We start from the raw sequence: 70,354 nt of genomic DNA, 5'->3' as shown, positions 1-70,354 counted from the left end.
CTGGCGTTCACTAGATACTTAACCTCCGAAAGTCACATCAACTTCTCTAGACCTCCCGGTATTTTTCTGCAAATTCAAAGGACATTTCTTGTGAATGTCAAATATTCTATTTGAAAACCATTAACTATTTGAAACGGTAAATAATACCATAATAGATCCATGCTATCAGTCTAAAATAAACAAAATGCTACATAAAATCAACATATGCAGAATTAATTTAACAACAAATTAGTAATTTTTTACCTTGGTAATTTTTTATACAGGAATCGCTTCAGGTCCTGAAAGAGAATATAGAAAATTATATTGCAATAATGCACCTTGTACTGGTTCTCAAGAGACTATCCTATCCACATTTCACGTACTTTAAATCATCATTCATAATCCTTCTCCCTTGTATTTTTTTCTTTCTGATTCTGATACTAGTTCTGTGACTTGGAACAAGTTATCTAACTTTTTTCTCTAAGCCCCAGTTTCATGATTTGTTGAGAAGGAGTAATCATGGAATCTATGTCGTAAGACTGTTAAAATGTATTGAGAAGATGCATGTAAACTTATAAGCATATCTAGAAAAAAAATACACACACAGTTAGTACACATTAGCTGTAAAATCTGATCATACTTTCACACTATTTTACATCCTGTTGCTATTGTCAAGTTCACTTGAAAATATATTATGGACATCTTTCCATGTCCATAAACTTTCTAACATGACTTTTAACAATCCTGGGTAAATTAAACTGATAAGAACAGATACTACACTTGATCTTGGCCAAAAGGCCATGAAAAGATAACAATCCTGGTTAAACTAACTTCTCTGAAACTCCGTTCCTTTTCATGAGTAAATATAAACGACAACGTGTGTCAAGTGTTAAGCAGGGAACATAACTAGGACTAAAGAAATAAAAGACTAGTTAAATTCCTCTCATTACACTCTCTCACCTGGGGAATTTCACTGACAATGCAGGTATCAGTTACGAGGTTCCCATAGGTTAAATCAGGTATCTGTTGTTTTGAACTTCTAATCCCTATTATTCTCCAAACCTGAATGTTCATTTTATTTCATGTTATCACCATCATCTTACCTCTGCTCTCCTCTTAAACACACACACTAAATCTCAATTCGTGTTTCATGTGAAATCCAGATTTCCTCAATCTCTTCTTGTTTCTACTAATAGCACTACCGATCCCTTGAAACACAGAGTAATATTTAACCCTAACCTCACCTTGTCACTTCTAAAATGATTTGTGAAGTCAAATGTTTTAAAATGATCTCGGAGCACTGGGGTGGCTCATTTGGTTAAGCGTCTGACTCTTGATTTCGGTTCAGGTCAGGATCTCATGGTTCGTGGGTTCGAGCCCTGCGTCGGCCTGTGCTGACAGCTAAAAAAGCCTGGAGCCTGTGTCAGATTCTGTCTCCCTCTCTCTCTGCCCCTCCCCCGCTTGCACTGTCTCTGTCTCTCAAAAGGAAATGTTTAAAAAAAATTTTCAAAATATATGTATCTACAGTCTACACATAATTTTACATTCCTGCTTCCTACCACTCCCTTGTACATATCCTCAGTCCCCGTGGACCTGGACCACTCACAGCGCCTCCACAAACATCTTTCTCTCTCCTCTCTCTCAAACTGTGCTTACACTATTCATTCTCATCCTGTTCTCTATCAATCTTACTTTAAAAAAAACTGCTTCTCATTATTTAGAGCTAATCTCAACCAAATACTTCAAATAAACTTTCCTGATAATCACCATGTAATCCCTCTCTCCTTTGAATTTTCACACAATAATGTATATACGTTTATGATCACTTGCCTTTTTTTTAAATTTTAAAAACCCTTAAGGATTTATACCTTAATCATCTTTATTTCACCCACAGCAACAACCTCTGCAAGGCAACGCTCAATAGATACAGAGTGATTTGAGTATGTATGAAGAATAAGGTCTCAAAAACCTACTGGGAGACACCCAAAAGTGGAGTGATAAAGGCAGACTAAGTCCCTGAATATTGAAACACATAATCTTGCAACCTAAAAAGAAAACTCACATTCATAATAATGTTGAATGATCATTTGGTGTCCTGCTTAAGAGCATAAACTCTGGAGTCAGACTGCCTGGGTTGGTATCTTGGCTCTAAAACTTACCAGCTCTGTAACCTGGGGCAAGTTACTTTTATCTGTCTACGTCTTAGCATCCTAATCTATTACTCAAGGATAATAAGAGTGCCTACTATTGGGAGTTGTAAGAATTAAATGAGTATACGTTCAATGTTTAGAAGAATGCCCAGCATGAATAGTAATAAAATAACAACAGGATGTTAAGTTATAGACATAAACATTAGTAATAGTATTAACTCCTTGCTGTTTCTAATAACTAGTACAATAAGTTTCCCAAACTTAGAATCTGGGTTCTATGGCTGTGCTAGACAGGTATCAGGAATCATCTCAAATTGCTCCAATGAATCTAGAGAGACCTCATGGCCACTTACTGCGGGGCCGGAGGGGGGGTGGTGATTCAAAGGAGCAAAATATCATTTACAAATTGAAATGGTATTCTGAGCCTTTCCTATGCCCGCAGGATTGGGGAGTGGGAAGAATACAGTTTTCCTGAATCTCAGACAACTGGGTGTCTTCCACTCCCCATTGTGGGCTGAAACTACCCCCCCCCAATCTATTCATATTCGTTACTCCAGAGTCTAGAGAAAATATCTGGGCGGGGTGGGGTGCTAAAAGGAAACAGTTCTACTTGGGAAGCTTTACTTCTCCCCACCCATAAGGCCTCCACCAAATTCCCCACCCTCCCCTTCCTCTTGTGTGGGAACTCACATCCGCCATGACGAACCCCTTTCTCCCGCAGGATCAATCTCCGCTCCTGGAAGAGAAACTCCTGGTGATTCTCTCCTCAAGACTTCTTCCCACCTCTAACCTGACAAGCGGGGTCAGCTCTCACCAAAGCCAGGCAAGAAGCCCCGGCTCCAGGACCCGCACCAGGCAGGCGGAGCTAAGTCGGGAGTTCCCAAACACCCAGGCGGCAGCCGGGATGCCCTACCTCAGCCCACTCCACCCTCCACCCGCCAAGATCTAGGCCCAAGGCAAAGGGGGAAAGGAGTCCTCTCCTTCCCTGGTGTCACACCGCCCGCGCCACCTGCGGGCCCAGGCTGAGTAACGAGCAGAGCGGCTCGAGTTACCTGGTTTTCTGGGTTGCCGTGTTCTATCGGCTGTAAGTCCAGGGACAGCTTCAAAAACAGTCTCCTCCAAAAGCCGTCGTCACATGATTTGTGACCTCTTCGGTGCTCCGGGAAGCACTTCCTACGCCTCCGAGGCCAGATGACACGAGATTTCCGGGGAGGCGCAGTGGCCTCGGAGCGCGCAGCGCGGCGTTTTGCGTTCGACCCACTCGGCCCCTCTCCGCCCCCCTCCCCCCTCCCGCGGGCTGCTCCCTGCGCCTGCGCAGAGCTGGGGGCCGTCGGGACCCTGGCGGCGGCAAGAAACGTCTGTACCGGACCGCTGGGCACAAAAAGCCCCCCGGAAAAGTGCGTGCAAGGCGACATTGTTGTGTGGAGAGGGTGCATAAATTTCGTTAGTTTCTCAAGGTCTGTTATCTTAAAAACTTTTTCTTGTAGGTGAAAAAATTTGAAGGGGTGCTGGTTACGAACTGAACCGGAGGTTCGATTCCCTGTGATTAGAAGTCCCAAGGTTAATAGGTTTCTGACGCCAGTGCCCTGCCCTAGCTTTTCCTTGGCTGCCACCCACGTGCTCTTACTCAAGGTCTTGTCTAGATTGAATACAGATTTCAATCTGTATCTAGATTGTGGACTTTCTGGAGTTCTCAGAGTTGTGCAACTAAAAACAATGCAGACATTGGACAACCTTTCTTTCGTCGGCTTAGAAGGCGCAGCCTTATTTTTTGTTTGGTGTCTTGCTTGTTTGCACATACAACAAAAACCTACAGTAGGTGGTAAGAAAACGAAGACTACCAGAACTGGTTGACAACTCCTCTTCAACCTGCAATCCCTAAAAGTAGGAGTGCGAAAGGAATTAACTCTAGCCGAAGACGTCGTGAAGAGTCGGTTGCTTATTTCCTAGATATCCTTGAGGACGAAATGGCAAACTCCAGGGCTCCCAAATGTTACAGATGACCTCCCCTAATCATTACAGGTGAACTTGACAGTTTCACAGCAACTCACATCATTGAAGATCACTTCCTTTTTCTTATTTAAACCCTTGGATCTGTTAGCTTCTGGGATTCTGCACCACTTATTTTAGATCCTCACCCACTCTAGTGTCCTAACTCTAGATGATGACATTTAAAGCTTGTCTTTGGTTTTTGTTTTTTTCTTTCCACAGTTTCCCCAGAATGTGAGTCCTAAGTCTGCACCTTTCATCAGAGTTCTAGGTTCACATTTTCAGCTGCTTGTCAGTTGTTGGATATTTTTACATGCATGTTGTATTGTCAGTTCTGACTCAGAAGCTCCAAAAACTTCTCCAATAAACCTTTTTTTCCCCTAATGTGTGTCTGTATTGTTTCCATTTTGTTCCTCATGTCAGCTTTTCTTCCCTAACAATGATTTTTGCATATGTATTTTTTCTAGTTCTTCATTCAAACCTTTATTTTCTTCAGCAAGACTATATTCAGAACCATCTAATAATAGCCAGATAAACCTTCCCAAAACAATGCAAATTACTGCTGCTCAAAAAAATCTGCATTGATATACCACTGCAGACAATGGTAAAGTTGTCAATTTTTCTCTGACACAAACCTATTCCATTTTACTTCTGAATGCATTCTAATGTGAGTCCTTTACTACAGCAAAATTGATTACCTCATCCTTCCATTACTGGTTATTATTTCTCCACTCTGATTCTGATGGTCCTTTAATCTGAAATGCTTCTTTCTCTTGTAGGCGAGGAAAAACTTACTTTCTACCTCTTAGGTGCTGTGGCTGGGTATAAAAATTAAACTGACAGATTAATAGATGAAAAATATAACACATTTGTTTAATATTTTTATGTTTACATGGGAGTATTGAAAAGGAAAGGAAGATCCAAAGAAGCCATTAGGCCCAAATTTTAAATACCTTTTTATATAAAGAGCAATAAACTGTGGGGATGTGACCAAAAAAGGGTCTTGGGCAAGGGACAGTGACGACAACATATATGAGTGAAATTAATGGAAGATAAGGATTAGTTTAGTTGGCTTGTTTGTACAGGTCCATTTTGGCATCAGTCTCACCTCTGGTGATAAGAATTCTCTTTGTGGTAGAGGAAGGTCACCTTTCTCACAGGCAATTTTATGATCTGCTTTTTGGTAAAAAGGGAGAGGTCAAAGAACCCGTGGTACATCTGTTTTCTTGGGGATTTCAGCTCAAAATAATCAATATACCTAAAGCATATTTTAGGGTAAAATGTTCTGACCCCCTTCACTTTCTACTTTAGCTATTTAAATTTTGTTTTCTGATAATATCTTCTCACACATCATATATTCTCTTGAATGCTATTTTATATTACCAAGAATAATTGATACTTGTGCATAATTATGTGTCAAAGTTTTGGTTTGTTTCCCCAATTGAGGCTGTAATGTCTAAAAAGCTAGGTCATTAGTTTTTTTTTTTTCCCCCCAGTTTCTAACAATGCCTAAATGTCTTGCACTCTGTAGGCACTCATTCAGCATTTGTGGAGTAACAGTGATTAAAAGAAACTATTGGAGTGCCTGGGTGGCTCAGTCAGTTGAGCATCTGACTCTTGATTTCAGCTCAGGTCATGATCTCATGGTTCCTGAGATCAAGCCCCATGTTTGGGCTTCTCTTTCCCTCTTTTTCTACCCCTCTCCTGTGTGCACACGTGCTCTCTCTCTCTCTCTTTCAAATAAATAAACTTAAAAAAAAAAAAAGAACTACTAATCCTGACCCTGACTAAAACTTCTAATCCACTCGTGACCCTCACCATTTCCCAAGGTTTGTTTTTTTTTTTAATGTTTATTTTTGAGAGAGAGACAGAGTGCAAGTGAGGTAGGGTCAGAGAGAGAGGGAGACAAAGAATCTGAAGCAGGCTCCAGGCTCTGAGCTGTCAGCACAGAGCCTGATGCAGGGCTTGAACCCACAAATTTCGAGATCCTGACCTGACCAGAAATCAAAAGTCAGATGCATAACTGACTAAGCCACTCAGGTGTCCCTTCCCCCAATTGTAGAGGCTAATAAAAATATGAACTCTCAGGGAGCCTGGGTGGCTCAGTCGGTCACACACCTGGCTCTCGATTTCAGCTAAGGTCTTAATCTCACGCTACATGAGTTCGAGCCTTGGGTCCAGCTCATGCTGACAATGCAGAGCCTGCTTGAAGTTCTCTCTCTCTGCCCCTCCTCCACTGGCTCTTACTTCTCTCAAAATAAGTGAATAAACATTTTTAAAAAATGAACTGTAGCAAGTTCTTTTAAATTCTGCAAGTGCTACTTTTTATATTGACAACATTTTCCATCCTAATGACCTCAATAAATGATAGTTGACCTAGAAAACAGTGCTGATGTTTTTCTTCTTTTTGGGTGGCAAAAAGGGACAACATAGCTTTCTAAGCTCTCCAAATACCACCATGTCCTCAAATTGAAAGAACTAACAAGATTTCTAATTTCCAAGTGTGGTGATTTCCAAATTACGGCAGTCAAAGGGAGAGTTCCTTACATACTCAGACTGATTTGTTAGAATGTACTCATGCTGCTAATATAGGACTAAGGGAAATATTTACTGGCCTAAAAGATTATCAGCACTATGTACTGGTTCTCCAAAGTGGGGCATACCAGATGATCCCTGAGGTTCAGGAAGAAACAAGTAGAAACTGTATATATGCATGCCCAAAATTTTTACATCACCAAATTTTCTAGCACACAGCATACTAGAGTGTACTAGCACAGATATTGAATTATATGTTAAATCAAATGTTGTTGAAGTTCTAACTTTATTGGTTATATCAAAAGCCTTTGTGTCTGCTTATTTTTAGCTTAAGTTTCTCTGAGCTTTTGTATATGGCGGAGATATCTTGATATTTTTACATTTTTTATTATTTATTTTTGAGACAGTGCGAGCAAGGGAGGGGCAGAGAGAGAGGGAGACTCTCAAGCAGGTCCCATGCTGGCAGTGCAGAGCCCAGTGTAGGGCTCGAGCTCACAAAACTGAGATCATGACCTAAGCCTAAATCAAGAGTTGGATACTTAACTGATTGAGCTATCCAGGCACCCCTCAATTTTTTAATGCTTCTTTCCTATGAAAAAATTATTAAAAGAAATTTTTTTTAAATTTATTTTTGAGAGAGAGACAGAGCACGAGCTGGGGAGGGAGAGACACAGAATCCAAAACAGGCTCCAGGCTCTGAGCTGTCAGCACAGAGCCTGATGGGGGCTCGAACCCACAGACCACAAGATCATGACCTGAGCCGAAGTCGGCCACTCAACTGACTGAGCCACCCAGGAGCTCCGTCCTATGAAAAAATTATTAATCATTTTGGTTTAGGTTGGCTCCAGTATCTGTGTGAAAATTCTAGGTATTCAAACTCATGAGGAGAGTCTTGCTGATCTTCCAATACACAAAAATGAAAATTTTATCACTTAGATTGCCCAAGTTGGAAAATGTCTTGCTAATATTGATTCTGGCTATGGTTTAGGATTTGGCTCATTGAGAACAGAATTATAAGATCATGTGCAATAGCTTTCTCTTTTATACCTCTACTCATTCTCATCACACCCTGGATTTAGACAGTCACCTAAATGATCACTCATTCCGCTAATCTCTGGCTTGCATACAATAGGCAATCACTAAGCCACTCACTTGTCACTCCCCTACCTTCTTTCCTGCCTGCCAGAACCCCAAATTTGGAGGAGTTCAGCGATTTGTATTCCCCAGGCCTATGCCTAGGCTGCTGGGGGAGGCTGGAGAAAATACAACTTAACAGACTGTAAATTCTGTCACCAACCTGGGATTTGTAAAAGTCCTACTTTTTCACTAGTCAGCTGACTCAGTGAAAAAAAAAAAACTGTTCCTTCACACTGTCTTCTTTCTAAGCCTCTGTTTATTTTTCTTCCCCCACCCCCAGACTCTATCCAGATAAACTGCCTATTCATCAAGCCAATGCAAGCAAGCCATGACCTCTTACTACCAACACCACAAATCTACCTGCCCTTGCACCCATCCCTGGTGCATTCCTTTCTAAAAGAATGCTGGTGGTCTCTTAGCTAAGGTAATTCTTCCATCTGGCCAATGGACACAGTATCTTCTGGACGTACTAGGCACCTACTGCTACTATCCCTTTTTCTCTATCTTTACTATTTCACTTTCTACCTGCCCCTTTTCATCAGAATGAAAAACAACAGAATAAAACAGATGTCTCATGTAATAAGGATTTCATATATAAAATATATTATATATAATATATAATGTAATATATATTAATATACAAAATAAGATTTCATATAATGAATAATTGAAAACTTAGAAGTCTTCTTTAGGAACCACATCCTCGGGGAGCCTGGGTGGCTCAGTCGGTTAAGTGTCTGACTTTGCCGCAGGTCATGATCTCACAGCTCATGAGTTTGAGCCCCTCGTCAGGCTCTGTGCTGACAGCTCAGAGCCTGGAGCCTGCTTCAGATTCTGTGTCTCCCTCTCTCTCTGTCCCTCCCCTGCTCACACTCTGTCTCTCAAAAATGAATGTTAAAAAAAAAAAGAAACCACATCCTCTTCCAGCTAACATCCTACTCTACTCCCTTTCACAGCCAAATCTTTGAGAAGTTTTTAATTGCTGCCTTTATTAATCAAACACATAGTTCTCTTGATTCTGTCTCCTGAATCTCTCTCAAAATCATTCATTTATCTGTATTCCTACTCTGGTCCAACCCATGATTATCTCTCCTTTGCCAATCCTACATTCACTTTTGCCCTCCGGTCTTCTTGGCACAAAACTAAAATGATACTTTATTTTAGTAAAAAAAAAATTTTTTATGTTTATTTAGTTTTGAGAGACAGAGAGAGAGCATGAGCAGGGAAAGGACAGAGAGAGAAGGAGACACAGAATCTAAAGCAGGCTCTAGGCTCTGAGCTGTCAGCATAGAGCCCGACAAGAAGCTCAAACTCACAAACCATGAGATCATGACCTGAGCTGAAGTCAGACACTTAGCTTGACTGACTGAGCCACCCAGGTGCCCCTAAAATGATACTTTAAAAACTCAAATCTCATTATGTAACTCCCTCCTTAAAAATCTCAGAGATTTTCTGATGGCTTAGGATAAAGTCCAATTATCATCATCATAATCTATATATGGTAGTCTTATGGAACCTGGCCCCTATCTTATTTTAATTCCCTAACTCATCCTGCCTTTCCTATGCCATAATCACACAAGTTTGTTCTCATGCAAGTTTGTTTTCACTCTGGTAAAGTTTCTATGATTTATCAATTTAGCACACTCCGCTTGAACTGTATCTCTAGCATTCACCTCACTCCTACTTATCACCTCTTTTGGGCTTCAGCTTAAGCTCGCTTTCTCAGAGAAACTTCCCCTGATCCTCTCTCCCAGAGGAGGTTACATCTTCTAGACATATGCTCTCATTGTACCTTGGACTTTTCTTTCTACTATTCATCATAATTATAGTTAGCTATTTACTTGACATTTATTTGCCTGGCTAGATGGAAACTCCATAAGGATGTTTGTCTTGTTCAACAATGAATTCCCAGCACTCAGCTCACTGCCTGGGATAGAGCAGGTGTTCAGACATTTGTCGAATGGTTGAATGAATGAAAGACAGTGCGTATTAAGAATATAAAACATGATAAAAACAAATCCTTTACAGTGAGAACAGACCTTCTTTTTATTCATATATTGAGATAAACTGCAGAGACCGAAGGGCAAAAATTCATCACAAATCATTCCGCAGAACATTCATTAAAATTCAAATGCATTTTCTTTAACAGAGTTCTCACGCAGAAAATTTTATTTTGTAAGTCTGATATAACATTAAGCATTTTACAAATCAGACATTTCATTTGTGAATCTAATTGTATAATCTTGAATGCACTATAGACAAATAAAGTTAGATCTCCTTTACCAGTTTCACTTCATTTAACTTATACAAGGCTTCCATTAAAATTCCATCACACCTTGAAAATTACCTGCAGCTTTAAAAAACACATGATTTAAACTTTAAATGGAAAAGTCTTATTACGTAGCCATCCAAAAAACAAAAACAAAACCAAAGTAGGTAAGAAGCATTTCTTAATATAAATAAATTATAAAATACCATTTATGTTTCTTTCTTTGCATTGATATAGTCAGTCAACTCAAAAAGAATTCATCTTGAAATTGATGCTTAAAATACTCCAGTGTCACTAGAAAACCTCTGTTATTTTAGTGGTACCCTTAAATGTCAAAGTAGAATCAGACTGGCATGTCCTGACTCCTGTGTCAAAGCAAATAAGACGTGCTCAAATTCATGCCAGGTGTCATCACTGTGTAGTTACTAGACAGCTCGGCGACCAGTAGTCCCAGTTGTTAATAAAAACTTACCAAACTAGACACTTCAAGAAACACTTCTTACCCCAACATATTTTCACTGCTAGATACAGAAACACACAATCATATTTGAAGTATGGGCCTTGTAACAGGAACCTCTGTTTTAAAATCTGAGACGGATCAACGGAAAGAAGTCACACCAATGAAATTCTGTGGAATGATTTTCAAAGTTAGAAATAAAAATATCCATGGCTAATGGAAGCCCTGCTCTGTGCAAACATAGTGTGGTATATATTAAACAATCACACATTTGAGGTATTAGCTGGAAAAATATATATATATATACACCTATACATGGACACGTCCACAGAATATTCACAAGTCCATTGGCCCCAAAACCAGCAGATAATAAAATTATATGAGAACAAATCACATACCAACAGGAAAAAGTTACACCAAGGGAACTTACAAAAAATGTGTTTATATAATCCTTAATATAAGGAGTATGTTTTGAATTAATGTTTTGAGGGAAGATGTTTCCATTTATATGAAAGCTATTTAATAGTAATGGAAACCAAAAAGGAAGCCTGAATTCTAGGACTGTGTTGCCTGTCAGCTTATTAAAGGGATGTGTAAGAAAGAATTCCTTGAAGATCCTTCTACTCACTTTTTCTTTGTACTTAAAAATTAAAATCAAAAATGTTTTGTAGGTTATTGTTATACTACTCTTTCCTCTTTCATTGGTTTATAGAGAATGTTATAGATTTTAACTAGGCAATAGTCCAATGTGGCCAATAGCCATGGGTTTTCGGCTATTTAGTAAAGATTAAAATCCAGATTTATTGTTCATTTTCAGGAGTTTTTCTGTTCAGATAAGAAAAAAGATTATGATGCTTTCAGTTTTGCTACACTCAGCATGAAGACAGAGAGTAATATGGGTACTTCTGAACCTAAGCTTCATTTGGGGAAACTAAATGAATGCACAAATTCTTCTGAACCAGATGGTCCTCTGACATACTGGAAAAGATGGCTCATTTGGTTCTCAGGTCAACATCAAAAAATGTTTCATTGTCTTAACACAAGTAGGAGATTTATTTATTTTTAACAAAATATGTGGAGTTATGTTATTAATAATATATCATAGTTATTAAATAACAGCTGCATTTAAAACTATTACAGATCACCAAAGAGAAATGAAGAGGGTGATCGTTTCTCTCACCACACACCATTTTACATACTAGTGTAGCTGAAGATTTAACAGGAAGAAAACTTAAGCGTAAAAGTGCAATTACAGTGAAGGGCAGAAACTCCACATTCCTACTCCTGTGTACACCTGAGCTGACACGAAAGCAGAGTGGCTTAATGCAATGGCATATCTACTCTGTAAGGATTTACTCTACCAAGGCTCTATTATAAATAAAAATGCAATGATTATGAAACAAATACTTAGTTAAGCATTCAAATGCAATCTGTTCCCAAAATATATTATTTTTACATATTAGATGGATTAAAACTTGAATTTTTTCATTGAGAATGACATTCTCAGATTTGATCAAAATAAATTCTGAAGCTTATAAATGACTAGCACCAGTCTATTTAGGAACTAAGGAATCAAATGAGGAGGAGAAAAGGTAGTATTTACTTTCCCCCAAATCCTTGGGGATGGCAATGATGTTTGTAGGTATGTGTGTAAAAAGGGATAAAAATGTAAAGCATTAATAAATATAGTTGTGGCCAAACTTCTCAAATACCAGTTAGAACAGCTAGTAAAGCAATACTCAGAGATTGAGAGCTTTGAGGCAATGATTAAAATGAACAGTACAAGTTTTCAAATGAAACTGCAAAGCTCACGTAGCTAAAAATAAGATGGCAAAATGCTGAGCTTTTTATCAGAGGAGTAGAAAACATGAACATCTTCTATCTCAAGATAGTTAAAATCCTCTTACTTTGTAGAATTAACCCAAAATTCTAAGACACTTGGTTGGGCCTTTACACCAAATATATGACATTAAGGGCTTAATCTTTCCTTGCATACTTTATATGTGGCTTCAATTATCAGGCACTCGATCAGGTATTTCACACAGTTGTCCGAAAATTTTATTTTATCAAACACATTTCCCCGAACATTTTATGAAATGTGATGGGATGCAGCGATGCAACTGAAAATATAATACTGTCCAAAAGCCACATATGACTTCATAACATAGAACTTCACTTCACTTGATAACTTCATCTATCCCCTTAAAGACGAGATTAAGGGAAAAAGAATCACTCACTCAACAAGAGTTCAATTCACATTAGCATCAATCACAATAGTGTAAACTTCCCATTAAAGCTGGAAAAATAAAAGGCTGAAAATTTTTGTAAGATTTCTGATGTACATGAACTTTCAAAGTTAATTAGAATGCTATGACCTTATTTTATAAAATTCACTCTACAGGCTCAAGAACACATTTAAATTTGTATTTTCCTTTAGCACTTCTATTATTTTATTTCTTTAAATAAATATTTCTAAAAGAAAATTGGTTAAGCTGTCCAGTTTTCCTGGGACAGTATGTTGTTTAGTTTAACCCCTAATTCATTCAGGTATTTCTATAGATTCATCTGGACAAGGGGATATAAGAGAACGTTTTAAAAAGAATGATCATTTTAGCAGTTTTATTCAACAGGTGCTATAAAATTAACTACATTCAGAAAAAAAAATCTTTAAACAGAAGAACACTGCCACTCTAATTGGCATCCTCGCACAAAAAAACTACCAAAGACGCATTTGTGTTCCATTAACTGAGTATGAAGCAAAATCATTAAAATATGACAGCTTTTAAACGTAGACTAGAAATCAAATAGGTTCGTACTCAATATACAGGCACCAAAAACTTCAATTTCCATCTTATTTTTTTAATTTGTATTATGGATTGAATTACAGAGAGCTTATTCCTATAAGATTAATTGAATTACTCAATGGTGAATAGATTTTAGCTCAGAATTTTGTAAGGATAACTTGCTATAAATCACTGTTCTACCTGCTGCTATATTTCTGCTCACTGTTGCGTATGGCCAAACAGATCATGCTCTGATCAAATAAGTGTGCTGTAATCTACTTATATGTTTAAGAGTTGGCAATCAGGTTAAAAGGCACAAAGCTTCATTTTAGTAGTATTTTTTTTTTTATAACTCATTTGTAGAAGAACCCATTTACTTGAGATCCTGCTTAAATGATAACTAAGAAAGAACTAAAATTTCCATAAGGGGCAAAACAGGTGGGTCTTCATAATCTTAGCAGCCTTCAATGACAGGTATATAAACATTTGGGGGCCTTATAATTACTGGAATTGCAAATGACATAAATGCAATTTACTGTTACAGACCCTTTCCGTTTAATATCTACATAGCCATTTCCTCATAGTCTCTTTAAAATCTATCAGTATAGCAGTTCATTTCTATGCATGGCTTAGCAATTCATAAAACTAAATAGCAAACTGATACTCTACACCAGTTCATTTATCTCAATATATATTCTGGAATATATCGGCAATATTAAAAATATCAATCCCCTCTAAGCTGATAATGCTACAAGATTTACACAAAGTTAAACAGCTTTTGTTTTTTCTTTTCTTTTTGAAAAAATTTCATTGCTTAAACTCCACAAACATTCGACATCTGACAAGAAAAACGTAATTTTGTCATAGGACGTTTATTCTATCAGTTTAACTAAAGTGTCTCATGGAGCTAAATGCTGAAGGAATGTAAATAAAAACGTAGTAACCCATATGTACACAAAATGATCATTCCGGAAATATTTACATGACAAAAGGAAACATGGAGAATCACTAAAACTGGAAACTGCCACAGGTGTGATAATCCTTTCTCAAGACATTTTCAGTTAGGAGTAATGTAAGCTCTGAAAGTGAAAATAACTGCAGAAGCATAACTAAAATATTAATTTTAGTTTTCAGTTCCTTACTATTTAAAGGAGCCAGCAGGTCATAAACAGTCCAAGATTTCAGGGACCAACTATTCAGTTTAGTTTTTAACATCCAATCTTTTTCTTTAGCTCTCATGATGAAACTGAACTTACTTACGGAAGAAATAAAGAGTACACTAGAAGATATAAATACAATCCCAGTTCATCCTCCTTTATAAATACTGGTCAGCCGCTCCAATTCTTTACAGTTGTCCATGCTCAAGGCATCTGCCTTCCTTCGAAGCCGATCATCACGGTATACTTTTGCTGCATACTGCATATCTGTTTCTGTTAACAAACAAAAATATTTTGCTAAGTAGATCATAATTTAGGTCACCTAGTTATTTAACCCAAAATGATGTTTAATAGAAGCCTTTCAATATATTTCTATTAGCTGACTTTTTTTTTTTTTTTTTTTTTAAGAAAGAAACCCAAATATTACCCTTAAAAGCCTGTGGAAGCCTAGCGTGTAAAACCAAAACAGAGCTGTTCTGGGAAGGAAATGAAAATAAAATCCTATCAACTCTCTCACTCACTCCTGTCCCCAGATGGTTTAAAAACTACTGCTCTAGAGCATCATCTTGACCTTTCATCCTAAAGATATCTTATGCTATTCAAGCTTGCCTAGTGGTTGTTTTTGCTGTGACCTCTTGTTAAGGTTTCAGATTAATTCATTATGCCAGGATTTGAGTAGAAAAATTTGAAATCTTGTCCTGAGTTGGCTTAAATTAAAAAAAAAAAATCTTGAGGCACCTGGATGGCTCAGGAGGTTAAGCATCTGACTCTTGATTTAGGCTCAGGTCATGATCTCACAGTTCGTAAGTTTGAGTCCCCCATCAGGCTCTGGGCTGACAGTGCAGGGCCTGCTTGGAATTCTGTCTCCCTTTCTGTGCCCCTCCCATGCTAGCTCTCTGTGTCTCAAAATAAATAAAAATAAACTTTAAAAATATACATAAAAAATAAAAATTAAATTTAAAAAATCTTACTGAAGGAACACACAACAGAAAATGGCTTGCTACAGAATCATAGTAGTGGTATTAGGCAATTAAGTACTGAGACTTCCTTCAGTATGTGGATAGCATTACTAAAGAAAAGGAAATGGACTAGAAATCTTCCGGGAACTATTTCTTGCTATCTTCCTGATACTCTCCGTCATTTCACTCTTTATTAACACTTCCAACGGTGGGGGCACTTAGAAAAAAAAAAAATGTAGCAAGACTCAGAAAAAAGTCACTTACTGTCTGGAAAACAATGGCCAAAGTGAAGGATATCAGTCAGGACCACATTCAGAATAATACTCACAGTAAGAGTGTATCCTACTGGCAAAGATCTTTAGAACAGATCTATATTCAGTCAATCCAGCTAGGATTTAACAACTCAGTCAAAATCGCTTCATCCCTTTTATTTACAAATGAAGCATTTGTAAAATCCTTTTCATCCCAGATGAGGTTGATAAAACAAAGTTCACAGGGCTAGTCAAAGGCAGGGTCTAGATTCCAAGCCAAACCTCCAAACTGCTACCCTTTTATTCTTTCCATTACTTCAAATTACTGCTTATATTTTATAAAACACCTGTTTTATCAACCTAGAAATTAGGTAGTGTTAGAAGTGACTGCAGAACAAAAAAACCCTGGTAAAAAGAAATCTATTGGCCAACAAACTTTTTGATGATATCAATTTACAAAACACGATGAACTCATCCCAAGCAACAAGTAAAACATTTAATCAATGGATTAATTGATGTTATACCGAGCTCCTCCCACTTCCATCTTCACTTAGAACTCCTTACCCCTAGCTGTGCTGAATTTGTTCATTTCATTTTGAAATTTTCAAACCTCTGCTTAAGAGTACTACAATGAACACTCTAAAACTCTTAACACCTTGATTGACCAATTCTTTACCTTCTGTCAAATCTACTTTAGCTCTCTCAATAATAAAGGCTGTTACTGTTGTGGCAATGATTATTACATTATAAAATCTTTTGAGAGTAAGGTGCAGACATCATGACTTTTCATTCCTAAATGTTTCCGCATATTTCTCCTAAGAACAAGAGCATTCTCTTACATAACCACAATACAATTTTCAAATTCAGAAATTCAACAATAATATAATCCTCTTATCTAATGTACAGTCCATGCTCAAATTTCACCAGCTGTCCCAAGGATGTCCATTATAGCCATTTCCTCCGCTCTCCATCCAGGATCCAATCCAGGATCATGCATTGTATTTAGCTGTCATTTCTTTTTAGTCTTTAAGTCTTTAGTCTTTTTGTCTTGTTCCATTGATATTCTTGAAAGTAACCAAGTTGTTTTGTAAATAATGACTTATTAAAATCAGATTTTAGTTAAAACTTCTTTTAAAGTTGGTAACTTTAAAAGATACACATATAACTGTGTACAATATAGCCACAGACAACTTGGTAAACAGAACAGATTCAAGCCCATGAACATTAATACCAATCTTGCCAGATTATTAAAAGATGAAACTAAAGTATGCCAAGCAAAAACACTTGGTTTATAGTATGGATAGAATAAAAAAATAATTATAACTACCGTAAGTAATAATATTGAACACTTACAGATGCAAGATATTATGCTAAGTGTTAATATATATTATCTGTTATGGTCCACATTTTAATGATGAGCTAACTGAGATTTAGAGAGGTTAAGTAACTTGGCCTAGGTCACATAATGGTGGAGCCAGGATCTTATCTTGCAAGGCAGTCTCAGAGCATGCACTTTTACCATAACTATACACTATCTTCCACAAATATGAGTATCTTTTCCTTCCTTCTTTCTATTTATTCAGCCAATTTCCCTAAGGTAAGAGAATTTAAATATGCATAATCCAAAAATCACCCATCTGTGGCTGAAGATTAGAATTTGTATTTGAAAGGTAATATATCTAATGTGCTAGTCATTCTTTAAACACAAAATAAGCAGGTCTTTCTCATACATTCATTCTTATGAATTTATTAATTTTCATCCAATTATTTGTATATCCATCAAAAGTTTATGATATGCTGAGATATGCCAAGGATTGTACAAGGCACTAGCGATCAAAAAGTGAAATGACATGAAATAAATAAAATTTGGTATACGCTGCCCTTAAGACCTCCCACTAATGCAGTTTCTCAGTCTCAGCAATATCGGCATTTGGGGCCAGAGAACTCTTTGCTGGCGGGCACTGCAGGAGGTTTAGTGGCACCTCGGCTTCAGTCTGTTGGATACCAGCAGCAATCTCTTCCACACACACCCCCAACCCCATACTGACACAGTTTCCAGACATTACCAAACATATTGTGAAGCAGGGGCTAATCATTTCCAGTTGAAAACCAATAGTCTAATATAACCTTCTCCACACTGAGACCAGATGGATTTCACAGGCTCAGAGACTTGGAAACCAAGAAGGTTTCTAACTGCCACTATATAGATGAGGAAACCAAAGTCAGAGATAAGAACTTTCTTGGAAATATAGAAAGGTTATGTTTTATCAACTTTTCCCTAGTGGATGGGAGATGATAACTGCTACCATCTTTCTGGGCATTTACTACATGTCAAACACTTCATTGTCTGATTTAATTTTATGACAAACCCATAAAGTTGGTTATTATTGAGAAGATTATAGAGCACAGCGCCTGGATTGATTGGTTTGAATCAGAAACTACCTCTATGACCCTAGGCAAGCTATTAATCTCTCTGTGTCTCAGTTTCCTCGTATATAAAATGGGTATAACAACTTCACCATGTTGTTGTGGAAACTAAATGAGTTTATATAAAGTACTTGGGACAGTGACTGAAACATTAAGTATTATATAAATGACACTTAGTTCCTCCTCCCACTAGTCAGTATCATCCATTTCATACCTGAGGCAGGAAACTCATAAAGGTTAGAATATTTGGTCCTAATGACTCAACTACAAATTACAGAGCTAGGATTCAACTTTAGTCTGCTTAATCTCAAAGTCTACTTTATACGGTCTATATTATTATGTGTCACAGTCAGAAAACCAATAACCATAACAACACTAGGTTCACACACACCGTCTCTGCAGATTTTTATGGTTAAGCTTTTTACGGGTGGAACTGCTTCTTAAATTAAGAAAGCTGAGGCTGGAAAAGGCTAAACAAATTGATTAAGCGTTCCCAGGGACTTCATGTACAGAATAAAAGAAAACGAAATGTCAACAAAACTCATTATACATTAAGTGTTAAGTGCTTAGGCTAAATTAATGAAGAGTTTCAAACTTCACTCTGAACCAGAATGCATATTAAAATTGATGACATAGCGAATGTGCCAGAATTTTTTTCTTTCGTAGTGATACATAAAATAATGATGCATGTTACAATTGATAACATCTTAAATACAATGAAATTTGGTATTATTCACTTATTCAATCAAATATTTATTGATAACAATACAAATACCATTTATTAAGTGCTTTCTATATAAACTATGTGCTTATACTCTTATCAGGCCACGGGTACATCGGGTACATTAAAATGTATTGTCTTATTTAAGTATTGAGCTCCAATTATGTGCCAGGCAATTCTAGAACAATCCTTGAGTGAAGAAATCTACAATAATCAATTCCAAAGACTCTGAATAAGTTTTTAAATGTTAAACATTTCATAAACTTACTTTGTTGTCTTTCTTTCCAGCAATTATTTCGAATATTAGTCACATAATCTTCTTCCACACTCTTTTCTACTTTTTGTAATAACATTCCTTTATATTCATTTTTAAAGTCCTTGTTGACATAATAAACGACACCCAAGTTTTCTGTCTGCATTTTAATAGTTTGCCCTGATCCACTGCAAAAGAAATGCTTGATCATTCTTTTTTTAGTTAAAATTGTACATTCTGATGCTGCTAGTATAAACCAAGTTAACAAAACAATTAAAAATAATTAAAATGTTAATATTAGTAACCATTTATTTATATTATTTCAAATTGCCTAAAACCACCATTCATGTAATAAAAAAGTAATCCTATTTTAATATACTATGATCTTACAAGTTCTTTCAATTTTTAGTTAACTAAAATCTTATTTAGAAGATAGGAAAACTTATTTCTTATTTTTACACCAATCTGTTTTTAATATTGTAAAATCACAGGCAATATGATTTTACCAAGTCTCTTATATGTTCACTGTATTACACTAAAGTTTTCTAGAATGGATGTTGCATCAAATTTCCTTTATGTTCTGATCTCTTACATATAAAGTATATTATGGAAAAATACTTAATATAACAAAAAAGTAATATTTGCTTTTACTTAACTACTATTTTACAAACCAAAGAGTGAAGTTCTTTACCCCTTAATGATACGAACCTATGTAACATCAATTACAATTCTAATTTTGTCTTTCAAACTATTTTTTGTCTTTGATCTCTACATATTACCTATTACATTAAATTGTTATCAAGTTTGAATATAGTACTTCTTTGTCTTTATCTACGATGGAACAGAAATGTAAACTAACAAGATAATACAAATTTATCACTTGAGCAACTATTTTTTTAAATTAGAAATTTTAAAATCTGGTACACTTATAGTAATAGGAAATTACTTAAAAGTTGAAGAGAGCACAAGGCCCTTTAAAGGAAGCTAGATAAGAAACAATTTTTCTTGTAAAATTTCACATGGCTACTTACGATCTGGGATATAAGGAATAAGGAGGATTAGAGACCATCAATTGGCTTAATAATGACACGAGGATCAATACAATAATGGGCATCAGCTGGATAAACACAGAAAAACCTCCCTATAAGAAAATCATCAAAAAACAAGTTGTAATATAACTGTCAATAATCCAACAGTTGTCATATATTTTTAGAGGCAGAAAAGACATTTGAGATCATCTGGCTCGGTGCTTTCAAATCTGCCTGATCATACCAGCTTCCTGGAGTGATTCTTAAAAATACCACTTTCCAGGTAGAGATATGCAGATATGTAGATATTCTGATTTGGAAAACACTGACATAAACTGATCTCACAGAACAGATGAAGAAGTTCTCTCTCTTACAAAACAATTTTTCCCTTGAATTAGGGTGGTACATGAAGCAGATGAGTCTTTTAATTTCTAGTCTAGCGTTCTTTCCATTCACGTTTCTACTTCATGTAATTTAAGTGCTATGTGCAATTATGCAATTGGGTGTAACTACATTAGAACAAGGAAAGTAACTTCCAACTTGAGTTTTTCAGTATTAATTCTAAATTCTTTAGGACCAACAATGAGAAGTTTTCTTCAAAGCATGCACACTGCACGGGTATCTTCACCAGAATCAACACCAAACTCAAAGGTGTCCTTTTGCCCACCAACCTCTACCTTGACTTCTAACCCTGCTCCCTCAATATCCCTAAAGGACTTTCTAGTCTCTTGTGAATACCTCTGGTAAGGGAAAACCCATTACTTCCTCTTAAAACAACTTGCCCTATTTTCAGACAACCCTAATTGCTTTCCCTGAACTGAAATGTGCCATTTTGAGATTTCTAATCATATCATACACATACATCTCCTCTTTCTTCTTCTCTTTCATGTCCACTATGTCGATGCTGATGTTGATGGCTATAACCAGCTCGTCCATTTGAAAATGAATGTACGCTACCTAAAAAATTAAAAGCAAGGTAAAACTAAGGAGAGCGACTGTGATAAAAAAAAAAATTATATATTTTACATTTTTATTTAATTTTTAAAAATTACTAAAATAATGCATGTTTGAGTAGTAAATGCTTATCGCCCTTTCCCCCTGTGAGTAAAGGGTGGATAGAAACAGAAAAGATTCTTTCCAGACTTTGCTTCCTTTAAAATGGAAGTTCTTTTTGAAAACCTGAATAAGAGTCCTCCCTAATATTACATCCATAGAGGACTTTGTTGTGGTTGGTTGTTTTTACAAATCTTGGGTCTCACTCTGAAACTCTGCTTTCCGCATTTATCAATGAAATCACAAATACCTCTAGAAATCAAGACAGTGCTGTAACTCATTAAAAAAAAACAGTTGTATAATATATTATGGTAGAGGTGGACCATAATTTATTCAAGCATTCTCCTGCTGATAGACATTCAGGTTGTTTTCAAATAAGGTGACCAATCAGAAAGAGCTACCACTGACAGAGTAAATTATGTCATAACAAGCAAAAGAACTATAATCCAACTATCCAAAACTTTACTATTAACCCAAAAGATTCCTGATTGTTCCTAGCATATTTTCCATCAACATCACTAGTCTGAATAATTTTTCTGTAAGAAGTAATTATATGTCCTAATATGTCAAAATACATGTTAAATTTTCAGTCATTAATTTGAATTTACACATTCCCTTTCCTTCAAGGATGCTTTACCATATGTCCTATCAGTAACCACAATCTTTATCAAGAATATTCAGACAGGGCCATCAGGCCAAATTACATTGCTACATTCATGAAGATTTTCCTAATTTTGAATCAAATGTTTAACTTAGTACCTTAAGTAAATGATGTCATCATTACTGGAGCTATAACTTTAACTACCTTAGAAGAGCTATACCCTTAGAGAAAATTAATTTTCACATAACTCATAGTAAATAAAATAGCGTTCAATACAACTTACGCTGGTACTATAAAATCTCTCATTTAGTAGTACCTCTACAATACTTTACTTTGATAGCCTAATTCAACTAATTATGTCTATCTTCATTTTAAAAACCTACTTACTTTATATATAACCTACAAATCAGACATTTTAATATTTCAATCAAAAGTACCTCTATGTATATCCAAACTGGTAATTTATAATGTTATGAATGAAATAGCTACAAAGATCTTCAGAGAACCAATGTCAAATTGCCATCTAGGGTATAAGATGCCTCCTGTAATTGAAATAGCACTTAACTAAGACATTGCCACTGGATCTCCTACTTATGCATCCTTTCTTCAGCTTTATATAAAATAGAGAATATCTGTACTCATTTCTTTAAAAAAAATTAAAACATGTTCTAGAAAAAAGTGAGACTTACAGTAAAGGTAGTAAGTCTTAACATTTTTTTCTACCTTCATGAAAAATCATCAGAGGATCATAATACTATAAGTAGTGTGGGGGAGAACGCAAATAAATCTCTACATAGCCTAACTGGAGGTGAGACTCTCTAGCTTCATAAAATATAATATTTATAACTAACATTAAAATACCTGAAGGAAATCCACCACCAAAGAATATATTAAACAAGTCTTCTGGAGTTATATCAGCTTCACAACCTCTATGGAAATTAAATCTACCATTGTTTTGGTGATTACATGCTTGTTCTTCATTGCCTGTGAGGTCATACTGTTTTCGTTTTTCTGGATTGCTTAAAACAGCATAAGCATTTCCAATCTCTGAAAAGGTAATGAGTAAAAGTTGGTAAGGCAAAGTTTTTATATTATAAAAGACTTCCCCATATAAAAGCTATTGTCATGTTAACCAAAACCAAAAACAAAAAACAAAATAAAACAAATCCTACTTGAGGCTAATCAAGAAAATAGTAAAACAGTTAATAATTTACTTTCTTACAAATTTTTTAAAAAGACTTATTATACATTGCCTGCCATTACACATATTATTACCTTCCAATCAAATTTTTATATGAGATGGGTAAGTCTCCTTACTATGTTGAATACAAAGGAATGTACATCTTGCTTTCTTACTACTGTGCTCCATCCCCTAATATCTTACTTCATCCTTTTGAATATCCTAAACTAGTCATTCATTAGAGCTATTCAAACCAATAATAACAGCAGTAGCTACCAAATGCCAGGCTCTGAAACCAGTATCTTATTACATTATTCATTACTATCCCTAAATTACAGATGAGCCTCCTGAGGCTCAAAAAGGTTAGGAAACTTGTTCAAGGTCAAAAATTTTTTTAGCACAGTAAGTATACTCTATGCAACCTACACTGTTGCACATACTAGCCCACAATGAACTATTTTTCATTCTATTCATGAACAATTTATTCCTCTTAAAACTGTAAACTCCATGAGGGTATGGACAATGTCTATGTTTTCACTGCAATATTCCCATGGTCCACTTGTAAAATCTGAATTTGCTTCTGAATGGATCCAGAAATAGATTTTTAGTGTTCCTATCTCACTTTGCTACTTTTGTGATATTTATTTATAAAGAAATCTATTTCCCTTCTCATACGCCCATTTCAAAAGAAGCAGTGGTATGTTGGTTAAAAAAATGGCTTTTGGAGGTAATTTACAAAAGCTGTAATGCTTTGATCTAAAAGCAGGAATTACCCTATTCTCATTCGAACACTTCTCAGTCATTTCATAAATACAGCTTGCTTCTTAAAGTAGACTGTAAGCCTTTCACGATATGGGATATTTTAAAAATACTTTTTGGATCCCATGTGGTAGCTGCCATAGGTACTGAGCAAGCAAATAAATGCTCATTAGATAGTTATTTTTGGATGATTACATATCACACTGAAATTAATTATATACATATACTCTGGAACTTTTGTTCTTATAGAGATCCTAAAACCTGGGATTCAGTGATAGCTCGCTGGTAGTCTGTGAATCCCAGTAAATGAAAAATTAGTTGGATGGTCCATGTACCTAAGGAGATAGTCCAAAACTTTCTTTAAATTCTCAAGTAGATCTATGACTCAGAAATACAGCCATTATTTATAATGTTGCTCTAACAGGAAAGCCTGATCAGGGGTCCAAACAATGTACTTACAAACACCACCAAGGTATTAACCCATACCTAAAAGAGAAGCAGATCTATCATTATCTGCCAATGTTGTACTTCCAATAATATCAGTCTATATACAAAGAGACTTTTCCAAGTAATTTCATAATGCTGTTACTTTTTAAACCATTGATACATTGGCATCTCCATCCTATTTTAAAATAGGTTTTGCTTTTTAAAAAAGTAATTTCCAAACATCAAGATGCTTTAGAAGATCTGTGTGAAATACTATTATACCCATAATTGTCTATGTAAAACAATTTTATCTACTTCTAATCTTCTATTCATTTACTTTGTTCTACACCCATAATCAAACATTTTTTCAGTTCCTTATTATCTAAAATATTAAGTCCAAAATTTATTTTGGTATTCAAAAGCTTTACAAAATACATTTCTACCCCAGTCTCACTTATTTCACCAAAGGTACATTTCCAAAATATTCTCTTCTCTTTAATTAAACTTTTACTCTTTTTCTTCTTTCTTGAAGAGACTGAGAGAGAGAGAGAGAGAGTACTCAAGTAAGTGAGGGGCAGAAAGAGAGGGAGACAGAGAAAGAGAACCCAATGCAGGGTAGAGAGAGAGAATCCCATGAGGAGCGGACAGAGAGAAATGGGTGTGGGGGGGGAACAAAGAGAAAGAGAGTGAGAGAGAGAATCCCATGAGAGGCAGAGAGAGAGGGAGGGAGAGAGAAGCATGTTCACCAGAAGCAGGGCTCATGTTTACCCAAAGTGGGGCTCCTGCTCACCAAAAGTGGGACAAGAGCTCACCCAAAGCTGGGCTCGAACTCATGAACCGTGAGATCGTGACCTGAGCCAAAGTCAGATGCTTAACTGATTGAGCCACCCTGGCGCCCCTAATTAAAATTTTAATTCTGAGGTAACTTTACATTTACATGCAGTTGTAAGAAGTAAGACAGAGAGAGCCTCTGTACCTGCTACCTAATTTCTCCAATAGCAATATCTTGCAAACTTACAGTACTATCAGAACTAGGATATTGATAGTGATGTCATCAGGATAGAGGACATTTCCACCACCACCCTCTTGTTGCCCTTGTGTCAACACACCTATTTCCTTCCCCTCCATCTCCTCTTTAATCCCTAATAACCACGAATCTAGTCTCTAGTTCTGTATTTTTGGCATTTCAGGAATATTATATAAATAAAAGAATACAGCATATAAATGGAATGAAACAACTTGGGATTGGCTTTTTTCAATCAGCATATTCTTCGGTGATCAATCCAGGTTGTTAGGTATGCCAAAACCATAGTCTCCTCTTTACCTCCAATCCTTGGTTTCAGTTACCCTTTATCAACCATGGTTTGGAAGCAGATGATCCTCCTTCTGAGTTATCATCAGAAGGTCAATAGTAGCCTAATGCTGCATCACTACGCCTACATCACTCGTCTCACTTCATCTTACCACGTAGGCATTTTATCATCTCACATGATCACAACAAGCATGAATGGAGTACAATAAGATACTCTGAGAGAGAGAGACCCCACATTTAGGTAACTTTTATTATAGTATATTGTTTATAAATTACACTTTATCATAGGTATGTATGTATATGTACAGAAAAAACCCACAGTATATTTAGGGTTCAGTACTATCTGTGGTTTCAAAACTCCACTGGGGGTCTTGGAACATAACCCCTGCAGGTAAGAAGGACGACTGTAGTTCATTCCTTCTTATTGAGGAGTAGTATTCCATAGTACCGTCGTACCACCGTTTGTTTCACCATTCACCCACTGAGTGACATCTGGGTCGTTTCTAGTTTTACATTCATGGATAGGTTTATGTGTGTTTACATAAACTTTCATTTCTCTACGGCAAATGTCCAGGAATGCAACTGCTGGGTTGTATGGTAGCTGAATATTTAGTTTTTTGAGAAACTGCCAAACTGTTTTACAGAATGACTGTGTCATTTTATATCCCATCAACAATGGATGAGTGATCCAGTTTCTCCACATCCACATCTAACACCAAAGACGCTGTCACTATTTTTAAAAATTTTTAACGTTTTATTTATTTTTGAGAGAGAGACAGAGTGAACTGGGGAAGGGCAGAGACACAGAATCTAACCTGAGGTAGGCTGTCAGCACAGAGCCTGATGCAGGGCTTGAACTCACAAACTGTGAGATCGTGACCTGAGCCAAAGTCAGCTGCTTAACCAACTGAGCCACTGAGGCACCCCGTCACTACTTTTTATTTTACCTATCAGTGATATCTCATTTGGTTTTACTTTACGTTATCTCTAAAGGCTAATGAATGATGTTAAAAAATCTTTTCATTGCTTATTTTCCATTTGTATCTCATCTTCAGTGAAATGTCTTTTATTCATTTTCTAACTGAATGGTCTGTTTTTAAAAATTTTGAGTTTGAGGAGTTCTTTATATATTCTAGATAGTAGTCCTTTTCAGATAGGTGTTTGGCAGGTATTCTCTCGCACCCTGTTATTTGTCTTTTCATCCTGCATGAGAGCTCTACAGAGCAAATTAAAAAAAANCAAGGACCCTTACTCTGGGCTCTTGTCTCCTCCCAGACATTACCCTCTCTTGCATTTTTAATCCTGCATCCCACTTTTTTGCTGGACAAGAGAGAACTCCAGACCCAGAGTCTATGACAATCAGGAAATTCTAATTCTGAAATCTCAAAAGAATCCAATGCTACACAAGATATTTTAAACATTAAAAATGCATTGGGGTGCCTGGGTGGCTTAGTCGGTTAAGCGTCCGACTTTCGCTTAGGTCATGATCTTGTGGTTCGTGGGTTCGAGCCCAGTGTCGGGCTCTGTGCTGACTGCCAGCTCAGAGCCTGGAGCCTATTTCAGAGTCTGTATCTCCCTCTCTCTCTGACCCTCCCCTGCTCACGCTCTCTCTCTCTCTCCTAGAAATAAAAAAAATATTAAAAAAAAAATTTTGTTGAAATACAACTTTTCAACTTTTCCTTTATAAACTGTACTTTTGGTGCTATGTACAAGAAATTATTGTTGGGGTGCCTGGATGGCTCCGTCAGTTAAGCGTCTGACTTCAGCTCAGGTCATGATCTCAGTTTGTGGGTTCAACCCCCACATCGGGCTCTATGCTGACTGCTCAGAGCCTGGAGTCTGTTTCAGATTCTGTGTCTGCCTCTCCCCTGCTCACACTCTGTCTCTCTCTGTCACTCTCAAAAATAAATAAAGATTTTTAAAAATTAAAAAAAAAAAAGAAATTATTGTCGGGTGAAGATCTTAAAGATTTGCTCCCGTGATTTTTGCCAAGAGTTAAAAAGTGTTTTACAGTTTATGATTCATTTCAAGTTCATTCTTTTTTCTTTAAAATTTTTTAAAAGTTTGTTATATTTGAGAGAGAGATTGAGAGAGACAGTGCATGAGCGGGGGAGGGGCAGAGAGAGAGAGAGACAGAATCTGAAGCAGACTCCAGGATCTGAGCTGTCAGCACAGAGCCCGACGTGGGGCTTGAACTCACAGCTATGAGATCATGATCTGAGCAGCAGAGTCAGACACTTAACTGACTGAGCCACCCAGGCGCCCCTCAAGTTCATTCTTGTAAAAAGCATAAGACTTTGGTCAAGGTTAACTCTTTTCACTTATGAATATCTAATTGCTCCAAGACCATTTCCTGAAAAGTCTATGTTTCTTCTGTTAAATTGCTTTTGCATATTGTCCAAAGCCAATTAGGTATATTTGTATGGGTCAATATTGGGGCTTCCTATCCTGTTCCATTGATCTATTTGTCTATCCCTCTGCCAATACCACACTCTTTTGATCACTATAGCTATAAACTTAGTCCTGAAATCAGTTAAACCGATGACTCCTACTCCATTCTTTAATAAATTGTTCTTATTTATTCAGGTTCCATCTTTCCATAAAGGAAACAAATTTACTTTATTCTACAAAATATGTCTTTCTAGGATTTTGACAGGAATTGTGTTAAATATGCATATCAATTTGATGACACTTGACATCTTTACTATGCTGAGTCTTCCAATCCATGAACATGATATACTGTTCTATTTATTCAGATCTTCTCTGATTTCTTTCACAGGTATTATATACCATTCAGCATAAAAACTCTGTAAAACTTTTGTTAAATTTATGGCTAAGTATTTCTTGGGAAATACTTTCTTGATTACATTGGTAATGTATTTTTCATTTGTGTCTATATACTCACTGCTAGTATACTGAAATGTACTAAATATTTCTAAATACAAAAGTTGTGTTTTGTATCCTAAAATCTTGCAGAATAGATTTACTGATTCTAAAAGTTTGGGGGTGGAGGTGCATTCACTGAGATTTTATATACAATTATATCATTTGTAAGTGACGACACTTTTTATCTCTTCCTTTCCAATCTTTTATCTCTTTTATTTTCTCACCTTAATGCAATGACTAGAATTTCCAACCCTATGCTGAGTAAGTGTGGTAAAGGGAAACATTCTTGCTTTGTTCTCAATCTTCAGGAGAAGCATTCAGTCTTTTACCATTAAGTTTAGTGTTTTCTGTAGCTGCTCTTTTATCAATTTGAGGCAATGCCTTTCTATTCCTATTTATTCTGTCAGGTTTTTTGTTGTTGTTGTTGTTAATTTTTATCACAAATGGAGTGGTGAAATTTTTCAAATGCTTTTACTACATTAATTGATACAATCATGAGATTTTTCTTCTTTAGCCTATATTAATAGATCACACTGACTGAATTTCTTTTTTTTTTTTTTTTAATGTTTTATTTATTTCTGAGAGAGAGAGAGAGAAAGCACGAGCAGGGGAGGGTCAGAGACAGAGGGAGACACAGAATCTGAAGCAGGCTCCAGGCTCTGAGCTAGCTGTCAGCACAGAGCCCAACACGGGGCTTGGACCCATGAACCGTGAGATCATGACCTGAGCCGAAGTCAGATGATTAACTGAGTGAGCCCTCCAGGCACCCCACACTAACTGATTTTCAAATACCAGCCTTGCATTCTTGAAATAAACTCTACTTGGTCAGGGTGTACAACTTTATATACATATAAATTATATATATATATATATATATATATATATATATACACACACACACACACATATATATATATACACACATATATATATATTGCTTAATTCTAATTATCTTGCTAAGGATATCTGGGTTTATTTCATGAAGGAACTGGTCAATAAAATGGATTGGGGAATGACTCCTATTTTCAGGAAAAAACTGTAGAATTAGTTCAAATTTTTCTTTAAAAGTTCAGTAGGATTCTCCAGTAAAGGCATCTGAGCCTGGAGACTTCTTTTTGGGAGTTTCTGATTACTAATTTAATTTACTTAACAGTTATAGGACTGAAAACTTGAAGCAAACAAAAACAGTTATAGGGCTATTCACATTATTTACTTCAGACTGAGTGAATTTTGATCACTTCTGTGTTTTAAAGAATTGGTCCATTTCATCTAAGCGGTAAATTTATATGAATGACATGTATCTCTTTATACAGCTTTTTTGGTTGCCCTAGGTATAATATTATACATACACAACTTATCATAACCTACTCATATCATTTTACTAGTTCAAGTGTACTGTGAAACCCTTACTTATTTTTTACTTTCTTTTATCCTACCTCATTTAGAACATAATTGTCTTATATATTTTCTTGGCATGCATTTAGAACCATATCTGACAATGTTAAAATTTCTGCCTCAAATGTCAAACAATTTAGAAATTCAAGAGGAGAAGCAAAGTATATTGCATTTACCCATATTCTTGCTTACGATGTTCTTTCTTCCTTACTTCTTCATATTTCAAGATCTCTTCTTTCACTGTTTTATTTTGGTTAGAGAACTTCCTTTTGTTATTCTTCTAGGGTATGTGTGGTAATGACAAATTATCTTATTTTTCCTTCATCTGAAGATGTCTTGATTTTCCCTTCATTCCTGAGGCTATTTTGCTGGGTATACAATTCTAGGTGAAAGTTCTTTTCTTTCAGTACTTGAAAAAGGTGCCATTTCCTCCTGGCCTGGATGGTCTCTGATGTGAAATTGCTTTTCCCCAACAGGTAAGATGTCATTTCTCTTTGGCTGCTTTAAAATTTTTCTTCTTTATCTTTATCTTTAAGAAGTGTGACTATGACGTGTCTCGGTATGGGTTTCTTTGGGTTTATCTACATGGGGTTCATTCAACTTCTTGAATTATATAAGCTTATATCTTTTGCCAAGTATAAGAAGTATTCAACATTTTTATTTTTAGTAACTTTTTCAGCTACACTCTCTTCCTTCACTCCTTCCAGGACCTCAATGATATAAATGTGTTCTTCTTTAATGTTTATTTGTTTTGAGAGAGAGATCATGAGGGGTAAGAGAGAGGGAGAGAAACAATCCCAAGCAGGCTCTGCAATGTAAGCATGGAGCCTGACATGGGGCTCGATCTCACAAACCATGGGCTCATGACCTGAGCCAAAATCAAGTTGGAGGCTTAACCAGCTGAGCCACCCAGGCGCCCCAGTGACATAAATGTTAAACGCTGTTATAGTCCCACTTGTCCCTGGAGCTGTTCAGATTAGGTAATGTCTATTTTTCTATTTCCAGTTCACTGATTCCTTCCTCTGTCATTTTACTGTTTATTCTACTCACTGTTAGATTTTATTTTGTTTCCTGTATTTTTAAGTTGTAAAATTTCCACTTGATTCTTTATACCTTTTGTTTATTTGCTCAATTTTCTATTTCTTTGCCGAGACTCTTATTTTTTGAAATTTATTTAAAGCATATTTGTAGTAGTTCATTGAAGCATTTTTATGATGGATGCTTTAAAATCTTTGTGAGGCACTTCTAACGTCTCTGTCACCTCCATGTGGGCATCTGTGATTTTTTAAATATAGTTTGAAGTCTTCCTGGTTCTTAGTATGACAAGTGATTGTGTACTGAAATGTGGTCATCTGAGGTATTATCTTATGAGACTCTGGATCTATCTAAATCTTCTGTTTTTAACTGTCTTACCCTGACGTTATTCTGGTACAGGAAGGGGGAATACCACCTGGTTACTTCCATATGGGAATAAAAGTTGAGGTTTTCCCCTTGGCCTCTGACGACATCTTAAAGAAGGAGCTCCTTATAACTTCTGCACAGGGATGAGACTCCTAGTCCTCCATTACACCTTCAATGATATCTCTGGTTGGAAAGAGTCAGGGTGTCGCATTACTGTTTCCCAGACAGCTTCACTGACACCATAAGGATATGGCTTTGCTTACCTCTAAATGGTAGTAAAAGTCCTGATTCTCCACTAGGTCACTTATGACACTACCCCAGTGGGGAGGGAAAGGGACACCTTGTTACTGTTAAGCAGAAGTACCAGCTTCCCTACTTGATGATCTCTGTTACTGCAGTAAAGGAGGTAGGGATGTCAAGGCATCTTCTTACAGCATGGAGAAGGTGACACGCTAGTTTCTTTACTCCGTCTTTGCTGATGTGGGTGTGACCACAGTTTATTCTTTGGTATTTGGCTGTAAAAGAATGGTTATTGCTTAACGATGGTTCTGCCTTAGCAGGTGACCCTCTTCCTGGTTGTTTGGCTAGAGAAAGTAGGATTTTCTTGGGGACTGTTTATCTGTGCTCACTGGTATTTCTGAGTTGTCTGCTTCTCCAACACCTCATCTGAGATATAAAAGGCAAAATGAAAACCCAAGCAATTCAGGGGTACCTGGGCGGCTCAGTCAGTTAAGTGTCCAAATTCAGTTCAGGTCAGGATTTCACGGTTTGTGGGTTGAAGCCTCGCATCGGGCTCTGTGCTGACAGCTCCGAGCCTAGACCCTGCTTCGGATTCTGTGCCTCCCTCTCTCTGCCTCTCCCCAACTTGCTCTCCCTCTCAAAAGAAATACAGATGAAAAAAAAAAAAACTAAAAAAAAAAAAAGAAAATCCAAGCAATTTACTGCCATGTAGCAGGACTGCCATTGAGTCCCAAATTCACTAGCTCATGTATCTTCTTCTTTCCATCTTTCAAAGTTTTTTAATGATTGTTTCATAAATAATATTCCATTGTACTATGTGTAAGAAATAGGGAAAAGTACGTCTATTCCATCTTACTCAAAGTGGAAGTTCTTACTGATTTTTAAATCATTTGCCTCATTATCATACCCAAATTTCTGCCATTTTCTCCCTCCTCTAAGCATAACAATCACACTCATGTCCAGAAAACTCTTAATTCTCACCTATCATATGAAGGCTTCTTCAATTAACTCTGATTACAAAGCTACTTTATCCTTCTATCTCTTCTTCAAACATCTTTATTCAATGTTTTGATATTTAATTATATTTAGTCTTCTGGAAGATCCTGGGTAAATCAGTTAATCTCTTTGAGCCTCAATTTTCTTATTTGTGAAAGAAGGATGACACTGGTCCCTTGACTATTTCTTAAGATTTTTAATAAGCATTAAATGAAAAAAAATAGGAATGAAAAACTATCAAATGCTTCTCAAATGTTTGGTATTACTATTCCTCCAAATGTTCTGTGTGAATGTGTTTTCTCTGTGTGTTCTCTGTTTTATGAATTACAAATTCTTTGAGTAAGAAGATATCCCATATTCTCCTCCTGTATTTCTCTGCAAACACTAGTCCAAATGTTAAGGATACTGAACTACCAGGTATAACATGGGTAATAGCACCTAATCCATTACTGTTTATAAAGTAAACCCAAGAACAGCTAATTCATGCTCATTATTACCTTCATGTGTAGGTCAACAAGCATAAGGACTGTTCAAATGAAATATTTGGGTTTCTCTGAAAATAAAGTAGACTGGGTGTATTTTGAAGACATCCACATCAGACAGAAGGGACGGATCCATTTCATTCAAATATTTTTTAAAAGTATGTTCATATATACTGTGCAATTTATTCTCTAGATATAAACAAAATATTCCCTGCTTTGAGAAACTTGATTTACAATCCTAACTGTAAAGAACTTAAGAGTTCCTTTAGTCTATCCTCCCTGAAGGAAACCTCTTACTTTTAAAGCTTTACAGAACACACAAATGAAGGGGTGCCTGGCTGGCTTGTTCAGTTGAGTGTATGACTGTTGACCGTGAGTTCAAGCCCCATACTGGGCATTGAGCTTATTAAAAAACAAAACAAACGACCCACACAAATGAAAATATCTCTTATATCTAATTTAATTCCCTAAACCAATTACCTTTTTTTTTAATTCTTGAAGGAAATAAAAAGTAAACAGTTTCCATATTCTGTAAAAAGTATTTTGGTGATTAGAGCAATCAATCTATCCTTACCTTTCATGCAAAAGAAAAAACTACAGTATTTGCTTAAAATAAACAGCTTGGTATCTCAAAAACAGAAGTTAGGAGCAATTAGTTAAAAATTCAATAAGATGAGGGGTGCCTATGTGGTTCAGTCTGTTAACTGAACAACTCTTGATTTTGGCTCAGGTCATGACCTCACAGTTCATGAGATTGAGCCCTAACTGACAGTGAAGAGACAGCTTGGGGTTCTCTCTCTACCCCACCCCTGCTCAAACTCTTTCTCTCTCTCCCTCAAAATAAACTTAAAATAAAATAAAGTAAGATGATTCAGAAGATAATGAAAAGATCCTGGGTACTGAATACATGATTTCTGTATGATGACACTAGCCGTAATATCTTCTAATTAACCACCGCCGCACACCAAGCATCTGTGGATTACAACTTAGTTTTCTATCCACTCATGAAAAATGGGTTCATCAACCAATTCCCTATTCTGATCCTCTTTGGGATTAATAAATTGGCATTCTGATTTACAGATAACCCCCTGGGTTTTGAATACTGTGAGCCTCTTCTCTAGAGATGAACTACCTCCCAGCATGTTGATAAATATTAAGTCTCTAGTTTGCAAAGTAGAGCATTAGACTCTGAAATGTACCACATCAAGGTACAATCACCTTTGTCAAGCTCCTTCTGAATGTCTAGCTGGAGTGACATTTATGCTGCTCACCTCTTCAAAATATAACATAAGATGTAAAAATACTGGTAGAACCACTCACCATTATTCCAAGACCAATAATGCTAACATGACTTCAATACAAAGTGAGAGGAACGAGCAGTTTAATGTTTTTAATATTAATGGAGAATTAATACTGAAATCACTCAGCAGACACAAACATGCAAGTAAGTCACTGCCAAGATGTTTTTCAACTATTTAAAAGCACCAATAATTTGGGGCGCCTGGCTGGCTCAGTTGGAAGAGTATGTGAGTTTTGATCTCAGGGTCATGAGTTTGAGCCCCATGTTGGGTGCAGAGATTACTTAAATAAAACTTAAAACAACAACAGTTTTAAACTAAATGCTTTTTAAAAAATTATTGTTTTCACATTATATGCTGAAGTTAGTGCTTTTGAGTAAAGAAACATTTTCTGTATTTGCAAGATGCCACTTTTAACTGAAGAAAACAGAGAAGGTGCTCACTGTCACAGGGATATTTTACTTCTACCAGCACCACTTTGGCGGCTGCTTTTATTGGAATATATTTGTAATTGCCAAAATAAATTATACTTGGCAACTTCCTTCAAAAAATAAAACTGTTTTGGAAATAATTTTAACAGCATTTTGTGAAAGACCAATGGGATCATCTATCTTTTTGGAGCATTTTAAAAATTAGTATCTCCATCCTGTTAATCCAGGACCCCAGCATTTCACTGCAAACATTATATGTTGGCTCTAAAAATGCTTTATTCACAAGAGGAAAAATCACAAGTTTTTAAAAACTTTATGTTTATTTTCGAGAGAGAGAGAAAGAGAGAGAGGCAGAGCACAAGCAGGGGAGGGGCAGAGAGAGAGAGGGAGATACAGAATCTGAAGCTAGCTCCAGGCTCTGAGCTGTCAGCACAGAGCCCGACGTGGGGCTCAAATCCACAAACCATGAGATCATGAACTCAGCTGAGGAAGGACGCTTAACCAACTGAGCCACCCAGGCGCCCAGGAACAATCACAGATTTAAGCATTTTCCTATGAATTAGAAGTTAACTATTATGAATAAATTGTATGTAACAAAGTATGAAATTATAAAATTAGCTGACATTCATTTATGAAACTGGCAACAACAAAAAGCTCTGAAATAATATTAAGAAAATGAAGAAGAATGAGTAGTAAGCAAAAGGAAAAAGACATTTTTTTTAAAAAAAAAAGCTCTATGCCCAATGCGGGGCTCAACTCATGATCCCAAGATCAAGAGTTGCAGGCTCCACCACCTAAGCCAGCCAGGTGCCCAAGAAACTAATTCTTAGAAAGAAAAAAAAAATCACATTAGTCAGAACCACATATTAAAAAATGCAAAAATTGGCCAGTTAACAGAAATATAACACTGGGCAGACAAAAATTCCAAGCAGTTCCTCAATTCTAGACAGTCTCTCTTATCCTAAAAACTTGCAAAAGCTATATTTTGTTTTAGTTCCCTTGGAAGCAGATGGGAATACACTAGAAGCTTATGTAAAACACACACAAGTATAGTAAACTAGAAAGCATGCATGATTATCTAGAAAAGTTACTTAGGACTTTGCCAAAACTGGCATTTGCTTCTAGGAAGCCACACTACATTTGTTTGGCTCTTGGTATAACAAATTAATAGTAAAGTTTTAAAGGATTTTGAGGACACTTGCTTAAGCTGGCTTCTAAATGAACCAGTCTAAAGGCAGAATCTAATACTCTAAAACATTGTAAGTGGATTCTAAGAAAAGCTTAGTAAAATTGCTTTAAAGGGTTTACTTTACTTTTAAAAGCATCTGTTGCTCCAGGTGCATGGTTTTTGTCTGGATGAAACTTCAAAGCAAGCTTTCTATAAGCTTTTTTCAAATCTTCATCACCAGCATCTTTGGTAACTCCAAGTACTTCATAGTAATTTTTACATTTGTTTATGCTGTGAACAAGAGAGTGTGTTATAATGTAAATTTCCAGGAAGAACTTCATGAAATGGCTCTAATTTTTAATTTATTAGAATACTAGGAAGAACTATCTGTGGATTATTTTCTCAGTATCAAATGACAGTTTATCCCATTAAAAATTATTGCTGCATTCTCTTTTTTGACCACAGACCATTCCTTTAACCCCTTTCCAGTCTACGGAGAGTTGGCCATGATATTATCCTTGGTGCATTGTATCACAACTACAGCAAAGCAGAGTAAAGCCCGTAATAATCATGGATGAAGGACAAAGCACACGCTGAAGCTAAAATGAGAGAGCGAGAATAATTTTATAGTACTCTTAAGTGCACCAAGAAATTCCAAAACTCTTCTTCACAAGTATGTTGTAGCTAAGGGTTAATTTAATATGCACTGCATTCCAAGAGTTCTGTTGTCACATAATGTAGACCTAGCCAAATAACACAGCAACAATTTAGTGCATGTAAAACAATTAATTACAAGTACTCTGGTGTAAATGTCAATGTAAATTAACTCAGTTCGGCTATTCTAAAAGAACTCATTTGTGTCACTCTAAGAAAGGTAAAATCTCATAATAATATACATCATAGGACTCAAAAATGTTTGTTACATCCAGTTTTCACTCTGATGAGCATATACTTTTAAAGATTACTTACATAGCTAACTAAAGGTGTTAACAGATTTTAAGCCTGGATTCTTAAAGAATATAAAGGAAAAAAATACTCTGAATGGAATAGAGAACATTAAGACTTTTAAATGCTAGTATTCTCCCCAAAATCTAGTAATTTTCCTTCACTAGAACATAGTAACATTTTAAACATTTTCCATGGAGTACTTTATGACTTTAGATGTGTTCCATGTGTATCCTCTTGAAGTAGTAACAAGTAAAAAGACTTAAAGCATAACTGTTCACTGGCAGCTAAAGAATTGCAGACTGACTCCAAGTTCTCAGAGACAAGACTGATCTTATTTACTACTGAGACTATAAGCCATCATAGTGTTTGATACAGGGTAGGTTCTCAGTAAATATTTCTGGAGTAAATGAGCCTTAGCTCTCCTTTTAAAATGAGCATTAAGGGGCACCCGGGTGACTCAGTCAGTTAAGTAGCTGACTCTTGATAGGTCATGATCTCATGGGTCATGAGATCAAGCCCCACTTCAGGCTCTGTGCTGTCAGCACAGAGCCCGCCTAGGATTCTCTCTCTCCCTCTCTCTCTGCCCCTCCCCCCCACATGCTCCTTCTGTCTCTCTGTCTCAAAATAAATAAACTTAAAAAAAATAATGACAGCATTCAACATTTGTTAAATAAACAAAGTAAAAAAAGAGAGAAGACACTGTAAGATTATAGAAATCTATTTATAATCATACATCAACAAAAATCTGTTCTGCAGTCTTCTTTACAGTAATAGTAATTAAAACTGGATGTTTCTACTTTGATACTTAGTAAATATTAACACTTCATTCCATAAACATGAGATTTCCTTTGTTTAACCAACAATATTTATTGAGCACTGATTATGTCACAGATAGTGTTCTGGGCACTTGAGATCTATTAGTGGACATAACAGAGAACGGTTCCTGCCTTTGTAGAGACCCCTTCTCCCAGATACGTTTAGAAAACTATGTGACAGAAGAAAAGTGAAAGGGGACATTTATAGAACACCTACTGTGTGTCAGACACAGGTCCACAATCACATATCCGTGTTCCAATATCCATAAAGCTCTGAAAAATGAAAGTTATTCTATAACTACTTTGACGCAGAAACCTGACTTGAACTCTTTTAGAGGCAAAAATGTGATCTGATTGGAGGTGAGGCTGCTATAGGGTTTTCATTTATACCATTTAAGTGTGATTATTTGTACCTATTGTTGCAGAAGTGTTAGTAGTAGGTTCTGGGCTGCTCACTAGATGTTAAGTGTTGTTGTGTAATATATAATATATGCTCCTTATTACCTTTCTTTTTATTTATTTATTTATTTATTTATTTATTTATTTATTTATTTCTAGGAGACAGAGAGACAGTGTGAGCAGGGGAGTGTCAGAGAGAGAGGGAGTCACAGACTCTGAAACAGGCTCCAGGCTCTGAGCTGGCAGTCAGCACAGAGCCCGACGCGGGGCTCAAACCCACGAACCGCGAGATCATGACCTAAGCAAAAGTTGGACACTCAACCGACTAAGCCACCCAGGCGCCTCTCCTTATTACCTTTCTAAAATATGAACAATTCTGAATTCCAAACTACATTTGGTCCACGGAGATTTCACACAATCATATAATCTTATAATGTTAGCTATTTTACACAAATTGTTTTATTTCCTCCTCATTAGTAGGAGGAAATGCTATTCCTATTTAACCAATGAGAAAATCAAGGCTCTGAATGGTTAAGTAAGTTGCCGAAAGTCATGTAACAAAGTAATAAAGGGAAACTAAAGTTTATTTTTTCAGCAAAAATGTACTGATCACCTACTTTCTGCTAGACATTGTTTCAGATACTATAGTGGTAAATAAAACAGTCAAAAAAAATCCCCACTCACATTAAATTTACAATTGGGAGAGAGATGAACAACGAACAAATATACAAGTAAAATATACAGTACATCATATGGTGATAAATAGAGAAAAATAAAGTGACAAAGGGGACCAAAGAATGGGTGGGAAGGCCAGCTATTTTAAACAGGATAATGAGGAAAGGCCTCACAAGTAAGGATTCAAATCTGTCTGACTAGGAAATTCTGTTCTCTCAGAACCAGGGTAAGGAAAAGGAGCCCTTCCTTCAGACACCAGAGTAAGCTACCTCTTCATTTCTATCTGCTTTTCCAATCACTGTTTAAGCAGACTTTTCTCTCCTAGATATTTTCAAATGTTGGTATTGGAGCCCAGAACATGCCTTCTCTGCTTCTTGCTTAGTTAGTTTCCACAACTTCTTCAGACCTCAGCTTAGCTTTTCATTTTCTCAAGAACTCAAATTCCTCAAGACTAGGTTTGGTGCTCCTGCTCTATCTTCCCCCAAACCCTCTGGACTTGAGCCCTCTCCTGGCAATTACCACAGGGTACTGCAACTACCTTGTCTGACCACTCTTCTAGCCTACAGGCCTCCTGAAGGCAAAGATTATGTCTTGTTCACCATATGTGTTAAATGGATGGATAATAGATGGATGGATGGATGAATGGCCCAATTTGAAGGGAGAAATGGTTAGGATCTAATAGTGAAAAGTGGTACGGGCTGTAATGTAGTTGGCACCAAAAGTTAATTTGGAATAGAGGAGAACACACTGTGGGACAAGGAATAGAGCTATGAATACGAGAGACACTATGTGAATGCAGAAAACAAAAGGAAGTGCTAAAACACTAAACCATCCTAAAGTCATTATAACTTGGTTTGCATGCACAAGATGATTAATTATATACCAGATTAACTCTCCAAAATTGTTTTGTTGAGATTTCCTGAGCATAAAAGGAGCCCAAGAGAGGGCTGCTGGATAGGGTAGGGAAATTAGGTTGGAATTCACAGTCCTCTAGAGATGGGTCAGAAAGCTAAGAATTGTCACAAAGAGAAAAAGAGGTAGAAAAACAATTATTTCACTAATTCTTTTTTTAATGGTTGTTTATTTTTGAAACAGAGAGCGTGAGCAGGGAAAGGGCTGAGAGAGAAAGAGGGGGATAGAGGATCTGAAGTGGGCTCTGCACTTACAGCATTGAGAGCGATGTGGGGCTTAAACTCACAAACCGTGAGATCATGACCTGAGCCGAAGTCGAACGCTTAACCGACTGAGCGCCCCTTACTTCACTAATGTTTAAGTGTAGCTAGTTCTACTATATTCCCCCTTCACTGAGTTTTTCATCACATGTTAACAGGAGAAATTTTCTGAGAAGCCAGCAGAGAGGTATAAAGTTGACATCACCAATGGGCAGGCTGCAGACTATTACATATTTCAAGTAAGGCTCCAAATATACTCATTACTTAATATTTCACATAGGAATGAAAAATTACCAATCATATATTTATTTTAATTCATATTTTTGTTCATTGTGTTTTCACCAATTAAATGCATTTGTCATACTTTATATAGTTCACTCCTTTCTAAAGGATTCAAACCTTCTTTATCTTCACCAAAGAATTCTTTAAAAAGAAAGAAATAAAAAATAAATTAAGAAGAGGTAACCTATTACTTCTTCTAGAAGGAGATATTGAACAACCAGTCCAGAAAGATCTGACTGCAAGCTCAACAACTGAGAAGTCAGTCATTCAGCCTTTACATCATCCTTTTCGTGCAGGAAACCATAGTGGGTAGGGCAGGAGGGTCCTCTTTCAATTATTTTTTTCATCTTATAGCTGATGATTTAAATAGACTCCAAATTTAATTGGTACTTAGGGAAATACCTGTTTGTTCCTGAGACAAAGGACTATTTATTTTATAAGGTTAGCAAAATGATTTCTTTTCATCTACAGAACTAGAGCCTAAATCAAATCCTAATCAAATCCCCGTAATTCAAATGACTTAACAATTGTACACAAGTGTTCCTGATTGATAAATAGAAAGATGACCCAGTTCATGCTTTCACACTGATCTGGTAAATATTTAAAATACAAAATGGGCGTGCTCGCTTCGGCAGCACATATACTAAAATACAAGATGGGCATTTCTTCAGTGAGAAAGTCAAAATCTCTTCAAATTCGATCCATGATACTTCTTCTCAATAATTTTTCAATATATTTCAACTCAAAGACAACAGTGTTTAGTTACACAGAATATTAGCTTTACAAAGTGATACACTTTTTCTTCAGTCTTACTGTAAGCTAGCTCTTACTTATGCAATGGCTGCAGTATTATTGCATGGCTTCTCCCATTGAGCCAAATTGTCACTGAGCAACTTGTTTGCATAATCATACTAACACAAGATAACATGGCTTTCTTCAGAAAAAAATCCCCTGTGTATAGGTAAAACAAAAAACAAAAACATACAGCATGTAAGTGTTTGCTGGTGATCTGTTACCTCACTAACACAACATTTACAAGAGCTAATATAATGATTAAGTGTTACATAATTCAGCCAAGCAACTCATATAAGGTACCAACTGAAGTATTCTGAATAACTTAGGGATTTTATTAAAGAGTGTTCCAATCATATTTAGTCCTCAAAGGGAAAAAAAACCCTGCATTTAATTAAAAAAAAAAGGGGGGGGGTGGATAATAAAATTATTGACCAGAGAAACAATCCCTGATTCACAGTCTCAAACTTAGCTGGGCCTTAATGCTAACCAGCAACCCTTCTTCTATTCCCTTTGCCTTCCTCCTCTGTAAATTTTGCATCCACTCTCCTCAAGCTTTTAATCTCATCTCCTTTCTTCTAACTACCAGAGGATAACCTCATCTCCAGTTTCACAAAGAATACAGAAGCCGACAGAAACTTCCTCTACATTGTGTTTCCATCTTTCCAATGTTGGGCCTATACAATGTGTGTCTGTATCCACCATCATCTTTCATTCCTCCATTTTCAAAATGTTCCCATGCCTAAATACTCAAACAAAGAGACAGTAAAACAAAGCACTGTTCTTTCTTCCTTATTTCTACCATGCCCTGAACTATTCCTCTTTTCCTTTCCAACTGAGAGTAGAGGAAATGAAGAAAAAATATTCTTAAAAAATAGTGCTAAAAAAAATAGTGCTAGATTTAGGGGATTCCTATGCTCCCAAACTTTCAACTCTATTTTAGTGATATTTCAAAATATGTAAGTGGTTCTACAGTCTTTTAAAAAGAAACCACAAAATGATTCTACATAGAAATCACATATAATACAATTAACTTTATTTAGGTCTTTCATTAAGAACATACCCTCTCAATAAAAAGTAAATTCTACAAGAAAATACAATTTGTTTTCAAACAGATGTGGTTTCCCAGAATGCATTTCAGCACACTCTTTAAAAGTTCTTCTTGAAGAAATTCAAAAGGAAATCTCTCATTTATTCATCCACTTATATCACTTATTTAGCCACCTCTGACACAACACTAGTTATAAAAGTAGTTAGCAACATTACTTATACCCCAAAAGGGCTTCACTACCATTCATGCTCATGAATGGCTTTACTATGATTAGGGAGTCTTTTTTCTTTTCTTGTTTTTCCACCAAACAACAACATCTGTGGTCATACTCAGATAAAATGTTACAATCAAGCTTTAGCATCTAAATATACAGGGGAAAAAAGAAAACTATAAATACACTGATATTTTAAAGGACTTCAGTTCTAAATTATGGTAAGAAAAAAGAAGAATGAACTGAAAAAGTAATGGAGAAAAGAAGGGTGAGAAAAATGGGAAATAAGATTAGAAGGAAAATGGATTAAAAAAAGGTAAAGAGAAAGACAACCTAACTCGTTTTACCTACTCTTCACTTGAGTTAGTTCATGGTACTATAATTCGCTCTCCATGTGAATTATCTGATTAATCATGATTTAGAGTCCTTCATTCTTACACTTTACTTTCCCTAGAGAGTGACATCAGTACAATATTAAACAGCATCCCTAAGCTGTAGCAGAAAACAAAACAGTATCTTCTCTAGTGTTTCATACTCAAAGGTTCATTTTATTCCCAGAAAATCTTTTCCCTAATTATAAAATCATTTAAGGCATGGGGCACCTGGGTAGCTCAGTTGGTTAAACCATCCAACTTCAGCTCAAGTCATGATCTCACCATTTGTGAGTTTGAGCCCCACATCCAGCTCTCTGCTGTTAGTGCAGAGCCCACTTTGGATCCTCTGTCTCTCTGTCTGCCCCTCTCCTGCTCTCACACTCAATCTCTCAAAACTAAAATAAACATTAAAAAGAAAATCAGTGAAGTGAGAGCCCCAAAACCCAGTTCACAATTTCCCAACTCTAATACTTCCATTGTAAGTAGAAGTGTATCAGAAGGTAAAACTAAAAACATTGAGGCAGAATTATTAGAGTAAGAAAAACATTAAAAGGAGAGGACATTATGATGTTTGCCTGTATATAAAGATGCCTTTAAAAAAAGAATATAAATAGAAAAAAAATTCTACATTATTATAAGTAGGAAATTGAAAATGCTGTTGCTATTGCCCTCAATTTTCCTCTCCTGTGAGATTCTCCCGCTTTCATGTATACGTAAGACAAAACAATCCATCCTCTTTCAATACAGTTATCTAAATACTACGCTGTGTCAAAAAATGAAAATAATATTCCTCAAGAAAAAATACCTGGATGCAACTTTGTTCCTTGTAGTTACTTTAAAAGATGGAAACTTCCATAGAGTCGGTACTTTACAGACTGATGTGAAAAATAACAAAGTTTAAGACACCCAGAGTTCAATTCCTCCGTATTTGTTCCTCCACCAAATAGTAGTTCACACACGTTTTTAGGTGTTGTAACATTAAAAAGTTACACTAGTGTCAATTACAGTTGAGATACAAGTCATATTTATCCCTACCTGAGAACTCCATCCACTTGGTCTTTGGTGTAGCCTTTTCCACTTTCCCCACTACCAGACGTGCTGTCTTTTGTGCAGTTAGGCTTGTTCTGATCACCACAACCTGATGGCTTTCGGCAGTGAGGGCTATTTCCAGCTGTGCTCCCATTTTTCATAATTATTTCCAATAGTGCTGTAGAAAGATAGAGAAAGCATACTATGCCATGTTACATCATGTACATACATATGATCTTGAGAAGAAAGTTATAAAGCTGACAAATCAAGAATCTTGTACTCCAGAAGAATTTACCATAAGACTTTTTTTAATTCCCTTATGTATCTGTTTACAGACCACTAACCATCACTTAGAAGTAGAATATTATGAAATTAAGCCTAAAAACTCAAAATTACTATCACTAAATTCCTTATGGTATACTTTGATTTGTCGTATCATGGTGAAACTACAGAGCACCAAAGAAAAAGAGACAATCTTTAAAGAAGCCAATGAGATTATCTACAAAGAGACAGAAAGTAGACTCTCTTTCTCAACAACAATTATGGCACCTAAAAGACATGGGAATAGTATCTTCAAAATCCTCAGGGTGAATAACTCAAACTTGAATTCTGCACTTACTTTCTAGAAAATGTGCAAGATTACAACCACTTTCAAAGAAGCAAAAACTAATAAAACTTACAACAAAGATTTCACTAGAGGATACTGTAATATATATGTTTTGGACAGAAGGAAAATGCTTCGAGATAGGTGGAAATGTGAAAGGAAATGGTATGCAAATACTGTGATAAATGTATGAAAAATTCTAAGCATTGAGTCTATAAAACAATAATATAGTTATATCTAGGATTTGCTTTAAAATACTGGAGGAACATAAAGGGCAGGAAAAATACATTTGCCATATATATTCATAAAGGTTAAAGACAAGAGGGCAATAGGGGTTGACGATACTATTCTCTTTTCCTCTTGTGTATACTTGAAACTTTCCATAAATTAAAACATGAAAATAAAACCTAAAAGGGAGAAACAGAGAAACTCACCATGATGGTAGAAACTTTTAGCCTATTTCTGTTTAACACAATTTAACACAATTCAATGTCAGTTATTAACTGACATAAGGTAGAGAAAATAATCACCAAGGATACAAATGATATAAACATCTAATTTATCAAGCTTGATCTAGGAGACATAACATTATCTCCAACAATTGGTGAATATTCATTTTATACAGGCACACAAGGAATAAAAATTGACTACATTATAACCAGACCATGTTATTCTCTTTGAATTTTTAAGAATTAGTCCTATGTACCACAATCAAATGCGCACAATGCATTTAAGTAAGAAATCAATTTAAAAATGTAAGTAGAAAAATCACAAATGAGTTAGAAAAAAAATTGAGACAACTCATGTATCAGAGAAATAATCAAAATAGAAATGATAAAATAGAATTTAACAAAAATGAATATACTACGTATCAGAACATGTGGTTAACAAATAGAGCTGGGACAACTGAATATCCACATTAAAAAAATGAATTTGGATCCCTTTATCACACCATACACAAAAAGTAGCTTAAAATAGATCACACATCTAATGTAAGAGCCAAAACTATAGAACACTCAGAAGAAAATATAGGAGTATGTCTTTAAGACCTTGATTCAGGCAAAACATTTTCAGATAAAAGTACATGTGAAAAAAGGAAAAATAGAGCACATAGACTTCATCAAAATTAAAAACTCTGTCCCTTCAAAGAATATTATCAATAAAGTAAAAAGACAATCCACAGAAAGGGAGAACCTATTTATGAAATCATACGTCTACCCAAGAGAAATAAAAACACACATCTACACAAAAACTGGCTCACAAACGTTCATAACAGTACTGTTCATAACTGAAAAATATTGGAAACAATCCAAACGTTCATTAATTGATGAATGAATACAATGTGATATGTCCATACAATGGAATATTATTCAGCAATAAAAAGAAATGAAGTACTAATGCATGCTACGACACACATGAACTAGAAAACATGGTCAGTGAAAGAAGCCAGTCACAAATATCATATGATTTTATTTATATGAAATGTATAGAACAGGCAAATGTATGGAGATAGAAAAGTAGATTAGTCATTGCCAAGGGCTAGTGGGGAGGAATGGGTGGAATCAGGGAGAAATGAGCACTGACTACTAATGAGTACAGGGTTTCTTTTTGTGGTGAAGAAAATGTTCTAAAGTTGTCTGCTGTAATGGTTGCACAATTATGAATGTACTAAAACCAACTGAAAATTGATGAATAACGTTTTTTAAATTTATTTATTTTGAGAGAGAGAGCATGGGAGGTACGGGGTGGAGAGAGAGGGGGGCAAAGGGGGGAAAGGGGGGAGGGGGAGAGAGAGAGAGAGAGGGAGAGAGAGAGAGAATCCCAAGTGGCTCTGTACTGTCAGAGCAGAACCTGACACAAGCCTTAAACTCAAGAATTGTGAGATCGTGGCCTGAGCTGAAACCAAGAGTCAGACACTTAACCGAGTCACCCAGGAGCCCCTGAATAGTATATTTTAAGTGAATGAATTGTATGATATGTGAATTATATCTCAATAAAACTGTTATATATACATATTTTTAAAGATTCCATCAGTGTTGGCAAAGTGGCAAACATATAGTTTTTATTTATATATATATATATATTTTTTTTTTTGGAAGGAAAGATAGAGTGAATGGGGGGAGGGGCAGAGAGAGAGAGAGATAACAGAATCTGAAATGGGCTCCAGGTTCTGAGCTGTCAGCACAGCTCGAACTCATGAACATGCGGCTCGAACTCATGAACTGCGATATCATGACCTGAGCTGAAGTCAGACACTTAACCCACTGAGCCACCCAGGTGCCCCTATTTATATGTTTTATATATGAATACTTCTTTCTACCTTATCTTTTCCCTAATTAATGCATTCAAGAGGTCACCAAAGACGTAAGAAATTTTTTTATAATATCTAGTTCTAGATGATACAGAAAGGCTCTTAGACACCAACCTATTAGTTGTTAACAAGACAAGTATAACACATGTTAAATAGCTAATTTTCAACTATAGTTTAGTTTGTATTTAATGCATCATAATGTTAACCTTAAGTGTAGAGGCCAACACGGTCTAGAGGTTAGTGGTTCACAACTTTTAAATGTGAAAAATTTTGTGAGAATTCTGGAAAAAAGGATGTGACAGCAGCTAAAATTCTTAAATCTCTGCCAATTCTCTCATAAAATCTGAGTGATTAGATAGCAAAATCAAAATCTCATACACAAAATCCGAAAATACCAGAAGGTAGGGAAGAACCACCAATAGCTATGAGATCTATGTGGGTTTTGCCATCTGTGTAGGAAGAAGCAGAGCACGGTAACAGGGCATTTGCCAGTCCACAGAACAAAAGAACTCCAAAATAACGTGCAGAGACTTTCTATATTACAACATGGCAGACAAAACTGAGGAAGTGTATAAAAAAGAATGAGTTTTGCTCCCTACAGTAGCATGAGTGACAGGATCCACACTAAACTCCTACAGGCATATGAAGCACCTGGATAATTCAGTCAGTTAAGCATCTGCAACTCCGGATTTTGGATCAGGTCATTACATCAGTTTGTGGGATACAGCAGTTTGTCTGCTGCTGACAGCACAGAGCCTGCTTAGGATTTTCTCTTCCCCACTCACGCTTGCTCTCTTTCTCTCTCTCTCTCTGTCTCTCAAAATAAATAAACATTGAAAAAGAAAATAAAATACTCTTACAGGCATAGAAACTCTAGTCACTACAAACTCTCAAAACTAATCAGTGAAAAATCCAGAACAAAGTCACACTGAGAACCTGATGAGAACAAGGCCCAACTGAAGGGATGGGCGGGGGGGGAGCAAGAGAAGAAATGGGTGATTCCAGGTAGGGCAGAGAAGGAGAAAGGAGTGAAGAGATCTTATATACCATGAGACATGTTTTCAAACATTACCCAAAAACTGGAGAAGAATGAATTTAGAAAGGCTAGCTCAGTTCACATAAAAATGAGTTTAAAAAGTGAGTAAAAAAAATGAGAGAACTGAAATCTGATATAAAGTTATTGTCAGAAAAAAAGCAAATAGGAACAAAATAAATCTCTGAAGACAAATACACCACAAAGACTTGCCAACAAAACAGGTAAACATTATAAACCACTACTTCAAAACAAGCTAAAAGACTAAAAAGTTACACACTTTTGTGTGAAAGTACACAATAAATTAGAATTAGAACCGCCAAAATTCTTCGTTCAGAGCTTAAATGATAAAACTCAGGAAAGAATAAGAAAAAAATCAATTCAAAAAAGAAAACTAAACTAGAATAAACAATTAACAAACTACAGTTAATGTTGTGTAAGCAAAAGAGTATTAAAAGGAGGAAAAATTTTAACTTAAAAAATTAGAAAAAAATGGCAAATACTGAAAACAGTTAAAGGACATCCAACAAACATATAATAGGAGTCCTGAAAAAAGAAAAATAAAGCAAGGGAATAAAACCAATAAAAACAATAATGAGAGAAAAGGTTTCTGATAAAAACATCTAAAACCATAAATGAAAGGGCAAATCTTATACTCAAGAATATTGACCCAAAATAACCAACACCAAAATATATTCTAGTAAAATCAATAGAACAGTTAGGCAAAAAGATGAAACAACTTACAAGAGGAAGAAACTCAGATTGTCATCAGACTCTGCTTATCAATAACATTTGCAAAAAATAAGATATAACCTATTTAGATGTCCAAAAAAATATAATTTCAGTCACTGATTTTATATGCACCAAACTAACTTCAAGCACTCAACACCATAAATGAACTATTTTCAACATTCTAGAATTTAGGGAGCATAGTTCCCACAAGCCATTCCTGGAAATCTACTAGAGAACAAGTTTCAGGAATCCAAAACAATTATAAATATATTGATATAAGGACTGATGGTGAGCATTAAATGTATGATGACCTACAGAAATATGGCTAAGTAACAATTAAAAGAGAAAGCATACAGTATATAATAATATGCTCAGACACTAAAGATGGACTCACATTTTTTTTAAGTTTATTTATTTATTTTGAGAAAGAATAAGCAGGGGAGGGGCAGAGAGACAGGAAGAGAGAAAGAGAGAGAGAGAGAGAGGGAATCCCAAGCAGCCTTCACACTATCAGCATAGAGTCCAACATGGGGCTGGCCACACAGCCCAAACTCACAAACTGTGAGACCATGACCTGAGCCAAAACCAAGAGTGGGACATTTAACCAACTGAGCCACCCAGGAACTCTGGATTCAAATATTTTTAAAATGATGGGCTTCCTTGGTCTTTTCTCTTACTTTCTTACTTTAAAAAAGAAATTATTGGTCTTCCCTTCCCTTCTCTATCTTTTGGCAGCTGAAGCCTGGACAAAGGAAGTTTATTGGAACCCAGGGGCAGGTATAGCCAAAAACATGGCTGAGATTGATACGGTCCCGCACCATAGGGGTTAAGGAGGCAACTCGTTAAATATGGGGAGAAATGAACAAATAAGTGTACTGAAGACAACAGGAACCACATTTCTCACTGTCAGAGAACAGAATTATAAATATAGAAATGGAGAAGGCTAGAATGAACTCTGGTGCCTATGTCCACATACAAACACATATAATACACAGATTTACGTATACATACATATATCATACATACATGTATTCCCTAGCTCTGTCTACTGAGGATCTAAAGGCAATGACACCCTTGTAGCAAGGAGCCTATCTAGTGTGCATATCTTTCTTTCCAAGTACCATTGTCCACCAAAAAGAATTAGAGCTCCTTGGAGAAGCAGCTGATTCCCAGGGCAATTAAAACAAAAAGTGAGCCTGAAAACTTTTTTGTGCCAGAAAGTAAGGAAGCTCAAAGAATGATAAAGACATGTTAAAAAGACACAGGAGTCAGCTTGAAGGGGTTCCCTCTGCTGAAATTAAAAATGATAGTAATGGATTAAATGAGAATCCATGAATCCAAACTAATAAAATTGATGCCAACTAATAAACTGTAGAAGCAATGACAGAATTAGAACAGTGCCATTTGACAACCATAAGACAGTTTGGAGAGACTCATGGGAGGATGCTAAAAGGAGTTGGTGAAGGTTTGCTGGGGGACAGGACATTTACACAGCTTCAAAGTATTTTCCCACAATATATTTATTAATTACAAAGAGGAAAAAAATATGTTTAAAATAGAGAAACCTGACAATCACCAACTCAAACAAGCAATCAAAATTAGCATTAACCAGGGGCATCTGGGTAGCTCAGTCCATTAAGCATCTGGCTCTTAATTTAGGCTCAGGTCATGATCTCACTATCGTGAGATGGAGTGCCCCACTGAGCCCCCAAGCCCCCACCCCATCAAGCCTGTGCATTGGCTCTGCACTGGGTATGGAGCCTGCTTAAGATTTTCTCTCTCTCCCTCTGTCTCTTCCCCACTCATGCTCACTCACTCTCAAAAAAAAAAAAAAAAAAAAATTAACATCAACCAATAAAGACCACATATGTTATACTCATGTTATACTAAGAACACAACACCACTTCTATGTATTCCTGCCAAAAATTCATATGAAGAAATGCCAGTCAAACCCAAATTGAGGGAAATCCTATAAAATAACTAGCCTGTACTCATTAAAAATGCTAAGGTCAATGAAGAAAGGAGAAAAAATGATATTGGAGAATACAACATGTCAAATAAATGCAACATGTCCTTTTCACTATCAAAGATATAATTGGGAAGACTGGCAGAATATGAATGAGGTATATGCATTAATTTCATTTATTTGATAGTTATTTTGTGGGTATGTAAGAGTGTCCTTGCCTTAGAAAATATACATTGAATTACTGAGGGGTAAAAGGACATCATGCCCACAACTTACTTTTAATTGGTTCAGGAAAAAGTATAGTCAGGACAAATTATGCCTCTAGGCATGGGGAGGGGGGAGATAGTTGGAAAGAACAGAGGAAGGGCATGATAAGGCTAACGTAGTAAGTTTTATCAAATAGGAAGCCTGAGTGAAATACACAGGGACGTCTGTAATACTCTTGTGAGTTTTCTAGAAATTTATAATTATTTCAAAATTTAAAAAAAAAACCTAAAATGGGGAAGGAATGTGAGGAGAGTATACGCAAAACAATTTACCTGTCTTCAATAATTGTATTAGTGGAGTAGTATCAGTAAATTACTCCGAAACTATTATATGTATAGCAGAAAGCAAAAATAATCATGACATATTCTATCTTTTGCCATGGCCTTGAAAACAAGTATAACCACTGTGAAAGGAGATAGAAATATGAGCTAGAAGGAAGGAAGGAAGGAAGATAATCTAGAGAAGTTTAACACCCCAAAGTGCTTAATTTGAATGACAAGTAACAGCATAAACTCATAAGCTGTTTTAGTTTAAAAAAAGAAAGTTATTTCCTAGTCTGTACACTGAAAAGGCCCAGAAACACTGAACAATCTAGTAGCTACAGCATCCTTAGTGCCAGGTTGTATTGTTGAAACACCATTTTCCACTAAAAGAAACAAAGGCTTTTGGAGATACAATTGATTCCAGATCTATTACACAAAAAGTGTACGAAGAGGCTGAAACATTGTTATACCAAACAGCAAAGTAACTATTAAAGACTATTGGGAATCTATACTGAGGAGCTAATCTAAAGGGGCTCCCTACTGGCCCAAAACCTAAAAAATAATACAGCTCACTCTTGAACCACCCAGCAGTTAGGGGTGCCGGTCCACATGCAGTTAAAAATGCACAGGGGTGCCTGAGCAGCTCAGTCAGTTAAGCCTCTGACTCTTGATTTCAGCTCAGGCCATGATCTCATGATTTTTAAGTTGGGTTTGGGAGTTCGAGCCCCAAGTCAGGCCCTGTACTGACAGCGTGGAGCCTGCTTGGGATTCTGTCTCTCTCTGCCCCTCCCCCAACTTGCACTGATGTGCTCTTTCTCTCTCTCTCAAAGTAAATGAATAAACTTAAAAAATAAATCTGTATAACTTTTGACTCCCTAAAAACTTAACTAATAGCCTACTATTGGTTGGAAGGAAGCCTCACCAATAAGATAAATAGTTGAGTAATACATATGTTGTATGTATTATATATTTTATTCTTGCAATAAAATAAGATGGAGAAAAAAATGTTACTAAGAAAATTTTAAGGAAGAGAAAATACATTTATAGTACTATCCTGTATTTTATGGAAAAAAGTCTGATTAGTGGGTCCACACAGTTCAAACTCATGTTGTTCAAGGGTCAATTGTACTAATTAACTGCTTTTAGACGAAAAAAAGGGAACCAACTCCTTTTCTTGAAAACTAATAAAAGCAATCAAGCACTTGTCTTTCCTGTATGAACTGCAATAGTGTATAACCCTAAGACAGGTAAGGGGAACTATCTCTTTATAGAAATAGTTCAGCTAATAAATGAAGAAATTATTTTTTTAAGACTTGTGGAGCCAGGTATGAAAATGGTTTTATATGTTTAGTATTTACAGGTGGACACAAACTTCCTATGCATGCAAGTTAGAAATTATCTGTACATTCCCTTTCATTATAGCACAAAAAATACTCTTCCATTGTTTTTCTGGACACATTCCATGTTAATAGATAGATGCTGAATATTGCTAAAACAGGATCACACCACTGTTTTATATTTTCAACAGTTTTATGATACAGAAAATTTTTCTACAATGTCATGCATAGGGACTCTGCTTAACAATGGCTACATGGGGGCGCCTGGGTGGCTTAGTCGGTTAAGCGTCCGACTTTCGCTTAGGTCATGATCTCGTGGTTCGTGGGTTCGAGCTCCGCATCGGGCTCTGTGCTGACTGCCAGCTCGGAGCCTGGAGCCTGTTTCAGTCTGTGACTCCCTCTCTCTCTGACCCTCCCCTGTTCATGCTGTCTCTCTCTCTCTCTCCTAGAAATTAAAAAAAAAAAAAAAAATTAAAAACAATGGCTACATGTACAGGGCACTTGGGTGGCTCAGTCGGTAAAGCGTCTGACTTCAGCTCAGGTCATGATCTCATGGTTCGTGGGTTTGAGTTCTGCGTCAGGCTCTGTGCTGACAGCTCAGAGCCTGGAGCCTGCTTTGGGTTCTGTGTCTCCCTCTCTCTCTCTGCCCCTCCCCCACTTCCACCTTGAGTGTGTGTGTGTGTGTGTGTGCGTGTGTGTGTAGCTCTCTCTCTCTCTCTCTCTCTCCCTCTCTCTAAAATAAAATTTTAGAGAAATTTAAAAGAAAATTTTAGAGCCATTAAAAAAAATGGCTACATGTGTACATGCACTCACAACACTCTGACTCTAAAGAGTGAAAATTTGGACAAGTTCCATTACCTCTGGATCTCAATATCCAGTTTTGTCATCTTAAAAACGGAATTAGTAAGGTTTTCTGTATTAACAATCTCTGGAACCAATGCCTGAGAAGGTAATATGATTCAAATACTCTCAGAATTTAGAACACATTGGACTTTTCTGATTTATTTTCTTAGCTATCACATGAGATTTCATTTGCAATAATGTGCAGTATGACAAACATAAGTTGGGCAGATACAGTACTTATACACCAGGCTACATTCCCTTTTGGTTTTCAAAACTATACATCATTTTATGCTTTCACTTTCCACACCTATTGCTTTGCTTTTGGGGTTCTGATGGAATCTGCATTTTTTAAAAAGTCTTTTTTATATTTACTTATTTTTGAGAGAGAGACAGAGCATCAGTGGAGGAGGGGCAGAAAGAGAGGGAGCACAAAGTCTGAAGCAGGCTCCAGGCTACAAGCTATCAGCACAGAGCCTGATACGGGGCTCGGACTCATGAACTGAGAGATGCCCTGAGCCCAAGTCAGACGCTCAACCGACTGAGCCACCCAGACAACCCTGATGGAATCTGCATTTAAGTATACTCCATATTAAAGACTAGTAAAAAAGTAAATATACCAATAAAAATGTTTACATAAAGAATCCAAACATGAAGAACCAAGATATGCTTTTGTTTCATAAGTTTCTACTGCACACCTGTTATATATGATGTTCATAAGTAGCTAAATCTAAAAATAAGAATACATAATTTGAAAAACAAATGGATGTTTTCCCTCCTTTTCACAAACTAGATACAGCTTTTATTTGTGTGAATATAAAAGTAATGTTTCTCAGCTCATCAAAAAAGACATAACAAAGTAAAACTCACTTATAAATCACACACACACACACAAAATCACTCAACCATTCTGATATATTTAACTCTGGTTTCTCTAGTTAGCTGTCGAATTTTTTATATACATTTAAACAAAATTAGAATAATCTACATATGTTTACAACTTACCTTTATTTAATTCATAATACATCATGTACTGCATTTTATTTTTTAATGTTTGAGAGAGAGAGAGTGAGCATGAATGAGTGCAGGGGAGGGGCAAGGAGAGGGAGACACAGAATCTGAAGCAGGCTCCAGGCTCTGAGCTGTCAGCACAGAGCCAGAGGCAGGGCTTGAACTCACAAACCATGAGATCATGACATGAACCCAAGTCAGACGCTTATCTGACTGAGCCACGCAGGGGCCCCTGTATTTCATTTTTTAGCAATAAATATTGGTCCACTTCCCCCCCCCCCCCCCCCCCCCCCCCCCCCCCCCGCCCTTTAAGATCTTATGCAGGACTACTGCAATAGGAGAATGATCAGGCCTAACTCTGAATTCAGCAAAGACTGCTGGGGATTTATGGCCAAAAAACAGGGTGAAAGGATCAGTGGGTGGAAAATTACTGAGGCATATTATCATTTTTAATAGGTGCATAGTATATGAGAGCAATGCAATTTATGTAACCAATTCCCACTGATGAACCTTTATACTCTTTCCAAATTTTGCTGACAATTTTGATATATACATTTTTGCACACTTACTTGCTTACTGAAAAGCTTCATTTGTGAATATATTAGCATGATAAGCCTTAGGGCTGTAAGATTTTTATTTATTTATTTAGCTAATCACCTTTATTGAAGGAAATAAAGCTAAATAAATAGGTATCATTCCAGAAAATACAGGTTTATATATGCCAAAGCAGACACTGTCAGGTACTGGGGAAGTAAAAAATAATAATAATAATGAAGATTAAAATGGTTCCTAATGGCAAAGGATTTTTTAATCTGGGAAAGGGACAGCTATATACACAGCACAGCACAAAGAAAGAATGCAGCAACACAAGAAGAATCACATGTTAACTAAGCATGGAATGAACAGTTGAATCTAAATGGAGAGTAATCTTAACTTAAAGCAATTATTCTGTGGTCAAAGAGGTCACTAAAAGTGACAGAAAAAGATAAGTCAAGTAATACACTGCTGACTCCAAGTCAGTATCCAAATACTTTTGCCATAGTAATAATACATGACATTCTTACAGCACTTAATAACATACTATCCTTATAATAATCCTGTGAAATTTACAGATGAGATAACGAGGTTTCCACAAAGAAAGAAGAATGACAGGAATTGAGCCATTATTGTGTAGAGCAGCTACTTCATATTTCATTCCTCTAGAATGCAAGCTCTAAGACAACAAGGGCTAAATTTTGTCTTATTGCTCATGGTCTCCCCAGCCACAAAGAGGTGTGGATCAGTAAATATGTTAGGATAAAGGTATCCCCATTTTATAGATGAGGAAATTCAGGCTCCAAAAGACAGTCACATAGGCAAGGTCACACAACTATTAAGGTTCAAAACCAAATTTAGTATTCTTTCCTTAACTATAGTGTCTGAAACAGTTGGCTATTAGCTGAAACTTGGAAATCATCTTATAACACTTAACTCAATGTTACTGAAATAATTGTTCTGAATGTATAATCTGTACTTGTCACTAAATTTTAATTAAGTCAGAAATAGAAAGAAAATGGAATTGCCTTAAAAGGAATAGGTTGGCTAATACTCCACATGTGTAACGACAGCTTAAAAAGCTTTATTTTACTATTTTAAGTGAGACAAAAGAGGAACAGAACTTTGAATTTTTTTATTAGATTTAAAATTTAAAATAATGTAGCAAAGAAAAGGAAAAATCTATATACGTATCTCTCACATGAGGGAAAAACAAGGGGACTATTTTAATTGTACTATGCAGACAGATGTTGCAAATCACACATGAGTTATCCACTGATTAAAGCAGACACAGGATGGCCTTTTTTGAAATTGTAGGCCACCACTTGGTTCAAATTACTAGGAAATTCTTGAAAACAATCAAAATGCATTTCTCCAAAACAAAAAACAAGAAACCAAACATATCTATACTAAAAATTGCCCCCCCCAGCCAATTAGTAGGAAACACTAAGGTTAATGCTAAGCAAAGAGCATTAATGCTAAGTAAATCATTAAAACAGAGATCTTCCCTCTGTGGAAGTCCAAAATATATCAATAATTCAACAAAGATACAGTTTCAGAAACTAAAATGTAATTTACTTTTCTGCCTGCCGAATTTATTTTTACAGAATATGTACATTTCCTATGTAGTAGCTAGTCATTACACACCACTCCCTTCGAACATAAACCAAATTCATGTATGAACATAGGTGGATATTTGTAAAATTCAATTCACTTAGAAGTCCACTGCAGTAAATGATCCATAAAAGAATATCCTCAAAGAAAAACATAGAAAGCAATAATGTCCTAGATCCATTTGAAGATCAAGTTTGTCCTCAAGGAAAATTCTTGCCAATTTTTCAAAGTGTTTTATCAATCAGACTGCTCACCTGGCAAAAATAGAATGTAAAGAGGATAAAAACTCTGGAATTTACTTAGAATTTAGTCTCACATTTTCCCACTCACTGGATAAAAATAATGGAAGTCAAAATGCAATGTTTTCGTTTGCCTATCTTAGTATGAAAACACATCCAGAGAAACCTTCAGTCAAAATTCTGAGTTATAAGAGTTTGATGGGAGTCTAGGAAAGGAGAAATCCAAGGATAACATTTTAAAATTTCATTTTTAACTGACAGCTTCAATTTCTTTCTACATTAAATATTTTCTCAGGACTTACACAAATGTTCTAGACCTTTCCCTCCCCTAAATCCTTAAATTATTCCAATAAACCTCTTCTGAGACCATTTTATGTAAAATACACTTTGCTAAGTATTTGTGCATAACTTTATTTCAGCTAATGCTCCCGTTGACCCTGTGCCAAAATTTTCATTTCACATATAACTAGACAAGGCTTAGAGATGCTAAGTAAATTGTCTCAGGTTACAAAACTGTCAGAGGCAAAGTCTGCATCTGAACTAAGGTTTTCAAACTATTACCACAACTGTTTTGGTAATCACATACTATCTTTACAAGATATTGTATTATTAATTTTCACTGTTACTTTTCTTAATTTTTCCTATGTTCATGTTTTTAAGAGGAAAAATTGTGTTGTGCTTTGCTATCTCATAGTATCCTTTAGCAGACTGATTCAAATTGCTTGTATGATAGGGTCACCTGTCTGGCTCAGTGGGTAGATTATGCAACTCTTGATCTCAGGCTTTTGAGTTCAAGCCCCAAGTTGGGCATAGAGCTTACTTAAAACAACAACAACAACAAACACTGAAAGAATAAAGTTTCTCAATGAAGCATTAAACAAATAACAAAAAATCTCATCCTGGCTATATAAAAATGACAAACTACAAGTTTAAAACTCCTCAGAGCCTCACATTTGTTAAGTAGAAATGATACTGAAACACCTGAGAGCTTACTATCAAATGCTTTCCGTGTATATTAACTCCTTTAATCCTCACAACAGCCCCAAGAAATTGGTACATTACTGTCCCATTTTTGCAGATGAAAAAGCCAAAGACTAGAAAAGTTATCCTACTTGCCCAAGATTAAAGTTACAAACTAGTAGGTGGAGGAGATGGGCTTCAAAAACCAAGATATTCTGTCTTAGGGGTTTTTTGCTTAGTGTTAAAACTGTGGCTCTAGGAACTAGATAATGACTAAAATGAAATCATGTATCCATACGGTATGCAAAAACATTAAGTCTGGGCAATGATTTCTTGGATACGACATCAAAAGCACAGGTGATAAAAGCAAAAATAGACAAATGAGACTATGTCAAACTTCTGTACATCAAAGGACACAATAAGACATCCTACAGAACGGGCCAAAAAATGTGAATCATGTATCTGATAAGGGGTTAATATCCATAATATAGAAAGAACTCCTTTAACTCAACAACAAAACAAATAACCCAGTTAAAAAATGGGCGAAGGATTTGAACCGACATTTCTCCAAGATGATATAAACAAGCCAACAAGCATATAAAAACAGGCTCAACATCACTATTCCTTAAAGAAATGCAAATCAAAACCACAATGAGATATCACCTTACACTTTTGAAGATGGCTACTATCAAAAACAGAAAATCAGTTTTGGTAGTGATGTAGAAAAACTGGAACTGTTGCTCACTGTCGGTGGGAATGTAAGATGGTGCAACCGCTATGCAAAACAGTAGAGTAGTTCAAATAATTAAAAACAGAATTACCAATATGATCGAACAATCCCATTTCTGGGTATGTATCTGAAAGAACTGAAAGCAGGAGAAACTTGCAGAGACATACTTCCACAGCCACGTTCACAGAAGCGTTATTCACAATACCAAGATATAAAAACAACCTAAATGTCGACTGGCAGATAATGAAAATGTGGTGTGTGTGTGTGTGTGTGTGTGTGTGTGTGTGTGTGTGTGTAATATTACAGAGCCTTGAAAAAGGAAATCATATATCATGCTAAAACAATACTTAAAGGACATTATGCTAAGTGAAATATGCCAGTCAAAAAAGACAACTACTGTATGATTTCACTTACATAAGGTAGCTAAAGTGTCGAATTTTTAAAATAAAGAACGGTGTTGTGAAAGGCTAGCAGGCAGGGAAAATGGGGGGTTGGTTTCATTGGCAAAGAATTTCAGTTCTGTAAGATGAAAAACTTCTGGAGATCTGTTACACAACAGCATGAAAATGGTTAAAACTACTGAACTATACACTTAAAAAGGGTTAAGTACTTACTTTATTATGTATTTTTTGCCACACTTAAAAAAATATCAATTCCTTTCTTTTCTTTCACTTCCTTTTGCTGTCCTCTCTGGTACAGTATTCAACAGTTAACGTAATGAAAATGATAGAGGAAAGCAAAGAATACGAAGGCTTCAACGATGTAAAAAAAATTGAGAAAACAATAAAATAAAACTGCCTCAGGTTCTTACTAACTTATCAATAATTTTTTAACCTGGAAATACCTTGGACCTCGAGTGAAACGGTATCCTATGGGCAAGAAAATGGAGCAGAATACTTCAAGGCTTTTTGGAGCAGGAAAGCGCAAGTACTATTCTGACTTTGCTACTAATTATACTCTGTGACCTTGGGTAAAATATTTTCATTCATTCATGCATTCATTCATTCATTCATCAAAAAGTCTGTTTACACATGAGTAAACCTGGTCAAATGAATTTCACCTCTACACAGGACTGTTCAAGAAGTAAACGAAACAATTCATATAAAACACTTAGGCACAAGGCCTGGCACTTCGTTAAGTGCTCAATAAATGCTGGCTATTATTATTCCTTTAAAGCCTACAGAGCAGGACATGAACAGAGAGAATTCAACGAAAGTGAATCCTGTACGCTATTCCTTAGTGACTTGCCTCATTTATCGATAATTATGGTGTTACCAAATCAGACACTATTTAGGAAATCATTGCTGACTCTTTCATTCTTGCCAAATTCGTGTTCCTCTCTTCTAAAGAAACTCTCTACTTGGGAAAAGCAATGTCATCTCAGGTATTCGAAATGTTTGCTTTGGGAACAGTGTCCTACCCCAGAGGTGGTGGAACGGAGACCTGTACATTAGCCACCTGGGCTCCCCATTCCTCACCTCATTAGGGGCCTAGGCCTTATTTGAGGGTGAGGATGCGGTGGGGGGGGGGGGAACCACACAACCAAACACCCATATATAAAGCCCGACTCAGGTAAGACGGACAAATCTCCTAGGCGAATGAAGCTAGACCTTTCCAAAACGGACCGGGGTACCGGCAACACTCGCCAGTCAGCTGAGAGCCGGCATCTCGAAGGCAAGCCGGTGCAGAGGGAAATCTCCGGGAGCCCATCCCAGGCCCAGCGCGGGACAGTCGGGGCCGGGGCGGGGGTGTGTCGGGATGCTCCCCCGGGGGCCCTGCGGCGGGATCCGGCAAGCCGGGGACCCCGCGGGTTCCCGGAGGGCCGGTGGGGGGGGCGGGGGCGGGCTACACGGCGGTCTGGGGGCCCGGCTGGTAGGGAAGGGACACCGAGGGCCTCACCGCGGGCCGAGGGCAGTGGGTAGAGCTTCTCCGCCTTCTGCAGGAAGCGCTGGGCCTTCTCGCGGTTGCCGGCGTTCAGGGCCTCCCGGGCGATCTCGACACATTTCTCCGCCTCGTCCCGGTTCCCCTCCATAGCTTGCGCTTTCTTCCGTTTCCTCCGGCAGCGCAGCGACGGGGGACGGAAGCCGCGGCCGCGGCGGAGGCGAGCCGGCCCGAGGTAGGGGCGTGCGGCGGCGAGCGGGGAGGAGAGCAGAGGACCGCGGCGGCGGCGGGGGCGGACTGGCGGGCTCTCGGCTCCGCCTCCTCGCGGCGGCCTCCCCGCCCCCCGCGAGCCGCTACCACGCGAGTCGCATCCCTCCGCGCCCCCGGACAGAGCTCCGGGGCCTGGGCGTCGGTGCCGACTCGGCCGTCCGTGCGCGGCGCCGACGAGCTCGGAGCCGACCAACTTCGGGGTGGAGAGGGGAGGCGGGCGATACCAGCCCGGCCGTCCGCCGGGGGACTGCGCCGAGGTGGGGACCCGGCCACCCGCCTCGGCAGCGCCGTGCCCCCTGACCTCCCAGCACGGCCGGCGCAGGCAGGAACCGCCTTCCGGGCGGCAGGGGCGACGGATGGGGGCTGGGGACGCTCGTTTACAGGAAAATTCCCAGAGATCGAAGGGCTCGCCTCTGGGCCCCCTTAAGCCTTAGCAGGTTTCGCTCAGGTGAGTGCCGCGCTGTCAGTCCCCGTGCCGCGCTTCCGGCACAGGTGTTCAGGAGCCTATTAGAGCGTCGTTTGGCCCTAACTTCGGGCTTATTTCAGCTACACACCCTTCTTCTGACCCATATTCCATAAAATTGTCTCCCAGTACACCCGGAAGGTACGAACACTTTTTATTTGTAGTTTTGCAAGTTATTCTGGTGAAAAGCCCAAATCCTAAGCTTTTAGTACCAAAACAAGGCAGGCGCCACCTTTTTCTTAAGTGTTACCGTCACAGAAATAAACTACTTGTGTTTTCTCCCCTCTCCCATGTTCATGACATTGCCTCGTAAATGCTGAACCCTGTCATGTTGGTCTCTCTGAAAGGGGGAAAGGGTCCACTTATTGCTTGGTAATGTCCTCCAAATAAGAAAAAAAAAATTAGGACAGAAACTTCACAAATCAAGTGTCAAAACGAGCCACTCAATCCAACCAAAATAATACTTGTTTCACAATGTTCAAGCTATTGTTTGCATGCAAATCAGTATGTGACTCAGGACTTACAATGAAATACTCTTCTGAAAAATGGGAACAGCATGGCCCACCCCCAGGGGATTAACTACTGAAATTTAGTTCAAGTACACTTCAGAAAACACTGTAGCACACGGAAAAAAAACATTTCAAAGTCTAAACTGTTAGTTCCCTCTGTGGAGGTGGCTGTAATTCAGGACTTCACCTGCCCTCTCCCTCCCCATACCAACCACAGCAACAGCTCACCAGGGAGAGGACATCACATAGAGCAGGCACAGCTAATTTGAACTGGGATGGTCAAGCTTAATCTAGGAAGCAGCAACTTGTCCCATTCCAGCTCCCAGCCTTTTAAAACTTTTAATAGCTCCTTACATAACATTTTTAAAAAATTACACTTGGGTCTTCTGACTTGGTTTATCTACAAGTTCAATTTCAAGAGAAGAGAGAGGCTTAAGTTACTGTTGTAGGAGATAACCACTCAAAAAAAAAAAAAAAAGGAATCCCTATTACAATCAAGCAAATTTAAAACACAACTAGTTTGGGATATGACCTTTATTGAGCTTATCCACTGGAGTGGAAATAATGTCTGTACAAAACCAAATGTTTGTTACTATAACTTCTGCATCACAATTAAAATCCAAACAGTTTTTTAAAAACAGTCAACTCAATCAAAACCCACTACTTCAGAATCAATAGCTTCTTTGAAGCCACAGTAACACTTAAATATGGTTAAGACTCGAATGCAGAAATTTGGTTGGTTGGAAAGCTAATTAAACTTCCAACTTGCTCAAATAGAATTACAAAAAGGCAAAATTGTGTTTTTCACAGAGATACAGTCCACTGGAATCACCAACACTGGACAGCTGTTAAGAGTATTTAGAGTCCTGAGATAATAAGGAATCCAGGCATCCTTTAAACAGTCTTCTGTTGTCCTTTCTTCCCAATCAGAGATTTGTGGATGTGTGGAATGACACCTAGGAAAGGGACAGGGATTAATTCCACTTTTTAATATATGCATTTTAAAAAACCACTCAACACTTAAAACCAAGACAGTTTCACGTTCAACTTGGAAGAGGTCTTTAAATCTAAAGCTCAAGCATGTAAAAATTCATTAAGTTACACACATAAATCAAATTTCAAAATACAAATACACTGAAGATCAGTGAAAATAGTTCTTCTGGACTAAATATTACTAATGAGAACTTTAGAATTTTTTTCTCCAAAGGAATAAAATCTTAGTATTTACATACCACCACCAGCAATTGTAGCCTTGATGAGAGAATCCAATTCCTCATCTCCACGAATAGCAAGTTGCAAGTGACGTGGGGTAATACGCTTTACCTTCAAGTCTTTTGATGCATTTCCTGCCAATTCAAGTACCTACAAGGGAGATTCTAATCAATCTCCTTCCAACTTTCCTCAAAGGCCAGCCAAAGCCCAAGGAGTAGAATCAAATCTTCACGGAGATAAATCTACCAAATGTCGCCTTCCTCCACTTCCTACCTGAATTGGCAACACTTGAAAAGGGGGCACGCAATCTTATTTCCAAGAGCAGCAAACTCAACCAAGCTCAGTAGGATCCCGTAATGAACACCAGCCCCCTCTAGCGTTCTCAGAAGCTCCTCGCTGCGTTTAGGGCCTGGGAGTTTTTCTTGCATCACTTTCCTCCTTCCCTCTCGTCGCCTCCCCCCAACCCCCCCAAACCCTTTCCAGATTATAAGGCGTACACCCATTTACCTCTGCGGTGAGGTACTCCAGGATGGCTGCGCTATACACAGCGGCAGTCGCGCCCACACGTCCATGACTGGTCGTCCTAGATTTCAGGTGTCGATGAATACGGCCCACCGGGAACTTAATTTTAAGCACACAAACATAAACGCACAAAGATGTTAGAGTCCAAGATGGTAATATTACACGCGCGCCAAAGCAAGGGGTACGGACGCGGGTGCAGCAACGCGCCCCGGCATCGACACACGTGATCGCCCCCCCTTCGATATTTATCGTATCGGCAAACCAAGTCGCGACACCACATCACCCACGCAAAGACGAAACGCCCATCTAGAGCGATGATAAACAAGAAAAGAGGCGGAAAGAAAACCACCACGGTTCCCAGACTGCACGAACCACCACTGACCTGCAAGCCGGCTCTCTGCGAGCGGGAAACCGCCTTTGTCTTGGCCTTTCCGGAGTCCTTCCCAGCCTTACCGCCAGCCTGCGGCGCGCACACGCCCGCGAGCGAAGGAGGAACGGGGAATATAGGATTACCAGGGCGGCGTGCCCCTCCCCCACCGCGGCGCGGCCCAGGCGCGAGCGCGGCCCCGAGCCCAGCCGGGGTCTCCGGCCAGCCGCGCGCGGCAAGGGCGACCCCGCCCGCCCGCCCGCCCCCCGCTGCGCGCCCGTCGCGGCCGCGCGCCTCCGTCCGCCCGCCGGCCCCCAGCGACGCTGCGCGCGCCACCCAACCGTCGCCGCCCGCCGCGAGATCGGAGGCTGCTCCGCTCGCCGCCGACAAAACACCTCCCCCCGCTCTTCCAAATCCTGTCTCCGCGCGTTCCCAACCGTCGCCACTTCACCCCCATCTCCCGTGTGTAACGGGTTTTTCTCCCATCGGCAAAACCCCGCGGAGCCTGCGAGCGCCTTCGCGAAGTTTACCATCTCGAATTCTGCTGAAGCTCAAACAAGCAAGGTAGAGAAAAGACTAGTCAGATAGCCAGCGAGATCCCACCGCCTACTCCTTCGTCGCACCGCGATTCAAACTGCGCTGTCTCCCGCCTTCCCCGCTCCCTTTATACTGCAGTATGTTCCCTCATCCGGGAACTCGGATTGCTCATCCCACCAATGGCTGCCACCCGCCCTCCGGACGCGTCCTTGAGGCCTCAGCCAATGAACAAGCGAAGAATAGGGCGGAGGGGCGGGCACTTCGCAGCTCGAGTCGCTATTGGGACGTGGGAAAGAAGGTGGGGGGAGGGCGGAGGGATGGGAACCGTGGAGAAGAAGGGCAAGGCGGCGGGAGGGAAGAAACAGAGCGGTCTACCCAGCGGGAGCGCGGAGACCCGCCGGCTGTGGTCACGTGTCTGGGAGGAGGAGCTGAGAGGCGCAGGGTACGGGCGCGCAGTAGCGCCCCCAGTCTCCCAACCTGATCCCGGAGGTTGCGGGTTGTGGCCTCTCCGTCTAGCTCGCCCTCCTTCCACCACCCTGACCACCTTGTCTTCCAGACTGGAGCGCTTCGAAGGACGAGACCCGCTGGCCCACAGCCTTTCGCCGAGGCCCGGGGCACCCTCTTCCCCACCCCCCTCTCCATCCCCAGCGTCTCTTCTGGTCTGACAGGTGGCGCGTACGCGTCGAGCGAGGGTAGCCCCCACTCCTCCGTGAAACAGAAGCTCAACAGAGATTTTGCATTTCTTCCCCCTGGACAAATACCCAGCCTCCCGCGGATCACGACCCGCTACTCCCACGTCATTTTTAGCTGTATCTCCCACATTTTCTTTCCTCGCCACTTTGGAAGCCCCCCGCGAGATACTTCCACGGGAACACGCGGAGGTGCAAAGTCACCTCGCTGTCAACAAAAGCCCTTTTCCTTTTGGTCTACGCACAGAGAGCTTGGAGCGAAGCCGTATTCTATAATCAAATCATAACCCGTATTTTTCTGGATACTACACATCAATGGGTTGTACCTATAGCCTGGAATCTGAAGTTGATTTAGTGAAACCTGAAAACCATTACGTGTCAACTTTTCCACACAAAACATTTTGCTACATGACAAATGTTCGATAAATGTCAGTGGGGTAACTTCTAACATGATTCACAGACAGTTACAGATGGCCCATGTAATCAATTGCAAATGGTGGGCTTAAAAAATAGTCCTGTGCACAGAGTACTATCATAATGCCAGCTACTTAGTCTTCCAACTAATAGATTAATAACACCTGTGTGCATCTCCAGACGCTTGTAGCGATCTAAATCTCTCATATTTATAGTTATTACCCTCTAACACTATCTCCCACTTGAAGAAATTGTAAAATATGTGTTCTAATGTGCTTTAGATTGGGTTTCAGTTTGAAAGATTTTGTCAGATTAAAGGACTTCTCTAATTTCTGACAGCGAAACAATTTTGATACTAAGGTATTCCTCTCCTTGGAACTGAGGAATTGTTAATGATGTCATCGATAGCAAGAGTTAGTTCCCGGACTCCATTGATATAATGATAAAAAGCTACGAAACCTGATGTAATAGCTAACCTCGTCTCCATTGAGCCTTTCTAATATATAACTCACAAACCAACATTAATACCTTTTCCAGTTTAGAAATTAGGTTCTCTTTGTTATGGAGCTCAACTAAAGGAATCCACTGTTGCCTCACTGTATGGAGTTTAATAGAATGAACTCAGGAATAGGTAGAAATGAATTCTACCCTTCTTTCTCACTGTGTCATCTTAGTTACTTTTTGGAACTTCAGATTCTTCTATGGAAGGGTATAGTATTGGGACACCTGGGTGGCTCAGTCAGTGACGTGTCCGACTTTGGCTCAGGTCATGATCTCACAGTTCATGAGTTAGAGCACCATATCAGGCTCTCTGCTATCAACCCAGAGCTGGCTTCGGATCTCCTGTCCCCCTTTCTCTCTGCCCCTTCTTGCTCACTTTTTCTGTCTCTCTCTCTCTCTCAAAAATAAGCATTTGAAAAGAAAAGTTTAAAGAAATCTTTCACGTATTTGTTAAAGATTCAAGAGGATATGCAATGTACCTTCTAACGTGTTTGTCACACAGTAAGCACTCAGTCATAACTATGAGATTATCTTATAGGTAGGAGATTATTCACTGGATTCTACTCCTGAAAACATTATTGCACTATATGTTAACTAACTTGGATGTAAAATTTTAAAAATCAATAAAAACTTTAAAATAACTATGAGATTGTCTTCTACACGGGAAGCTGGGGAGGGATGAAATAAAGTATCTTTGTTTCCTAAATATTTATTCCTGTCTGGTACATTGCCTTCCTTTGAAATGAAAGTAGCAAGCCTGAGGCCTGCCCAAGTATACACAACCAAGTCATCCAACCTTTAAACTAAAATCCAAAATTGGTTTAATGCATTCCATAGTTTTCATCTTCCTCTAGGTAACATAATATCACTTTCCTCAGTTTCGCAGCAGTTTTGTGATTGCCCGCTCTTTCTGCTTCCCTGAAAAATGTGTGGTACGAATATGTTAATATTCTTGGATTACCTCTCCTATATTTATGTTTATACCAATACTCATATATAATATACATGCCAGAGGCTTACAAGTCTTTTGTTCAATGCCATATCTAATTAGCTATTTAAGTCCTCCTTTGCCATGAAAATCTAAACTAAAAGGAAGTAGATGGTCCCAATATTATTGACTCCTTAATGGTCCTATCTTAACTCTGCCAAACTTCCTAGGACCTGTTGCTATCTCGTGACAAAAACTAGCATGTATGTTAACCACTGTTGTTGTTTCTTTCTTTTTATGGTGAGAAAATCTAAGATTTTTAAATTTCTCAAATACATCTTGCTTTAAACACCTTTTTTTTTTTTCAAGTTTATTTATTTACTTTGAGAGATAGAATGAGCAGGAGGAGGGAAGGGGCAGAGAGGGGGAGAGAAACCCAAGCAGGCTCCTCCCTGTCAGCACTGAGCCCAATACGGGCTCCATCTCGCCAACCGTGAGATCATGACCAGAGTCAAGAGTCAAAATCAAGAGTTAGACACTTAACCACTTAACCAACTCAGCCACCCAGGCACCCCTTAAACACTTATTTTTAAGCAAATACAAACAGACAAGTTATTTCAAAAGGTATTAGCCTAGATGGGTAATGGCAGAATTCTTCTCTTGAGGAAATCGACATGAGAATCCTGGTTCTCTCTACCTAGGGCATCTAGAAAAGAATGTGCCTTCAAGGATTCTGAGTTCCAGTGTCATATAATACAGCATACTGACCTAGAGTTAAAAAACAAAAACAAAAACAGATTGAGTCTGGAGAGCCACTCACTTGTTATACAGACTGAAGTTAGTTAAACTTTAAGCCATAGTTTCTTCACTTATCAAATAAAGATTCACAGCATCGGATAAACTAACCTCAAAGAACTGAGAAAGGATTTCATGAAGTATAAAAAACATAAGGAATAATGTATTAATATTTGTGGAACAAAGGCTGTCATCCTCCCCCAAATCATCATGCAAATGTGATCACGTTAAGGGAAACTTAGGTGTTTACAGCATTGTTGAAACCAAGGCCATAGATTTAAGTTCCCAGTTGTCCAATTATACACGCCCCGTGACCACAGATTTCACACACTTAATTCATAAATACAGGATGTAATTTACAAAGAGCAGCTGAATCTTCTCCAACCCAATCCACTGCCATTTCAGAAAAAAAAAATTCAAAGTTCACAGGGTCCAATATATCTTTTAATATAGCCCTAAACTTCTTTTTTCCCATGCTTAACAGTCCTCAGAATGTTTGGAAATTTGCTTTTTTGAAATAAAATATCGAGGATCTTTTTTTCCCTCATATCCTTTCATTAGCTATTATTGGTCTTCAAGATTTACTGGGTAGAGGAAGGGACTCTATGTGTTAATCCTGTTTTTCCCAAATAAGATGTCGCCTGTATTAGTATCTTATAATACCTGTCCCTCCAGCTAAATTGCAAATTCTGCACATCATAACACACAATACATAATCCCTCCCTAATAAAGGAATAGATGTGATAGATTCCAAGTTGGTGCTGCCAGCCTGTTAGGTAAACTAGAACACGGTCATTAAGTTGTGCTACGTGCCAGGCAGCGTGCCGAGTGATAGCAGTTGGGAGACAGGGTATGTAGGGCTTAGGTCCTTCCTCCCAGATCTAGCTGAAAGGATTAGACAAGGAAGAAAATTTAAACAACGCTCTCATCATTAAGACCCCGTTAATAAGGGTGCAAAGTAAGTCCCTGATTGGCTGCCAAATCAGCAGTTTCTTCAGTTTAAAGGACAGGGACAACTGTGCGCTGGAGTGTTTTTGAAGAGTTTGTTGAAATGGACATGGGAAGAGTTTAACTAGACTGGCAAGCTCGTGTAAGGAAGCAGCAGTTAGTTAGAAGACAGGGGTCGAAGAGATTCCTGGTCATCTCCCCGTATTTATTTTCCCATCTTCTTGAGGAATAGAACTTCCAAGTGTTAGTGGGACACTTGCTCATCAGAGTATAAGTATACCTGGCCTTAAAAATAAGTTTTTCACCAAAGGGTGTAAGCAGCAGTAGGAAGAACATCCAGGAAGTTTCCTTTAAAAAGACAAGCCTTTTTCTTCTTCTTGCTGACAGAAATGACAACAGCTGGAAAGCCATTTTGCACCGTGAAATGAATATAGGTCACACATGAAGGAACAATGAGATAGAAAAAGCAAGTGACACTATGGAGTACCAAACCTATCCTGGTTCTCTCTGAACTTTTACATCCATTTTGTTTGAACCACTTTGGATTGCCTGTCACTTGCAGCTGAACCTGATCTTAACCATCACAGTCAGTCAACATCCTAAATCTTGGAGAAAGATAGCAGCCTTTACCCTGCAGAACTGAGAAACCAGTTACTACTTCTGAGGAGCGAAGGGCCTGGGTGGCTCGGTTAGTTAAACGTCCAAGTCCTGATTCTGGTTCAGGTCACAGTCTCGTCGTTCATGAGATGAAGCCCCTTGTCCGGCTCTGCAGTGACAGTGTGGAACCTCCTTGAGATTCTCTCTCTCCTTCTCTCTCTGACCCTCCCCTGCTCATGCTCACTCTATCTCTCTCAGAATAAATAAAATAAAATAAAATAAAATAAAATAAAAATAAATACTTCTGAAAAGGGAAAGTAAATGTTCATCAATTTTATGATACTAATCTGGCATGAGGTATAAGGCAAATCATAAAAGGGAAAATTTTTGTTAGAAGCCTGGCAAAGATCATGTATGTCACTTAGGTATAAAGCCTAAAACCAGCATAATATTGTAACCAAGAGAAGGATGTAAAACATCTTGAAGAAAATATCAATAACATTTAGTAACTGACTGGATATGACATTTAGGAAGGGGTGGGAGGTGGACATGAATAAATGAAAGGAGTTAAAAAAGGATGTCTAGGTTTTTAGATTGGTGGTCTGGGATATAAAGTAGCGTCTAAAGAAATGGGGAGGGGTGCCTGGCTGGTCTAGTCAGTGGAGATGTGACTCTTGGTCCTGGGGTCTTATATTTGTGCCCTGTGATGGGTATGGAGCCTACTTAATATAGAAATTAAAAAATTAAAAATAAAATAAAAGAAATGGGGAAGCCAAGAGGATAGATGTAAATGGACAGAGGGGAGAAGAGATAAGTCAGGAAAGTTATGAAATATTTAAGTTTACATTAAGAGAATTCAAGTGGAATTTTCAAGTTGGTATGTTGGAAAGAAGGGCAGGAGGTTGTGAAATGAAAAAAGTTTAAAGATATATCCCAAGGAGTATGCTTAACAAAAATGTTTGGTAGCAATGTCAGAATTGTTAAAAGATAAACTGAGGCACATTAAAAAGTTTGAGAGTTCGGGGCGCCTGGGTGGCTTGGTCGGTTAGGCGTCCAACTTTCGCTTAGGTCATGATCTCGCAGTTCGTGGGTTCGGGCCCCGCGTCGGGCTCTGTGCTGGCTGCCAGCTCAGAGCCTGGAGCCTGTTTCAGTCTGTGACTCCCTCTCTCTCTGACCCTCCCCTGCTCACGCTGTCTCTCTCTCTCCTAGGAATAAATAAAACATTAAAAAAAAAAAAGTTTGAGAGTTCACTGGAGCAAAAATTGATTGGAATTGGGCAACCCCAAACTAGAAAATAGTCAGGGGTCCTCCGCTGACAGGAGCTGGGGAAAAAGACTTACACAGATAAGGGGTGGAAGCAAAGGAAATTACTTGATTGGCTCTAGTTTAAAGCTCAGTTGACTATTTGTCATGTCATGTGGTTGTCTTACATCTGTATTTCATAATCTTGAGGTATATGCAGGCTTAAGATTTTAGGGTTCCATGATAATAGAGCCACCTCAGTCTAATGGCCTCCTTGTTTACTTAATTTAACACCACAGATAACAACACCAAGGAAAAAGTGAATACTGTTGAAAGCTAAAGAGCAGCCTAAGGAAAAGACCCAAAGAAGTAAAGTGTACGTGATTTCTCCCTGGGCATAATGGTTCCATACTAAACCAAACTAGGTAATTCCCCATAGCTACAATATCTAAGAAGATGATGTCCGAAACATTTCCACGTGTGTATCGCTAGCTCTGGGAAATGACCATTAATCTGCTTTTGATCTTTACTATTCTGTTTACCAAAAATGATGATGTTGCTAGAGAT

General features: G+C 37.8%; 3 protein-coding genes and 1 pseudogene across 5 annotated transcripts in view; all 4 read right to left on the bottom strand.

Annotated features, from left to right (window-relative positions):
• LAMTOR3 (late endosomal/lysosomal adaptor, MAPK and MTOR activator 3) overlaps nucleotides 1–3,378 on the bottom strand; it is a 15,421-nt gene extending 12,043 nt beyond the window's left edge. Inside the window, exons 1-3 of the mRNA XM_039217950.1 lie at nucleotides 3,182–3,378; nucleotides 2,820–2,865; nucleotides 244–278 (exon numbers count right to left, since the gene is read on the bottom strand). Coding sequence (XP_039073881.1) covers nucleotides 244–278; nucleotides 2,820–2,828 — 44 coding nt within the window. The 5' untranslated portion in view covers nucleotides 2,829–2,865; nucleotides 3,182–3,378. The remainder of the gene's footprint in view (nucleotides 1–243; nucleotides 279–2,819; nucleotides 2,866–3,181) is intronic.
• Nucleotides 650–789, bottom strand: LOC120220788 (annotated as a pseudogene).
• A 6,433-nt stretch (nucleotides 3,379–9,811) lies between the features above and the next one.
• On the bottom strand, nucleotides 9,812–60,227 carry DNAJB14 (DnaJ heat shock protein family (Hsp40) member B14). 3 transcript variants are annotated; one of them, XM_039217946.1, is made up of 8 exons: nucleotides 59,812–60,227; nucleotides 43,478–43,649; nucleotides 35,869–36,014; nucleotides 22,611–22,796; nucleotides 20,958–21,052; nucleotides 20,099–20,208; nucleotides 19,083–19,255; nucleotides 9,812–14,729 (listed from the first exon to the last, which is right to left on the bottom strand). In XM_039217946.1, the coding sequence occupies exons 1-8, from the start codon at nucleotides 59,942–59,944 to the stop codon at nucleotides 14,605–14,607; spliced, it is 1,140 nt and encodes a 379-aa protein (XP_039073877.1). In that variant the 5' UTR covers nucleotides 59,945–60,227; the 3' UTR covers nucleotides 9,812–14,604. The 3 variants fall into 3 exon arrangements, with proteins under 3 accessions (XP_039073877.1, XP_039073878.1, XP_039073876.1); XM_039217945.1 differs by having other exon boundaries at nucleotides 14,614–14,729; nucleotides 19,079–19,255; nucleotides 59,812–60,075; XM_039217947.1 differs by lacking the exon at nucleotides 43,478–43,649 and having other exon boundaries at nucleotides 59,812–59,915.
• Nucleotides 60,228–61,551: 1,324 nt separating this feature from the next.
• Nucleotides 61,552–63,811, bottom strand: LOC120220768 (histone H2A.Z). Its single transcript, XM_039217937.1, has 5 exons — nucleotides 63,667–63,811; nucleotides 63,152–63,229; nucleotides 62,755–62,868; nucleotides 62,268–62,397; nucleotides 61,552–61,991 (listed from the first exon to the last, which is right to left on the bottom strand). Exons 1-5 carry the CDS (start codon nucleotides 63,667–63,669, stop codon nucleotides 61,930–61,932), a joined length of 387 nt encoding a protein of 128 aa, XP_039073868.1. The 5' UTR covers nucleotides 63,670–63,811; the 3' UTR covers nucleotides 61,552–61,929.
• Nucleotides 63,812–70,354: the final 6,543 nt, after the last annotated feature.

Source organism: Hyaena hyaena, unplaced genomic scaffold, assembly GCF_003009895.1.
Source record: "Hyaena hyaena isolate Hyena2069 unplaced genomic scaffold, ASM300989v1 scaffold_722, whole genome shotgun sequence".
Lineage (NCBI taxonomy): Eukaryota > Metazoa > Chordata > Mammalia > Carnivora > Hyaenidae > Hyaena > Hyaena hyaena.
This window is presented reverse-complemented; position numbering and strand designations above follow the sequence as displayed.

Excerpts from the sequence above, each read along its gene's own strand:
- LOC120220768 (XM_039217937.1), bottom strand. Across the intron at positions 62,398-62,754 it reads TGGAGTACCTCACCGCAGAG|GTACTTGAATTGGCAGGAAA; the intron begins GTAAATGGGTGT and ends TCTCCCTTGTAG. Across the intron at positions 61,992-62,267 it reads GGCTACAATTGCTGGTGGTG|GTGTCATTCCACACATCCAC; the intron begins GTATGTAAATAC and ends TCCCTTTCCTAG.
- DNAJB14 (XM_039217946.1), bottom strand. The coding sequence starts at position 59,944 with ATGGAGGGGAACCGGGACGAGGCGGAGAAATGTGTCGAGATCGCCCGG. Across the intron at positions 22,797-35,868 it reads AGCAACAGATGCTTTTAAAA|AGATTGGAAATGCTTATGCT; the intron begins GTAAAGTAAACC and ends TTACCTTTTCAG. Across the intron at positions 14,730-19,082 it reads CTGGAAAGAAAGACAACAAA|AAACAGATATGCAGTATGCA; the intron begins GTAAGTTTATGA and ends GTTTGTTAACAG.